At 41.9% G+C, this 50,481-nt stretch overlaps 2 protein-coding genes across 2 annotated transcripts; one reads left to right on the plus strand and one right to left on the minus strand.

Moving 5' to 3' along the window:
* Positions 1-2,326: 2,326 nt before the first annotated feature.
* Palb2 (partner and localizer of BRCA2) lies at positions 2,327-28,930 on the minus strand. Its single transcript, XM_034511008.2, has 13 exons — positions 28,634-28,930; positions 25,350-25,409; positions 24,785-24,878; positions 22,883-24,280; positions 19,408-20,078; positions 18,792-18,863; positions 15,965-16,126; positions 11,699-11,784; positions 9,343-9,504; positions 7,866-7,982; positions 6,559-6,646; positions 5,364-5,512; positions 2,327-2,811 (listed from the first exon to the last, which is right to left on the minus strand). The coding sequence occupies exons 1-13, from the start codon at positions 28,679-28,681 to the stop codon at positions 2,601-2,603; spliced, it is 3,318 nt and encodes a 1,105-aa protein (XP_034366899.1). The 5' UTR covers positions 28,682-28,930; the 3' UTR covers positions 2,327-2,600.
* Positions 28,931-28,950: 20 nt separating this feature from the next.
* Positions 28,951-44,596, plus strand: Dctn5 (dynactin subunit 5). The gene is made up of 6 exons (XM_034508388.2): positions 28,951-29,107; positions 30,103-30,171; positions 31,016-31,134; positions 35,639-35,750; positions 42,621-42,723; positions 43,482-44,596. Exons 1-6 carry the CDS (start codon positions 29,060-29,062, stop codon positions 43,577-43,579), a joined length of 549 nt encoding a protein of 182 aa, XP_034364279.1. The 5' UTR covers positions 28,951-29,059; the 3' UTR covers positions 43,580-44,596.
* Positions 44,597-50,481: the final 5,885 nt, after the last annotated feature.

Below are 50,481 nucleotides of genomic sequence, written 5' to 3' on the forward strand. Positions count from 1 at the left end.
CAGAATGAGCAGCACCTCTAGTGCCTGCCCTTGTACACTCCCAGCAGCACACCAGGTGCCCTCCTTCCTTCCAACGTATCAGCTCTGTTGTCATCCGCTTCTCTGTCGTTGTCAACTCACTATCCTGTGCATGCTAAGCAAGCACTGTGATGTCCTTATGCATTTTTTCTACCTTTAACAGTCTGTCTGGTTCTTTCCCATGAACCCATAAACATGCTTGTTTCTCCTAATCTAAAATCAAAGCCAGAAGCTCCTTCCACTCATCTTTATATACATTTCGGGTGCAACCATTCTGCCTTGTCATGGTTAAGCTTCTTTAAGAAATAACCTACATCCTCTTTTTTAGGATTCATTTATTTAAGAAATAACTACATTTTAAACAACCGTCTATTTATCATTTTTCTTTATGTGAGTACATTGGAGCTGTCTTCAGATACACCAGCAGAGGGCGCTGTCTGTCCTTTCTGCCTGGAATCCCTCACTTCTGCTTCATCTGTTATCCTGCAAGAATCAGCTGTCACCCTCCACAGAGCTTTCCTGCCTGTACTAATTGCTAACTTTGCCTTTCCATAGCAGCACTGGAACTAACCCTTAAGGTCCTGTGTCTTTGGTCTCCCAGGGCAGAAGCCCAGCAGCAATCCTTATATCCTAGCACTAATAATACTCATCCATCCATTGAGTCCTCATTGCACTGAACTATGACTTCACCCGACTCAAGTTTTTTGGTTTTCTCCCTCTCTTCTTCTGGACTGCATCTTATATATCCCAGACTAGCCTCAAACTTGTTATGTAGCGGAGAATGACTCTGAACTCTGATCTTCTTGCTTCCACTTCCAAAGTGATGGAATCAGGGACTTGAATTACTATACACTCAGGAGGTGGAAACAGGAGGATCAGAAGTTCAAGGCTCTCCTCAGTCACACAGAGTTCAAGGCCAGCCTAGGATCCTAGCCTACAAGAGACCTATCACAAAAGGGGGTGGAGGACAGGCTGCAAATGATAGGGTGCTGACTCATATTTAAGGATGCACAGGAGAATGGGAAAAAGGAAGGCTATTTCTAATCTAGGATTTTTTCCTTAAGATTTTTATTTTTTACTTGTGTGTCTATTTCTGAGTATTTATTATGTGTGTTTGTGTGCATGCCAGGGTCAGAGGAGAGTATGAGATCCCTTGGAGCTGGAGTTACAGGTAGTTGTGAGCTGCTTGACATAAGTGCTGGGAATCAAACTGAGGTCCTCTGGAAGAACAGCAAGTATCTTAACTGCCAAGTTATCTCTCCAGCCCCTAGACTAGGATTTAAAAGTTTTGTTTTGAATTATGAAGTATATGAAAATCAGGTAGTATAGACAACATTGGAAGTATATTGTAAGCCTTGGCATGCTGCTGCACACCTTCAATTCATCATTTAGGAGGTAGATGCATGCAGAACTCTGAGTTGAAGGCCTGCCTTAGCTACATAGTGAATTCCAGGTCAGCCTACAGTATTCCAGGCTACATAGTATTCATAGTGAGGTCCTATTTTTAAAAAGAAAATGAAGAAAAAGATACTGTAGGCATGGTGGTGCACACCTATAATCCCAGCACTTGGAGAGCCTGAAGCAAGAGGATCTTAAATCTGAAGGCAGACTGGGTTATGTCGGCAGCCTCTCTTAAACAAACAGGGCCAGAGAAATAGCTCAGCATATAAAAGGTCCCTACACCTACATGGTGAAAGGAAAGAACCACTGTAAGCTGTCCTCTGACTTCCACAAGTATACTATGGCATGTATGTGCAGTAAGTGAATTCACACACACACACACAAAATGTAAAAACAAAATGAGTAAATAAACAAGAAGACATTCAATATAATCAAAATGCATTGTATACATAAATAAATTCAAAATACTTAAAAAGTACATGGCATTGTAAGCGAACTGAAATATTCTTATTGTGCAAATAGTATTGCTTCTAGTTGTCTAAGTAATGTTTGTGTGTGCACTATATGCACAAACCAGTGTACATGAGAGCAGAGAACAACCTTGGGTGGTACTCCTCAGATATCATCTACCTTTTTCTTTTCTTTTTGAGACAGGGTCTTTCACTGGCCTGTATCCTGCCAATTGGGTTAGCCTGGCTGACCAGTGTGCCCTTGAGATCTAGCTGTCTTTGCCTTCCCAGTGCTAGGATAACAACTGTGTCACTATGCCATTTCCCATTGGTAACTGAGGTCAGGTACATGCAAGCATTTTAATGACTGAACGATCTCTCCCAGCCTTGTAAGTATTTCTTCTTCTTGAATTGATATGAACAAACTGGGGAAAAAATAGAACAAGCCAAGCAGAATGTATCAAAATAAATATTTATTAACATTTACTGCTTATGTACAGCTGTAATGGCAAATGAGCAAAGAATGACTTAAAACCATTAACCTGAAAGTAAGTATAAACAAATGTTCAGTCTGTAGTATCACCATCAGAATAAAATTAAGTTTGTGGGAAGCTCATTCAAGTATTCACATCATTCAGATATTGTATTCTTTAAAAACCACCCCCCCACCAAAAAAAAAAAAAAAAAAAAAAAAAAAAAAAACCCAAAAAACAAAACCAAACTATTTGCCTCTTACAAGTATCGGTATATAAATATATTTCCATCCTTTTGTCCAGCTAGCAAGTGAGAATCTGTACCTGACCATTTAACCAAAGACCAACTCTGGTCAGAGACAGGTGGGAGGAGAGCTGTGCAGTGGCCCAGAAGCAAATCCCAAATGGCAATTGTCCCAGAAGTCAGGACTGCTGCTGCGACATGATCTTTCACATCCCCTTCCAGGAACCTGAGACAAAAAAGAGACAATTCAGATCTTACATCAAAGGCTTCAAGAAGACTCAGATGTGGCTCTTCAGGAAAGCCACTTCAATAAACACCCATGTTTAATCCCCAGGACCCACAGGATGGGGAGAAAAGTGACTATTCAAAGTTAATTTCTGGCCGGGCACTTGGGAGGCAGAGACAGGCGGATTTCTGAGTTTGAGGCCAGCCTGGTCTACAGAGTGAGTTCCAGGACAGCTAGGAGTACACAGAGAAACCCTGTCTCGAAAAAAACCAAAAAAAAAAAAAAAAGTTAATTTCTGGCTACCGCACACTTACCATGACACATGCCTTCAACAAAATATATTAATTAATTAAATGTAAAACACTAAATTTAAAGCTTAAAGGAAAGAAAATGCTCCCAAGAATCAGCCAAAACCAAACCTCCTGCCACTTTGACGGCCTGTACATGAAGACTGCTGGCCCTGAACAGCACGAGATCCAGTGGCTGCATTTTACACTGCCCAGCACTAGCTCAGATGCTCCCTCCCCTCTCCCTGCTAACCACACTCAGTCTCACCTGAGTGACCTTGCTCTGCTAGTGTTTGTCTGTCTTTCTCTGTCTGCCCCTCCTCTTTCCCCCTCCATCTCTCTCTCTCATCTCTCTGTAAGACTCTAGCCATGAATTGTACCATGCCTGGAACCTTATCACCCAGGCCTGTCACAACCATCCAAAGTTCACCTGAAGCACGGCAAACACACTCTCTCCCAAATTCCTGAGGCTGCCTCATTTTTTGTCAAGTCTTAGGAATCCCTAGAACCCACAAGCATGACACCATGCCATGGTCTACTACTGAACCATATTCTGAGTCTTTTTAATTTTTTTCCCTCAAAACAACAACACAAATTGACCTATTTATTGTCTATGTGTTTATTTATGTGTATTTGACCTATGGAACCCACATTTACTTCATGCCGCTACTGTGAGGATGAGAGAGAAGTACATTAAAAGGCTTGGGGTTGTGGGGATTGAGAGGTGGTCAGCAGCTTGGGCTGCTCTTCCAGAGGAAAATGGTTTGATTCCCAATACCCACACGGCAGCTCACAGCCATCCCAACTCCAGTTCCAAGGAATCTTGACATCTGCGAGCCTCTAACTGGACCATGGGCTACCTTGTAGGGTCTCTCCTTCTTCACCCTTCACCAATCCTGTTCTTCCCTTTCAACCCCCTAACACTAGATAGGGGATAGAGGAGAAAAAAGGGGAAAAAGGGGGTGATGTTATCATTAGACTACTTCCTTCTGACTAGGGGCATCGAGTACCGTGGGGCAAGTTTGATCTTCACAGTTAGGGTATTTAATTTCTTCTTTTCATCTCTTCACACCTGACTTCTTGACAAAATGCAACCAACAGCATCCACCCACCAACCAGCCCCCTACTTTTGGGGCTCTAGCATTTCTTTTTCTTCTTTTTTCATTCATTCATATATATATAATTATTGGATATTTTAATAATAATTTTAATAATAATAAATAATATTTATTGGATATTTTATTTACAATTCAGATGTTATCCCCTTACTCCATCCCCCACCCCCAGCTCTAGCATTGCTGTATCCTCTGACAAGTCCCCAGAATTCTAAACATCACACACTTGCCTAAACTATGTGCAGCTGGCAAAGCCATGCCTCTGCCACAGCAGGAGGCAAATCACAGTCAGCTGCTACAGACAGCCCCATATTCCACACCTGGGATTAAAATGAAAACATAATAGTTCTGTGGTTTTTAAAAGAAACCAAAATTCCAGAATTCCCACTACACTTTTATATTGAAAAGATTTTCCTAAAGTTCACTTAAAAGGTCTTTGGTCTTTTTAAAAAATATATTTATTTTTAATTATGTGTATGTGTCTGTGTGTAGGTATGTGCATGTGACCGCTGGTGTCCACAGAGGCCAGAAACATCTTTTGGAGCTGTCATGCAGTTGAGTTGTCTGACATGGTCCTCTGCAGTAGTAGCCATGCACTCACTGATTACTAGTGATCCATCTTTCTATATATTCAGATCCTGGTTTTTTCTTGAAGAAAAGGTTTTTTGGGGTCCTGAAAAAGATGATTCAGTAACTGTTCTTGCAGGTGCCTGAGTGCAGTCTTCAGCCCCTGTATCAGGTGGTTCACAACTGCCTGTAGCTCCAGCTCTAGGGATCCAACACCTCTGGCCTTTCCAGTCATCTGCATTCTTGTACACATACTTCTCATATACAAATAATTAAAAACAATAAAAAAGTTTTAAGAAAATATTTTAAGCCAGGTGGTAGTGGCTTTAATCTGAGCACTGGGAGGCAGAGGCAGGATAATCTCTGAGTTCCAGGATAGCCAAGGCTACACAGAGAAATCCTGTTGAAAAACAAACAAAACAGCAAAAAAGAATGTTTTCTATAAAAAGCTCTACCAATGAGCAACCACTATAGCACAATAGGCTTCAGCATCTCATAGTTTCTGTAGATTTCAGTGACACAAAAGTACTCATCAGAGTGCCTTCAAAATGACCTCACCCTTGACCCGAAGTCACACACTTACCTTCCAGCCTGCCCCTGAGGAAGAGAACACAGCAGAACACCCACACTCTGAGCTGTCTTAGGGTTAATCACCAGCATCTGAAACACAGGGCTTCCCAAGGCCTGGCTCTCTTTGGCACAAGGATGATTCAGAACAACAAACAGGAGCCCCTGATGCAAGAGAGAAATAACCAACCCAACCATCAATAGCAGGTTGGCAGTGGTGACAAAACCAACGCAGTAGGAACAATCAACAGACTCTTCAACATGTAGGCTATAACCACCACTTTCCCTTCATCCACATAGCAGCAGCACACCGGGCCTCTGGATCCTCGCCACTCCTGACAACCACAACTCCTCAGGTTCCTATACTTTAGATACACCTAGTGCCATCCACTGAGACAAGGCTGGTATGAGGCTGGATGTCATAGAGACGTGTACAAGGAACCTTCAAATTGGAAATACTCATTTATAAACTAAATCTCAGAATTCCCATAATGTGACAAAAAGGAACCATTATCTGTGGTTTATATGGAAAAACCCACATAAAACCTCGAGTAATTAGTATATGCCAAATATGCCAGTTACTTAAATGGAAACAACAGGCACATTCTAGAAACAGATTCATCCTTCGTAACAGATTATAAAAGCTAGGCTCAAGATTTTGTGATAGCCTGAGCTACATACTGAGTTCTAGACCAATCAGGACTGTATTGTGATTTTTTTCCCCCCTTTTTCTTTGTCAAGTAGTTAGGCGTCAAGTTTGATAACAGGGATAATATTTTTAGGACAAAATTCATAGTTTGGATGTGGGTCTTTAAGTCACACAGGCATAAAATGTGACAAGTAACCACTCTGCACTAACACTTTTATTTATAAATCTCAAAAAAGAACAAACAGGCTAGGTAGCTCAGTCAATAGAGTGCCTGTCTTGTGTCAGAAATCCCAGCACTGGAGAGGTGGAAGCAGGGGGATCATAAGTTCAAGGTCATCTTAGTACACAGACAGTTTCAGGCCAGCCTAAGCGACAGGGGAACCTGTCTCAAAGCAAAGCAAAGCACACTGCCATGCAATGTTAAAAGAAAAGACAACAGGAGGGCATGCTGACTGCCACTGGTGAGACCAATAGATAACACAAATAATAAATAAATCACAAATAAACACAAATAACAAATAAATAACAAATAAGTACCACATAGCCCTGGGCCACTACTCACCATCTCAGAATAGGCTCTGTGACAGACAGCAGCTTGGTAAGCATCATCAATGTGCATCTTTTTCAGGAGTTGGCCAGTTTTTAAATTCCTTAGACATCAAAATAAGTGAGAAAATTACATTCTTCCAGTAAAATGTTTTTCACGTATTATATGTCTTTTCCTTTAAAGATAGGGTGTCACTATGTAGCCTAAGCTAGTCTCAAACTTGTGTTCCTCTAACCACAACCTCTCAGTGCTGGTATGTCAGGCCTGCACCACCATGCCTGGTTCACATATAATATTCTGAATTTGTTACCAACTGTTTTGGGAGGTAACAACAGAACATCACTAAGGAACAGAGTACTGTACTTTTGTTTAGCCACACTTCATACACTACTTCTTGTTTTTTGAGATAAGGTCTTACTAGGTGGCCCAAGCTAGTCTAGAACTCCTAATGTAGACCAAGCTGGCCTCACACTCAGAGATCAATCTGCCTCTACCTCCTGAATGCTAAGATAAAGGGCATGTACCACCATGCCTAGAACCTTATACACCCTCATTAAAAGTGTAATGGTAGTTTAATTTTGTCAAAAACTGAACTTGATAGTTTAGCCTTGGGTTGACTCTGTTATACCACTGTGGATAACCTCTTCACATTCTACTCAATATTTTCCACCATCTCCCTGTGCTGGGATTGAAGCCAGCTACAAGTTATACCACTCACTATTATGATTTGTCTCCCCAACTGCCACCTAAATTTCTTAACTTACACATTCACATATGCATGCCTGCTTGTCTGTTTGTAAGACTTACTGAGTATTTGTTTTGTAGCAGTATGGATGTTTTGCCTGCATGTATATCTGTACACCATGTATGTGGCTGGTGCCCATGGAGGGCAGAATAAGACATCAGATCCCTTGGAATTAAAGTTACAGATGGTTGTAAGCCACCATGTGGTTGCTGGAAAGTGAACTCAAGACGTCTGGAAGAGAGGTCAGTGCTCTTAACCCCTGACCTAGCCCTTGACTCTGTATCTTAGAAACAGTTCTAAGATGTTCTTTTTCACTTATCTAGGTTCACTTTCTTGTCAAGACAAGGAAAAAGCTTCTAACAGTGGAAAAGAGAAGACCACAGTCATGTCTGCAGTCTCTCTTTCTCTGAGGCAGTGTTTTTCCACATACCCAGCTGAGGATCCATCAGCATCCTCCCCTCAGCTTCCTGCGTTATGGGATTACAGGTATACACCACCATACCCTGCCCATGCCCAGCATACCTAATCTTAGCAACTATGAAACAGAAGTGCATTCACACATAGAGCAAAAGCTTACCAGATCACAATGCTGTTCATAGTGGTAGTACCGAGCAGAGCTTCCTGCGTCCCTTGGACTTCAGCAAAAGTCAGTACAGTCTCATCAGGAGGCATCAAAAGCTGTTCATCTTTGCTGCTGTATTTAAAACAGTACTGAAAAATCACTTCTGAGGCAAAACAGTATAGTCCTTCTATACATTACTAGACTATGTGCAAAACAACATGAAATGAGAACTGATCTTCCAGAGGTCCTCAGTTCAATTCCCAGCAATCACCTACAATGTCATCTGATGCATCTGATGCCCTCTCCTGGCATGCAGGTGTACATGCAGATGGAACACTCATTCATATATCTATATCTATCTTTTTTTGTTATTTTATTTACTATAAATAAAATTTAAAAAACCAACAATGAATACAGAAACAAGTTTTACCTAGAAAACTTATCTTCTAAATTTTCTACAATAAACACATCTTTTTAATCTCATCTTGAACATGTTACAATCACCTCAAATCCACTCTAGCCAATGTTAAGCTCACAAACCTTCTGTTTATATCTATTTTTTTCCCATTCCTACCTCAATGTCTGAGCTATCAGTCTATGCAGGTGACCAACCCTGACACTGACATCATTGTCCCCTTCTTCTTCCAGCCACTCAATCAACAGGTTTACTGATTCTGTAGACTCATTTCTCACAAATCTGTCTTCTTTCCTTCTCCACCAACATTTCTCTGGCAATTGTTTGATTAGAGCCAGGGTCATCTTGCTGTCCAGGCTGGCCCAGTACTCATTGTGTAGCCCAGGCTGACTCCCTCACATCAATCCTCCCACCTTCTGCAGGTGTATACCACCACATGCAGTTCATTTATTTAATTTAAGGAATCACTGGACTCTTGCCCAGATTACCATGTTGGTTCAGGGTGAGTTATGACAAATAAGATCCCTGTCCTCTGTTAAGAGGAAGGACAAAAAACAGTAAAGAAAACAGATTGAAGTATGGCTCTGTAACAGGGTCTAATCCATAGGACTAAAATGAAACAAACTGGGAAAGTATAGGACATGACAAAAGGAGAAAATGTTTTAGTTCAGGTTGCCACATGTTGACCCTGAAGGACCTGAGAAGTGACTATTAAACCAGCACACAGGTCTAGAGCATGAGAAACAGCTTAGAGCTAGAAATGCATGTTTGCAAGTTGCATCTAAATGGGCAAGGAAGCAAGGGACAACATAGAACAAGGTACTTCTTATGTTCAAGAGACACACAGCAATTCTAAACAAAGCCAAAGAGAGAACCAACTACATTTACTGAGCCTCTCCTCTCCATTGGCTTCTCTGGCTTTCATCTCCTTAACCTGCTTGTTAGTTGCAATGTGGCATTAAGGCCATGCTTGTACCACACCTACAGCAGAGAAAACCAGGTTCCTAGGCATCCACTTTCCCTGAAGTCTGAGATAAAAGCCTCTTAACAGTGAAAACCAATAAATGCTTTTCTTACCTTCCGTCTTCAGCAAATGTCATGATTTGTATTTGTTGATTGCAAAAGGTCCCAGTGCTACTAACTAGTCTCCTCTTTGTCACGCCAAGTACAGCTTTTATATCTCCAGATTTCAGGAGGACTTGCTTTTCACTTTCATCACCAGAGGAACACAGTAAGGACCTACACCAAACACAAATTTGAGAAGCCAGGAGTAAGCAGTGGGCAATAAGGCACTGAGTATAAATTGTAAATAGTAACTTCAGTCATAGATGTCAGTCTATGCATGGTTTCACTTTCTGAAGGATTTTATTTTATATGTGTGTATAAGTTTAGGCATACATGTGGATGTGGGTCCTGGTACCTGAAGGCTAAAAGACTTAGAGTCACTCAGAGCTGGAACTGCAGGTGTCTGAGGGGTACCTGGAGTGTTATATGGGTGTTGTGTTCTGAACTGCTGAGCCATCCCTCCAGCCACTAAATTTTTTAAAGACAAGGTCTTACTATGTAGCTCTGGCAGGCCTTGAAGTTGCTCTGTAGACCAGGCTGGCCTCAACCTCAGAGATTGTCTCTGTCTCCAAAATATTGGAATTAAAAGCTTGTGCTATCATGCTCATCTGGATTAAACTTTTGAAACAGAGATTCATGTAATCCAGGCTGACCTAACAATTCTCCCTCAGTGTGCCACCACGCCTAAATCAAAATTCAAATCCTTTTATGACTAAAATAAATTACTTTTATTTTCAATTACATATATTTGTGTGCCTGTGTGTGGGTATGTGTGGCAGAAATTTCCCTACAAAATCTACTTGCAGTGGGAGGCTTATGACTGGATAAAAAAAAAAGGGAGGCTGAGCTAAGGGTAGCAGAGAGAGAGAGAGAGAGAGAGAGAGAGAGAGAGAGACAGACAGACAGACAGACAGACAGACAGAGACAGAGAGACACAGGGAGAGAGGAAAAAGGCGAAATGGCAGTGGACATAGACCCGTGTGATTCAAGAAAATAGAAAGACATGAAATCTAAAGGTTAGAAATATTGGGATAACTTTCTAATCTTGTGTGTTGAGATTTTATTGATATATATGTATATCTATATCTATCTATCTCCATTGGTTATCTTTAAGCACCTAGATCTAGTTTTGATTTATTGGATTACTGGAAGGTGGATCCACCGACAACCAGGCTCCAGGGACAAGCAACCGGAGCTGTACTGGTCACAATGGGGGCTAGCTAGAGAGAGTAACCTGGGGGACATCCTGCTGGGACCAGGAGGCCTGCCGGTAGCCGGCATTAGTGTGGGAACATGGCAGCAAAGCGTGTTTTTCGAGACAGAGTTTCTCTGTGTAGCCCTGGCTGTCCTGGAACTCAGAAATCCGCCTGCCTCTGCCTCCCAAGGGCTGGGATTAAAGGCGTGCGCCACCACTGCCCCTACTGCCCGGCTGACAAGCTCCTTTCTAATACTTCCTGTTAGAGGTATGTGTACCTGAGTGTAGTGTCCATAGAACTAGAAGATGATGTCAGATCCACTTAGGCTAGAGTAACAAGTGGTTGTTCAGCTGCCCTACAAGGGTGCTGAGAACTGAACATGGATCCTCCTGTAAGAGCAGCGTGCACTCTTAACTGCTGAGCCATCTTTCCAGTCCCCTGAGTTCTTTTTTTTTGTTTTTAAATTTTTATGTGTATATGTGCATGCCTGCATGAGTTTATGTATTCAACAGACATACAGGAACCCACAGAGGACAGAAATGGTCATGTTTGTGAGCTCCATGTGGGTCTTATGCAGGACTTGAGGGTCTCATGTCTACAATATGTATGTGTAGGTGCCTTGAGAGTCCAGAAGAGGGTGTGTGATGGTTTGTATATGCTCAGCCCAGGGTATGGCCCTGTTGGAGGAAGTGTGTCACTGTGGGTGTGGGCTTTAGGACTCTCATCCTAGCTGCCTAGAAGTCAATATTCTGCTAGCAGCCTTCAGATGAAGATGTAGAACTTTCAGGTGATAATGGAGTGAACCTCTAAACCTCTAAGCCAGACCCAATTAAATGTCCTTACAAGAATTGCCTTGGTTGTGGTGTCTGTTCACAGCAGTATAACCCTAAGACAAGGTCTAAGATTCCCTAGAACTGGAGTTGAAAGTAACTGTGTGCCACCTAATGTAGGTGCTGGGAACCCAACCTGGATCCTCCTTAAAAGAAGCAAGTAGCTTTAAACACTGAAAAAATCTTTCCAGACCAGAAACCCAAGATTCTTTTAAGATACCCTGCTTTTAATACTGAAGTGTAGGCTATAATGTGTACTCAAAAATAACTTAAAAGGAACAAAGATGGTGGAGTGCCAGAGCAAGAGAGATATCACATGTGGAGTCCTCAGAAACCGCATACCTGATTTCTCTGATTTCCAAATTTCCCAAAGCTACACATATAAGATTGCAAACATCAGGCACTGGAACTATTTGTAATACTGGAACCTATATAAAAGAAAATTATATTTAGTCACTTAGAGTTTCATGAATATTTCAGAAAAAAATGTATCATTCTTTTCTTTATGTTACTCCTAGTCTTCTATTTACTTTTTATTTTGTGATAGGGTCATATTAAGTCATGTAGGTTGGCCCTGAACCTGTGATCTTCCTGCCTCAGCCTCCTGAGTAACTGGGATTATAGGCCTGAGCCTGCTAATCACATTATCTTGAATTCTTATGGTATCAGGACTATGTGTGAAATGTGAAGATTCAGAAAAATCTGCCCCTCATACAACCTTTTGGTGTTTTGTTTTGGTTTCTGGTTTTTCTTTTTTGAGATAGTGTCTCACTATGTATTGCTGACTCACCTGAACTCAGTATGTACCTCACTGTCTGCCTCTGCTTCCCAAGTGCAGGGATTAAAAGCATATGCCACTCCACCTGGGCCCTCAGAAAATCCTTCTTACAGCTAATGAAGAGTCAGCGCCCCTATTCCCTGGGCTTGGAGACTAAGGTGGTAAATGTTGGGCTGTCTTTCTAGGGAAAAGTAGTGGTTTTGTGGGAATAGAGAGGATTAGCTAGGGTTTATTGTATAGCCATAACCTATTAGTAGAAATCTGTATAATTAGTATCAAGATGAAGATATAAAATCTTAAACGGCACCAATTTACTTTGAATACAAATTTTAAGGTTTTCATTGGTACAAGCTTCTTATTGATATAAAAGTGAGATGAATATTGTTACTCTCATAGGCATTGTACCAGTATAACACATTTAGGAATACAAGGCTTAGACCCAGTCCTTCTTTAACTTTTTTAACTGATTTGAGATGGTCAGCCTGTGAGTTAAGGGACTATAGCAAATTCATGGCTTGGAGTTTATTGTTAGGGTGTTTTCTATGTTTTATTTAGAAATAGCTGAGTGGAGTTAACAGACAACAGTCCAGATTACCTTACATGGATAGTTGGTTTTCAAAACATCAGAAATCCACAGAATTGATGTGACAAACATTTCTGTATTAATTTTGTATTAATACTGTATTAATTCTGTATTAATCATTTTGATTAGAGACCTGTCTGCTCCTGACAGCTTCCTATATTGAATTCTAAGAAGAAACTGAGCATCTTTGGAGTTACTCCAGTTATGGTGAGACAGCCACTAGACAAGAATTGCCTCTTTCCTTCTATAGACAAATTACTGTCCAGAAAAGGACACACTTGCAGAATAGTTGACTGATTATATCTGCCTAGACAGAGTAATCAGTCCTTAATAATTCTGCAGCACTAAGGTCTGTCAGATGATCCTGGGCCAGAAGGCGGAAGAACAGATGCTCCAACATTTTGTAGTAGAGGGAGTGTCCAGGTGTTCAGAGGTCTCTATAAATTGGCTAAGTTTTAGAAGCTATGCTTTGTGCTTCCCACAATTATAGTTAACTCAGTCATTCTGGATTTCTGACGGGGTTGAAAACTTATAGCCTCATAGCCAATCCTGGCTATTTACCTTGAGAGAAAAGATTTGAGTGGATGGTCGTCAGCTGACATTCATCCTAAAGCCAGGTTCAGAACTAAATGTTTTAGTTAGGATAGATGACAGAGGTTCTGGTTAGCCAACAAAAGGATGGACTGGGTATTAGGACTATCTTGTACCTCACTGGTACAAATTGGCATAATTATGCTCTAATTGTATTTTGAGAGAAAAGTTTCATTTTAACAGGAAGGGTGATATGTAGGAGGAGATAAGGTGGGAGGAGTAAGAAGAGGAGGAGAAGAAGGAGAGGAGAAGCTAGGTGATGAAAGAGAGAAAGAGGGGGAAGACAGGGAGGCAGATGTTCATGTATCTCCACCAGTCAAAGATAGTTGATATATCTAGATTGGGTAGTGGGTTACACCTCTGATTGAGCAATACCAAACTTATAAAGCCTTTGATTAACATTTTTAAAAAAATGTATAAGTGCAAAAAGGAAAAGGGGGCATGGAATAGGGGTTTTCTAAGGGGGGGAATGGGGAAAGGGGATGGCATCTGAAGTGTAAATAAAATAGCCAATAAAATATAGAAAAAAAAAAAAAAGAAAATCCCTCTTATAAGCTCTAATCTAATTGTATGAGCTAGATGTGGTAATGTGGACCTGTAAGTCCAGGACTATAGAAGCTAAAGTAGCAGGGGGGTGGGGGGGTATCACAAAATGAAGGACTGCCTGGGCTATAGTATGAGACCACTATCAACACCTCCCTCCAAAGAAACAATTAAATAGCAATCTGTGTTAAGAGTTAGGTTAGTATTTACTTTAATTTTTTTTTTCAAGTAGGGTCTCCCTGTGTTGGCAAGGCAAGTCTCAAAGTACTGGCAATAAGCATTCTGCCTCAGCCTCCTGTAGTTAGGACTATATACTTGAGCCAAGCAAATAATATCACACCAAGGAAATAAGTGCTTGTACAATGCAATTTATGCCTCTAACAACTTGAAGCTAGTAAATTCTAGCAGACAGATGAAGAAAGCATTAAGGTGCCATTTAAAAATTAGTCTAGGGGAGTGAGTAGCTCAAGTAGAAGAATCACCTGAGTTCCTGAGTCTGCGGCCAGTCTGATCAACACAGCGAGACTCTGCCTCAAAAGGGCAGTTGGGGTGGACTAGAGAGATTACTCAGCAGTTAAGAACCACTACTGTTGTTATAGAGAACTCAGATTTGGTTCTCAGCATCTGAGCAGCCTACAACTGCTTGCAACTCCAGTTCCAGGGGATCCAAAATGTTCTTCTGGCCTCTGTGGGCACCTGCACTCATATGTACATACTCTCCCCAACATACATCTGCATACTGAAATCTTTATTTTAAAAATGTGTTAAAAAGTTGGGAAGCTTGCTCAATAAAAAGTGCTTGCCTTTTAAGACTGAGATTAGAATCTGACTCCAGAATCCAATCCAAAAAAGCCAGGTGCAATAACAGGTACTTGTAATCCTAGCTTTGGGGAGGCAGAGACAGGTAGATCTCTAAAGTTCAGTGGCTATTCAGCTTAAACTACTTAGTGAGTTCTAAGCTAATGAGAGACCCTGTCTCAAAAATCAAGACAGACAGCTCCTGAGGATTGACATGTCATGTACACATATGTGGTTGTCTGGTCGCCACAAATACATGTACTCGAACCTGAATACATGGATTCACTACCTGCACACATACATATACACATATACATAAAGAAAGGAAGGAGAGAAGAAGAAAAACTCATTTATGTTTAGGAGCTAGAAGTGAAGTTCAATGGTGGATCATGAGCTTAGCATCAATAAGGCCCTCAGGAAAAAAAAGGAAGGGAATGTTATTAGTCACTAAGTGGATAGATGTTCACTGTCAGCTGTGTGCAAAGCCCAGTGCTCAAAGCTGTGAGTTCAAGGGGAAAATACAAATACATATGAAGAGTATAGAGAAAAACCAAGCATGTGGTATGTGTCTACAATCCCAGCACTTGACAGGGAAAGGGAGGCAGGTTAGGAGTTCAGGGTAAGCTTCAGTGTATGGGGAACTCAAGGCCACATGGGCTAATGAGACCTTTCTCAATACTCTACTCTCACCAAAGAAAGGAATATGTACACATAAATGTTTATGTGGATTCAGAAATCTTAACCAGAGGCTGGGAAGATGCTTCACCAGGGAAAAAGACTTGCCATACAAACCTGGCATTCATCTCTGGCACTCACACTGGAAGGAGAGAATGATCCCTAAAAGCTGTCCTCAGACTCCCACACTCATGCACATACCCACACTCACATATCATACACAAACATACACTAATAATAATAATTTAAACATAGCAGTACTGTAACCACATTAGAGGTGTATGAGAATGAATAAAGACAATGTATGGAAAATAGAATAGTATTTTTTTGTGAAGAAGAAATATGACTATCAGCAGTTTAGACCTCAGAATAGACAAGCAATGCAAGCTTCCCAATAGACTGGCTATAGAACTCTACCTGCATGCAAGCATGGTGAAGCAAACAAAGTGTTATGGTAACACTAGAGTCTAGATGGTGAGCATGTGGTGGTGTTCAGTGTAAACTTTAAGTCTGAGATGTTTCATTCATAATAAGCGCTGGAAAATGAGTTTACAGTGAGTGGTCACAGATCTCTGTTAAGCTGTTCATTCACATCACAAATGACACAGATCTACCTTTCAGCCCTGAGGCTTGGACATACCTCTGTGAAGTGCCAGGTATGAACTTTCTCCCACTGCAAAGAATTCAAGGGTTTCCAAAGAGAAACTACATCTTCACAAGCAGTTATGATACATGGCTCCTTAGTACCAGCTCTTTCCCACCACATGGTGCTCACATCCACAGAGCAGGAACTGGAAGGATTCTGACCCAGAAGGAGAAATTATGTTAAAGTTCTACTTAATGAAAAGAGTAAGTACCAAAGGTAATGAGTTACAAAGACGAGAAGAAATACTAGCTACATAAAATGAAAGTTCTATGCAGGTTATAAGAAAGAACTATATACATTTTATGTCACACATACACAAACAACCCCAAAACAATTTTAGATTTGATATAAAAATGTCTTAACTCCAAAACTAAATAAAATAAAAGGTTTTAGACTACATAATTCTAGAATGAAATACATTCTGATTTACACACACACACACACACACACACACACACACACACACACACACAGTTAGCCCACAAGAACTGACCTGTTTAGAAATTAAAGATCCTGGTGAACAACTCATCAGTTAAAGAAAGAATAAAGTTGAAAAAAAGAAAAAAGACAGGGTCTCACTGTGTACCCTTGGCTGGTCTAGAACTTGAAAGGTAGATCAGGCTGGCCTCCCAAGTGCTGAGATTAGAGGTGTGCACCACCACATTCCCACTTCAACATTTCTTGTCTCTGTCTCTGTCTCTCTCTCTCTTTTATTTTCGAGTCAGGTTTTCTCTGTGTAGCCCTGGCTGTCCTGGAACTCACTCTGTAGACCAGGCTGGCCTTGAAGTCAGAGGGATATGCCTGCCACTGCCTGCCTCTGAGTGCTGGGATTAAAGGAACACACCCCTCTACCCCCGGCAAATAAACCGTTTTTATTAGAACAAGGAGAGTACTGTGGGTCAAAACCTACAAAGCATGGCCAAAGCAGCATTCATTAGAAAAAATAAAATAGAATACAGCCCAGGGAGTTAATAAAAACACAAACAAACAATGAGAACAAAATAAAAACAATGAATAAACCAGGTGTGGCAGTGCATGCCTGTAATCTGAGTACCGGAAAAAAGAGGCAAGAGGATCCTGAGTTTAAGGGCATCCTGAGACACACTCTTGAGACTGACCTCAAAACACAAATCAAAAGCAATATAATCAAGAGCTAGCTCCTTTAAAACAAACATGACAAAGGCAAGAGGACAGGGAGTATGGCTCATTTGGTAGAATACTTGTCTGTCACACACAAGCCCTGGGTTTAATTCCCTGCACCCAATAATCTAATCATGACAGAACATACTGTAATCCCAGCACACCCACCATGTGGAAGGCCATAGTCAGCTAAATCAGGAAAACAAAGCCAGTGTGGTATACATGAGACCCTGCCTCAAATAAATTAAGTAAAAAAACATATAGGAGAATGGAAAGATTTAACTGCATATACACTGACAAACACCATAACCATTAACATACAAACCTGAAAGTATGAACCAAATGATAAATTCCATCTGAATCTAAGGTATTAAAGTTGTCCCAAGTGGAGGACACAGCGAGACCATGGACCACAGAAGCAACAAAGCAGAGCCCAAAGGTGCTCACAGAGACTGAAACGGGAGTCACAGATTTTATATGGGGCTGGGCTAGATCCTCTGCATACATGTTTTGGTTGTTAGCTTGGTGTACTTGTGTAGCTCCTTAACAGTGGGAGTGGGGGGACTACCTCAGATTCTTTTGCCTGCTCTTGGGACCCTTTCCCTCCTACTGGGTTGCCTCATCCAGCCTTGTGCCTAATCTTACTGCAACTTGTTAAGCCATGATCAATTGATAGCCCTGGCAGGCCTGTTCTTTTCTGAAGGGAAACAGAGGAGAGGATCTGGGGGAGGAGACTGGGAGGAATGGATGGGAAATTGTGGCCATGACATAATGTGTAAGAGAATAAACAAATACATAAACAGCTTGGACACAGAGCATAGGCACTATTCCTATATACCTGCTACAGAAGAGGAGCCTGGAGCTCAGAGACAAATCTGAGTAACGGGCAGCAACACTTCTGTGTGTTTGAAGTTTTTCCTCTGAACTACTGGTTTTCAACAGGGAAAGACTCCAAAGCCTCACCTCCATCCCAAGAATACTCAGCAATGTTTGGAAACCTTTTTGGATGTGGTAGCTAAACATTTACTACATCAAAACCTAGAACCAAGATTTTCCTTTTCTTGAGAAAGAGATTATTTTACTATGTAGCCCAATCTGACCTTGAAACTGATAGGCAGCCCAGACTGGCCTCATTCATACTCCTTGCCTCCTGAGCACCGATCTTGCAAATGTGTGCCACCACACACAACCTATTTTCATATAAATCATAAGACATTCTTGAAGAATATCATATCATTTAGTAGCAGAGGTGTGCATGACTCCTGTCTTATTCTCCACCCGCCAAAATATCTGATTTAAATAAATAAATTAGTCTGTTTATTTAAATGAACTTAAGTTCACTGAAAAAAATTAAGCCAGGTGTGGTAGAACATGGGTTTAATCTGAGTACAGTACTTGGGAAGCAGAGGCAAGCAGATCTATGAGTTTAAGGCCAGCCTATACTGAGACTGTCTCAAAAAAAAGTTGTTCTTGGAAATAAGTTGGTATAAGAATTTCAGATAGATAATTCAAAGCATAACTAAAAGAAAATACTGTGAAAAGAATTAACATCTGCTTTTTTTGCTTGTTTCTCAATATATTTAATATTAAACAAACAAATGAAACAGCTCTGTCCTCACCAACTCATTCAATGTTTCACATGTAATATACAAGGCACACAGTAACAGGACATTTTGCTGACCTTTAACTCTGAAACCAACTGTAGGTTGCCTGGGTTTAAATTCTCACAAGCAGGGAGATCTGCAATTTCAGTCTGTGGAAACAGAAATCACATGTGAACTTACGTTATGTGATGCTTGCCTTTCTCACTCACTTCTCAGCAAAGCTACCTCAGCTACCTCTAACAACACAAAGGCAAATGCAACCATTTCCCGCTGAGCAAAGAGTTGGACCCTCTTTGTATTTTTAAAATATATAATTTAGGGTGCTGGAGAGAAGGCTCAGCAGTTAGGAGCACTGGCTGCTCTTCCAGAGGACCCAGATTTATTCCCAGCATCTGCATGGCAGCTCACAACTGTCTGTAAGTCCAGTCCAGGGGCTCTGACATCTCACACAGACATACATGTAGGCAAAACATCAATGCATATAATATAAAAACAGAAAAATTATTAAAAATACATAATTTAATTAGCCTTAATTTTCCTAGAATGAGCTTAACATTTACAATGAAGATATTTCTACAAACATAGCAAAACTCTTTAAATGCAGGGAGGCCAATGAGGAGAACATCATGCTGTCCGTATTCACTAAGACATTTCATCCTTTCAGAGAAAACTTCACAAAGGAAACGATTGTACCTGTTCAGTGGAATGTTCATGTAACTCGAGGCATGCATTTCCACAAAGCTGATTTTCTCTGAAAGTGAATGACTCAATAGGTAGAGGTGTTGCTTGGGGGCCAGAGTCACTGTCACAGGCAGGTTGTCCTTGCCTACCTGACACTTGCAGGTTGGTATCCAGTTTTGGTGAGCTGGCTGAACTTTTGCACTGTTTATTGTTATTAACAAGACTGTCTGTGTCTCCCACAAGAGAAGGTCGGGATGCAGAGCAAGGTTGTCCAGCTTCAGAAGATATATTCTCACCAGTTGCTTGGGAGCCAAAGGCTGGAGTCATGCCTAAGACAGGGAAAGCAGGTGAACACAGGGAGGCAGGAGGCCTGCCACTGTCATTAGGTGCAGCAGTGTCCGTAGGAGTGAAAAGCACTATGGATGAAGAAAGGCCCTTGCTCCCCAGCTGCCTTCTCAGGGTTGGCCCTGGGTGGCATGCTCCTCCTGGTGGAACAGCGAGCTCCTCTTCCAGGCCATCCGTTTCTGAATCTATTTGCGGTTCCTGCAGAGCAACATGGTTTCCTTCTCTAGGAAGCCTCTCACCACAGTTTTTTGAGTCAGGAGACTCAATCAGTTTTCCTGAGTAAGACTTCAATTTTTCAAGTTTAAGAAGCCCAAAGTCTTCATCAGGTAATTCAAAGTCTGTGATAGTGAGAAAAGACAAGTTGCCTTAAAGTTAGGATTTCGTTCTCACAGTGCAATGAAAGTATTATCATTACTCTGAAATAATAAAATGTTATTATTTTAGTGTACATATGTATGTTCTCACATATGTATGTTCACATGCTCTCTATCTTACTTTTTTAGGACAGGGTCTCTCACTGAGGCTGGAGCTCACTGATTCAGTTAGACTGGTTGGTCAGCAAGCTGTTCTGCCACAGAAAAGAATGAAGGACCAACATGTTCTACAGCATGGACACAATGCTAGGTGAAACCAAACAGATGGAAAATAAAAAGGTCACACATGACATAATGCCACTGATCTGAAGCAACCAGAACACTAGCTCTCCCCAGATACCATGCAGTAGACTGGTAGCTGTATATGGACTGGGAATGAAAAGAGTAAATAGGAAACAGGTGACTGATGGGTGTGGGCTTCCCTGTGGCATGCCGCTGAGTAGCTCAGAAAATCAGTAAATGACACTGGATTGCTCACTTAACGAAAACAGTTAATTTTATATTATGTAAATGTCAACTCCAGAAAGTTTCTAATCCTCAAAGACTGAGGCACCCGCATCCACATTCACAAGACATTCACATAGACACAGTTGAAAATAAAATAAATCTAAGGAGCCAAAGAAAGAAAAGAACATGTACTGCTCTTACAGAAGGCCACAGTTTGATTCCCAGAATGCACATGGAGGGGGCAGCTCACAACTGCCTGTAACTCTAGCTCCAGGGGATTTGCTATCCTCTTCTGGCCCCTTCAGACACTACAGTTATATCAACAAATCCACACACACATGCACATAAACAACTTCAAACAAACACCACATCCCTTTTCTGACCCTCTAAGCACTAGGCTAGGTATGGTGACCCAAGCCTCGAATTTGAGATTAAAAAGGCAGAGACATGAACATCCTTTAGTATCTTGGCAGTCAGGAGGAAGATGTAGGGGATTTTTTTTATGAGTTCCAGGGCAGCCTGGTCCACAAGGCCAAGAGCTACATAGAAATAGCCTTTCTCAAATTAAAAAACAAATACACATGCAAAAGGAGAAAAAGGAAGAGGAGGGAGGAGAAGGAAGAGGAAGAGAAAAAGGAAGAGGAGAAGGAAAAGAAAGAGAAAGAGGAAGAGAAGGAGAAAACCTTAAACAAACCAAAGCCAGAAAGGAGCACCAAAATCTTTGGCCTGTTTTTATTGTTAGTAAAATAGGTTTTGTTGCAGGTTGGTCTTACCTTTGTTACAAATGATGCTTTAAAAATATCTATTGTATTATTACCAAGTTTACATATGAATAATAAACTTGATAATGGAAACCTAAAGGGTTTTTCATGGGCAGGGGACTGGAGAGATGGCCTAACAGTTAAGAGCACTGAGGCATCCACATGGAGACTCCCAGCCTTCTGCACTCTAATCTCGGGAATCTGATGCTTGTTCTGGCCACCACTAGCATCGTATGCATTTGGTACACAGGCACACAGGCAGGAGAAACACTTATACAACAAAGAAAATAAAATCACAACAGGTCATTTCAAAGAATAAAACAAAGTGTCTAATTAGGCAAGGTAGACCAGTACTCAGGAGACTAAGGCAAATGGATCTCGAGTTCAAAACTAGTTTGGACTAGATAGAGAGACCCTGTCTCCAAACAAAAAGTTCTAGATTATACCTTGCCTTGTTCTTGAGTTTTGTATTGTTGGTTAAGATAAGGAAGAGCCAAGCTCCCTATTCTTATATTTTTGGTTGTAAGCCTAGCCTTTAACAGCTTAGCCATCTCTCTAGCCCATGCTTCCTATTCTTAAATGAACGAATCGTAGCTTGCAAAGAATATCTATGTGGTATATAACAGTTTGCTGCCTATTTATGAACAAAGTTTTGTGAGAGCACAGTAAGTTATGTATTGCCTGTGGCTCCTGCTGCACGACAACTGAGCAGGTGAAAAATGACAAGCAAAATCTTTACTAACACCAGGCAGTGGTGGCACACGCCTTTAATCCCAGCACTTGGGAGGCAGAGGCAGGCGGATTTCTGAGTTCGAAGCCAGCCTGGTCTACAGAGTGAGTTCCAGGACAGCCAGGGCTATACAGAGAAACCCTGTCTTAAAAAAAACCAAACAAACAAAACAAAACAAAAAAACAAAACAAAACAAAAACAAAAACAAAAAAACCAAAACCAAAACCAAAACAAACCAAAACAAAAATCACTAACTATATTTGCAGGCATTTGCTCATTCTCTACTTAAAGTCCAAGTGATCCAATTTTTCTGTTGTTTATCACGTATGATTAACTTCTGAGAAAATGAGTAAAAAGCTTGTTATTCTTGCTTGCTGTCGCAAAAATCTTATATTCCACAGACAACAGTTATGTTATCCATAAAAGTTCTCAGACTTTCTACTATGACAGTTATTTTTCTATAGTTTTACCTAATACATATTCCATTTTACTATGGAACCTATGGGGTACTATGGAGAATGTACCACTTACCTTAGATTCTACCCATGGATGAGACTGTGCTATACCTGACTAGGTATTAGTTTAAGGAAGCACCTAATGTATTTCCCTTGCTGAGTTTTTCAAGCATACCACTGACCTCTGATGCCACACTGTACCCTCCCTCTGCCTTACTTTCCTCAACTGAAGATGAAGATAATCACTGCCTTGAATAGGGCAGTGATGATTCAGAAAGTTAACATTGTACAGCATTTACAAGTACCAACTACAGTGATGATGAGCGGTCATATCAAGTGTCATCAAATACAATCTGACTTGCCTTCGACTCTTACCATGAATAACCACTTCTCTGTTCTGACACTTATGCTTGGTGAATTTGCCCTTGGACCTGTTAACAGCCAGTGCGGCACAAGGAGGGAAAAGCAGCTGACAATGATCCAATGTGGAGGTGCGGACTGATTTTTGTTTCCCTCTGAGTCCTCTACCAGGTGGCCATGTAGTGGCCTTCCTAGATTGGTTGTCAGCAGGTCCTGAAGGAGAGCTGACCTCAGTTGGTGAGAGAAGTTTCTGAGAGAGGCTTCCTGAACTCGACTGTCCTGTGCTCGTGTCCAACATGTCAGTTTCACTGTGGTCCATTTCTTCACTGGAGAGGACTATGTCCTTAGTTGCTTTGTTTTTCTTTTTGAGCTTCTTGACACCCAAATGACTTTGAATTACAGCTTCCAGAGCTATTTTCCTCTGACAATCTGACATACGACGGGTTGTTCTAACATAGTATTCTGCAGGAAACAGAAGGCCTTCAAGCATTGTACAAGAATGTATTTGCCTTTCTGTGGATGGAGGAGAGACTGCTGCTGGGTTGAGGTTCCTGGATGGGCCAAGAGTTTTATCTTCCTGAAGATTCCCATTTCTCCCATCAACAATGTTCCCAGGAGATTTTAAAGCTTTGGAGTTTTGGGTAGTATTGGCTGGCAAGTTACTATGAGTGAGATCATTTACAGAACATGAATTAGGACTTTCTGGCAGCTGACCACTGGCACTCACAGCTTTATATACTACTGGGTTATCTGTAAATATAGTCGTTTTTTTGTCATGTGCCACCAGGCTTATGGATGAGGCCAGACTCTGAGTAATAATTTTGCAGCCACTGTTAGGAGGTGTACGTTCAAGGTACCGACTATGATTGCTGTCTAACACAGTACATGAAGAAACTACAGTCTCCATAGAGACATTGTTTCCTTTCACAGGTTTATCAATACCCCTTTCTGATTTGCCAGATGGTGGAATTAATATACCCTCTCCAATTCCTGTAACAAGGGCTGGAGGGTCAGGAGTTTGAGACTTCAGACTTAAAAGGTGAGTCGTTTCACTTACTGGGGCCCTAGGATTCTTGCTATTTGTTTCCTGTCTTTTTCGGTGCTTGCCAGGGAGCACAAGAGAATTAGTGTCAAAAAAATCTTCTTTCTCTTGTGAAACAGATGATTTCTTCTGCAGCTTCTTTGTTGTTTCTGGAAGTGTATTCTGCCCTCTCTTATCAGCAGGGCTACTGGTGCTATGCAAAAATTGTCCTTGGATGTCACCTGTTCCTGGTATATGAAATACTTCTTGGCCATTTTTACAGTTAAAGGACTGAGGTTCAACATCAAGTATCTGAGAGATGTTTTCTCCAGTCTCCTCATCAAGATGGTTGCTTTGTAACTTGTCACAAGGAAAGCCTTTATTTATAGGTTCTGAGGGGAAAAGCATATATAAATGAGACTCAATTAAGTCCACTCCCAGGTAGTCACAAGAGAATCAAAAACAGACCCACACAGAAACATATAGATAGCCATTCATGCAGCATATTTACAGTCAGAGAGTAGCCCTGAGGCTGAGGTAGAAGGCCTGCCATGAATATGAGACCAGCCTGGGAAACATTGTAAGTACCAGGCTATTTATAGCTCTGTGGCAAAATATCACATTAAAAAAATCATAATTAAAAATAAATTTAAAAATAACAAGTTAAAAACTCATTTTTCCAATCACAACACTGAACATAATTCTGAAAATTTGAGGAGAAAAAAAGCAACTAAATTGGCAATCCAATTGAAGGTACTGGGTATTGCTTGATTGTATAACATGAATTTTGTGTTATTTAAGAAGTCTACTGTTTCTTTTCCATGAAATGTGAACAAAGTAATATCAGCAAATTGGGGAGTGAATTCAAAGCAAGTATAAGTGAACGGCCAATTTACCAGAGTGGCTTAGCTGTGGGGAGATTTCCTGCTGGGGCACACAATCTTCTATTGCTTTCCTAGAGTTCTTAACCTTCTCAGCTCTTTTGGCACGCTAGAGAAAACAAAAGCAGCCCAAGAAATCAATTTCCCTTAAAGCTTTATTACCTTCAAGAACTTTTCTCCCCATTAGTTGTGGTGGTGCACACTTGTAATCCTAGCGCCCTGAAGGCCAAGGCAGGATTGTGGGTTTATTTATTTTTATTATGTTTTATTTATTGTTTATGTGTGTGGCACACACATGAATACACCCATTCTTTAGCATTTCTCAGTAGATATTAGAAGACAACTTTCCTTACACCATGTCATTCCTGGGCATTGAGGTTACTTTGTCAAGCTTGACTGCAGGTGACTTTACCCTCTGAGCCATCTTTTTGGCCAAAGGTTTATGAGTTTAACTCAAAATGGACTAGTCAGGCCCTGTTCCAAAACCAAAACCAGACTAACAAAACCTTTTACATAGTTTGTGCAATACCTTAATTTGACCAGTTTGTGCAACACCTTAATTGACCTATGATTCACTCACCTGAAGGCGAGCAAGTGTCTTGCTGTATTCCTTTTTCAAAAATGCTAGCTTTTCCTTCAACTGTAAGAAAAACATTAACAATTCTAAGTAATGGAAAGGTGAGATCAGAGGGAATGGATATAGTGCCTAGCAGGCCCGAGATTGCACATGGTGCTCAGTGTGCAGAGTTCAGCAGCATCCCTCAGCAAGATCAACACAGGGAAGGGCAGTTTTCCTACTCAAACCTTTTCTCAGTTCCTACAAAGCATCAAACTCTCTCAGGACCTTTCTATGATGGTTTCCTGTCACATGATTCCTCAAGCCTCAGTTTGCAGGATTACTTCCCTAGGATATAATTCCAAGTTCTTGCTCAAACCAAGTTTAGACACTCTTCCATTCCTCTGTGTTATTCTCAAAATTTACTGCACCACACATTATGCTGTCCATTTTCTCCTGTATCTTCCCATCACTTTGAGAAGCAGGGAGGGGCTGTTACCATAGTCAATCAAACAATAAATGTTCTTTATTAATGGCCCAGGAACTTGCAGTAGTACCTCCTCCTCCCCCCCCCCAGTATCATTTATCCCTGGTGCTTAAGGTACAAGGTAGTTAAGGCAATTTACTTGCAGTGAGGAATGCAGATAACGTTCAAGAGCACAGATAAGACCTGACACGGTAATAAGTACCTAGATTAATCTAAGTGATCTAAGTAACTAGCTTCCTGTAGGGATTGTAGTCATTGAGGTATTTCTGGGGGCTACCACTTGCACCTAGATCTAAAGGAAGGAACTAGTCTTGTGGAAATATCATATGTGTAATTATTCTAGGCACCACAAGTAGGAAAGCTCCATGGTGGAACCAGTTCATACACCTGAAGAATAGAGAAGAAAGCCAGTGAGAGGTAGGGGCTGTTGCTGTTGAGTTCCCAGCCAGGCACACAGCAGGCAACTCCACAAAGCTTTTGCAAATAAGTTCATTTAGGCTATGCCAAATTACTAGTCCCTGAGAGTTTGGATTCTTTTTATCTCCTTAGCTTCTGTGGTTGAAATGTTCTCTCAGCAGCAAAGCCACCCTTGTCTTTCCACCCTTTAGGAACCCTGTATTCATCCTTCTGACAATTGTTTGATTTCTATCCTCAGTATATTCCTTTTAAAACAGCACAAAAGGGGCAAGAGATGTATCTCTCTTGGTAGTGTTCACCTAGCATGCACTTTGATTCTTAACACTGCATAAACCCAGTTCTTCAGTGAACACCTGTAACCCCAGCACTTGGGAGGTACTAGGTCATCCTTAGCTTTCTAGTAAGTCTAAGACTAGCTTGGGATACGAGATCCTTTCTTAAGAACAACTCTACAAACCAAAAAGAACAAAAAAGCTATACTACGAATGTTACTATCAGGTTCTTCTTTCCTTTCTGCTGGGTGCCGGCTGATTGCTGTCGAAGTGCACAAGTTCATGAAACCCAGGAAAGTGGTGCTAGTCCTGGCTGGAGGCTACTCTGGATGCAAAGCCATCATTATGAAGAACATTGATGATGACACTCAGACTGCCCTTACAGCCATGCCCTGGTAGCTGAAATTGACCACTATTCCCCAAAAGTGACAGTTGCCATGGGCAAGAAGAAAACTGCCAAGCGATCCAAGATCAAGTTCTTTGTGAGAGTTTATATATAACTACAACCACCTCATGCCCACAAGGTACTCTGTATATCCCCTTGGACAAAATTGTTGCCAACAAGGATATGTTCAGAGACCCAGTTTTGAAACGTAGGCCAGGCAGCAGGCCAAGGTCAATTTTGAGGAGTGATACAAGACAGGGAAGAACAAATGGTTTTTCCAGAAGCTTCGCTTTTAGTTATGTTTTTGTTTTCTTCTTCTTCTTCCTTCTTCCTCCTTCTCTTCTTCTTCCTCCTCCTCCTCCTTCTTCTTCTTTTTTTGTTGTTGTTGTTGTTTTTCGAGACAGGGTTTCTCTGTGTAGTCCTGGCTGTCCTGGAACTCACTCTGTAGACCAGGCTGGCCTAAACTCAGAAATCCGCCTGCCTCTGCCTCCCAAGTGCTGGGATTAAAGGTGTGTGCCACCACTGCCCAGCTATTTTTGTTTTCATCATTAAAAATTAAGAAAAAAAAAGTTATGACAACTTAAACTCTTCTTAAGCACTTTTCCTACCTCACTTTGTGGACTCCAGCACTTCTGCGCTAAAGTCACCTCAGTCCCCATCCATTCTCAGACACACAATAAAAACGGCTGCCATAATGTGCTTCAGTTGGTCCTAGGGACTTTTGTGACTTTAATGTCAATTGACTCAGTTAGTACTCACAATAACCCTAACATTCTATTTATATTATCAGCCTCCTTTTATAGATATGCAAACTGAATAAAGCATAAGCAGTTCCTCCAGGATGCTGCCATTTATAACTGCTCCATTTAAACCCTCACAGGCAGAGCTGTGGTCCAGACCCCCAGAGGGGCTTCATATCATATATTTATATTGATTCACAATAGTAGCAAATTACAGTTATGAAGAAGCAACGAAATTATGACCATGGGTCATCACAACATGAGGAACTGTATTAAATGGTCACAGCATTAGGAAGGCCCAGAGTCTGAGCTCTTAACCTCTGTTGTTACCTTGTCTTCAATCTTATCAGTAAGTGGGAGATATCTTATTTGTAAAGGATCTTAACAGTCCTTAGAAGGTCAGACTGGATAGGACAAATTAACGTGTATTCTAATTTGCACAGCAAACACAAGAACATACAAGCAATTTTTAAGTCTTGCTGGAGAATAACATACTGAGCCGGAAGGAAATGAGAGCTCTGCCAAACTACACTAAATTTATATGCACTCACACGCACAACGCCTATTCATTATATGTAATATTTATATTCTTTTTTCCCTTCGTCCTGTTCCAACGTGGGTCTTAAACATGGAGAAAATCAGCTGCAAAACCAACCAGAGTATACGTTATAAACATCCCCTTCTCCAATGTAAACCTATTTTTGGAGGTCAAGCCCTAATACACAAACACAAAATGTAAGTATATGACTGTTGAAAGATTTACGTGACGGGGCAGGGGTGGAGAGAGAAGGAGGCCTCTAGGTTTACCTATATGTAAAGTTTTACACCTAATATTTATGCAGTGCCACTAAATGTTGGATTTGGTTAATTTGCATTTTAAGCTTCACCGCGAGGGAAGCGGACTCGTCTCAATGACTTGTAGGTCGGAGGACACTGCCTCGGATACAGGAACCAGGTTTGAAAACCCAGGTTAAAGCCCTGGGTCACCCTTCCCGCAACCCGGGCACCTTTTCCGTCTCCGCACAGCTGAGGGGCTTCCCGGAAAGCTCTTCCATCGGGATGGAAGCGGAACGCAGGGAGCAGCCGTCGCTAGCCTCGGGCCTGTGGTCACAGGGACCCAACCAGGGCTTTCTGGGGCCAGGAGGAATCCTGGGGAAGAACCGGGACCTAGTTCACTCTCAACTGCGTGACTAGCGAGCCACACGGGTCCCGCGCGCTACCCGCTCTGGCCAATTAAAACCGCTGTTTGGTCTGCGCATGAGCAGCTAGAGACCGCCGAGCGATCTAGCAGGACTGACTAGAAGAGAGTCGAGTAGTTAGTCGATGAGAGTCGAAGGCGCGGATAGCGGAAGTGGACAGTCAACCGGAAGTAGCTGGAATCACGGTCAGCCTGAGAGACTGACAGGATCCTGAGGTTCACAGAGGAGGCAGCCATGGAGTTGGGCGAACTGCTGTACAACAAGTCCGAGTACATCGAGACGGTGCGCGTGTGGCGACCCTGTCCCCGCTGGCAGTTACGGGCTCCTCGAGGACTAGACGCTCTCCCCTCCTGTCCCTGCTACACTCGCCCCTGCTCCTTCAGTTCCTTCCTTGGATGACGTAGAGACGCTTCGTGTTTCATCTGATTGTTATTTAGTCGGTGCATGCATGAATTAGCCTCTCTCCTCCTCCTCCATCCCGTGTGTCCGTGTGTGTGTGTGTGTGTGTGTGTGTGTGTGTGTGTGTGTGTAGCAGGGGAGGGAAGTGTGGGTGGGTGTGTATGCATATGTATGTATGTGTGTGCATATACACACGCCTGATTTTCCTATAGAAATAATATCTTCCAGACGTATACACAATACAACCTGTTCATTCTGATATTAATTACATTTTCAGGCTCCGGGCTCTTTTAAAAATAGTATTTCACAGACTGCTTACGTGCTAAGAAGTTATTGTTTCTAATTGTCAACTCATAATAACACGTGTAAACTGCCACTATTAGGGTTACTATCATTTTTTTCTGTAGGTCTGTGATCATGGCAAAGTAATTTTCCTCACATAGGGCAATGAAACCATTATATGGAACTGGGGTTTGAATGCACATCTGTCGTTAGACCTGTCATTAGACACCAATCCTGAATTCATTTCTCGAGCCTTCAGTTCCTAATCTACCCTTGCCCTTTTGATAGATTGGATTCAGTCCGTAAGCACTATGCCCTTCAGCCTTCCGTTCCCTCTCCTAGTTTGTTTCTACCCTAGTTTGTTTTTGTTGTTTTGTTTTGTGATGGAGTCTCACTTCATAGTTTAGTCTAACCCCAAATTTACAATCATTCTGCCCAGAGCTAGGATAGTAGGGGTGCAGTATACACTCAGGCCTCATTCCTTTTTAGACTGCCCTTCATTTGAAGTAATTTTCTCTGCAATGTGAGCTTTTGTGACAGGAACTGTAGTCCTGAAACCCTCTGTTTTTCACCCTAGATTTCTGTTTTGCTTTTAGGCATCTGGGAACAAAGTTAGTCGTCAGTCTGTTTTGTGTGGAAGCCAGAACATCGTTCTCAATGGCAAGGTAAAGGGCACAGGCAGCTTCAGGAGGCATACCCTTGCCTCCTTTGACTAGTCACTGTACCAGCAGGGTATATAAAATAGTGCTGTGTCACCATATGTCATTTCTAGTTCTCTTTCTTTGTTTTATTTTTTTCTCCAAATTAGATTGATTGAATGCACAAAGATGATCAATGAGGAGAAGCCAAGAAATTAGAGAGCGGCCCATTAGATGGGGAATAAAGAAGCATGTTTTTAAAGAGTTATTTATTATGTATACAGTGTTCTGCCTGCACGTATCCCTGTGGTTCAGAATAGGGACTCCAGATATCAGCATAGATGGTTGTGAGCCATCATGTGGTTGCTGGGAATTGAACTCAGGACCTCAGGAAGATCAGTCAGTGCTGTTAACCTCTGAGCCATGTCTCCAGCCACGGAATAAAGAAGCTTTAAGGAAGAGGAATGGGGAGGGCAATAACACATGAAATATGACAAGAGAGGGTACAGGAGACACAGGGTTAGCTAGATGGAGAAGTGTAAGCAGAGGAATTTCATCTGAACTGAATGTGAACACTTTTGTCATTTTCTTCAATACTGTATTTAAATAGGATTTACATTGCAATAAATATTATGAATAAGAAGGTGGTGGTGGTGGAGGGAAGGACCAGAAATCTTTTATGTCTGAAGAATATACAGTGGCAGATTGTTCTGCTATGCTGTATTGTGCCCAGAAAGATTGTACTGCTATGCTGTATTGTGCCCAGGACTACTAGACACAAAACTTAAAGAGGCAATATCTTAAGTATTTTAAAACAGAATTCAGGGAAATGGACTACACTGGTAATTTTTAAATGTATTTTGCTTCATAGACCATTATAATGAATGACTGTATCATCCGAGGAGACCTGGCAAATGTAAGAGTTGGACGTCACTGTGTTGTGAAAAGTCGTAGTGTCATAAGGCCACCGTTCAAAAAATTCAGCAAAGGGTATGTGACTTAATTAATATTTGCAGTCCTAGGCTCCATACTGTTCCTGTTGTTGCCCACCACCATGTGTTTAAATGTATAATGAGAAGGTCTAGCCATTTGGGGGCGCTGCATAGGGGCTGACAATAATGGACCTCACTCTGGGTGCTTGTAACCTTGTTCATTGTTTTCTGTCAGCAGTAGAAAAGTCCATACAAAATTAGACAACTGAAGCATAGATAGTAAAGCCTGGGTAAAGGGTGAAGTTGGAGTTTCCTCTCACATGTATGCCAGAATCAAATAATACTGAGATATTTGAATTTTTAATTTAAAATTAGAGAATGCTCAGGACTGGTATGGCCATAGTTTCTTAAACTGCAAGTCATGACTCTGTATAATCATTGCATGACTCCATGTGGAGGGCTATGAAAATTTGGCAACACATGAAAGGTTTCTGAGTATGTAAAGCCAAAAATTAATTAAAAACGAAATACAGAATGAATCCAAAGTTTTTGGCAGTACATGCTCATGGTACATCATCTGACACTACTGCAGCCTCAGCTCTGCACACACGAATGCACACTGCACTGTGCATAACACCATATAAGCCATACCAATGAGTGCTTCCTGAAGGTTCCACTCAGGTTTGAACTATGGTATAAATTCTAATGTCTTTACTGTGTATTTTGCTGCTATTAGGGAAACAATGGTTTAGTTATTGAAGATAAACTGTTCATATTTTCTTACAGTCATTCCTTAACATGTAAGTATAAAATTAGTATATCCTTGGATTTTATCATATTAGAATGGTGTTTTTTGAGGCTGGAGAGATGGTTCAGTGGTTAAGAGTACCACTGCTCTTACAAAGAACTTGGCTGGTTTACAGCTGCCTATTGTTCCAGTTAAGGACTAGTTCCTTCTGGCCTCCTTGGACTCTTACATACATTGGGTGTACATAAACTTATGCAAGCAAATACACATATGTAGAGGAATTTTAATCCCGAAAAGGGTTACTCTGGCTGGAATACAGACACACCTTAGGACACACCTTTAACCCCTCTGGTTTGAATACAGAAACACCCTTAGTACACACCTTTAATCCCAACGAATGAAGGTAAAGTTAGTTTGTAGAAGGAAAGGCCTGTGCTTGATAGTGATGTCTAATTGAGAGGCATACAAAGTAACAAAACAGAGAAAGATTTGACACTAGGATATGCCTGACTCTCAGGAGATTAGAGAGGAAAGAGGCAACATAAAGAAAGAGAAGAAAGGAGGCAGTTTTACTGGGAGAGTTTTACAGAGACAGGTTGAAGAGAGAACAAGCCAGAGAATGAGAAGGAGCCAGAAATCAGAACCAATTGCCAGATTTAGTATGAGGCTAAGCAGAGCAATTCAGTCAGAGGCAGAGAGAGAAGCCAGACTGAGTCAGTCATCTTAAGAGAGGCATTTAAGCCAGAACAGCTGGGTTGAACCAGCCAGCCAGAGCTTAGAAAGAACTAGAAAGGCTGAGCTTAATCAGTAGTAGATCTCAGAGACTGAAAACACTCTAGGCCTAGGTAAGATTGTATGGAGGCCAGAAGCTTCCAGAACTGTGCGTAGGTTAGCAGACAGAAGCAGGAAGCCTCTGAGACAACAATTAGATCAGGAGAATAAGAGATACTTTTACACACATACATATAAAACAAATCTTTCAAAAAAAAATTGTTGTTTTACGACAGTTGCTCTTTGAGTTGCTGACCTGAGTTCATTAAAAGGAAAAGTTAGTCAATGTATTTTGTCTTGAGATTAGGACATATTTTTCCAATGGTTTCTGAAATGGCTTTAAACATACCTGCCATTTTGTACTGAGTGTTTATGCACAGTCTTTCTGAGTATTGATAATTATAAAATTAGGGTATCAGTCAACTCTGAACAACAGTGAAGATGCTCTGTTTTGCACTATTAAATACCCAGACAAGACCTAATGTAACAATAAATGAACACACCACAGCATACACACTTGCTTTTGTCTTTAATAATGGTAAAGTTATATGTATATCAAAGGTTTTTTTTTTTTTTTTTTTTCCCCCCGAGACAGGGTTTCTCTGTGTAGCCCTGGCTGTCCTGGAACTCACTCTGTAGACCAGGCTGGCCTCGAACTCAGAAATCCGCCTGCCTCTGCCTCCCAAGTGCTGGGATTAAAGGCGTGCGCCACCACTGCCCGGCTCAAAGTTTTATTTTAAAATAAATTTCTCTATGATTTACAATGAGATTGGACACATTCAGATCACTATGGCCATAGGCTGCTTAAGATCTATTTCCAGTAAATATTTGTGTGTGTGTGTTTGAGATAGGTCTAGTGTAGCTCAGTCTGGCCTTGAACCCTCCCCTCCTCATCCCCCTCCCCCTAATTTTCCTCACTCAGCCACCTAAGTGCTGGGGTTATAGGTGAGTGCCACAGCACTCAGCTTAAATGTTTCACCAGGAAACCTATTATATAGAAAAAAATGTCTTGGCTAAAAAAGTATCAGAAAAAGTTTAAGAGGGTTTGCTGTAGACTGCTACGTGATCAAGGAACTTCTGTTTCACAAGAGGTAGAGACTTCTATTTTGTTTTGTTTTTTGTTTTTTGAGACAGGGTTTCTCTGTGTAAGCCTGGCTGTCCTGGAACTCACTCTGTAGACCAGGTTGGCCTCGAACTCAGAAATCCACCTGCCTCTGCCTTCCAAGAGGAAGAGACTTAAAATACTAAAAATTAACAGAGTTTAAGTAAATCTTAGTTTTAGCTGATAGATACTATAACTTATAAAATATTCCTTGTAGAACAGGGCTGAAGGAGTTAGTGAGTAAACAACTACTTTATATCTCATCTTGTTCACAGATTTCAAATATGACCTAGGGGCTTGGCTTAGTGGTTCAGAGTGCTTACTGCTCGGTCAAAGGACCAGGTTCAGATCTCAGCATCCACATTAAGTAGCCTATAACTCTAGAGCTACAAGGTATCTACCACTCCTTTCTGACCTCTGTAGGTACCCAGGAACACACACGCACACACACACATACACGTCTTTTTTTTTTTTTTTTTTTTTAAACATTGTCTGATAAATGCTGTTATAGAAACATTGTCAGTGATATTTGAGAATTGTAGAGAATGGAAATAAGGTTAGATGTCTGCAAGAAGCCTGGGTAACTCCTATTCGTCCTTCAAGTCTTGATTTAAGTATGTTTTGTTTTGTTTTGGAGATAAGCTCTCACTGGGCAGCTCTGGCTGGCCTTGAACTCATGGATATATGACTTCCTGTGCCACACAAGTGCCAGGATTAAAGATGTGAGCCACCACATCTGTCTTTAAATTCCACTCAGTATTAGGCTTTCTGCAGAGCCCCCATCTAGGTAAAGTGTCCTAGTTATGTGCTGTCACTTCAGATCACGGGTGTGTCTAGTTATGCATGCAGTCCTTTACTCCATCTGCTGTCTTCTTGATTGTACATTCCTCATATGACAGATCTATGTTGTTTACATTGCATCCCCAGTTCCTAGCAAAGAGTCTGGGACACAGTAGGAACTTGGTAAATATGGTAGATGATTAAATTTTAAGAATGTTGTGAACTAAAACATTTTTTGTTTAAGATCTGGGAATATATAGTACTTATTTAGCATGCATAAGGGCCTGGGTTCAGTCTTAGCACTTCATGAATGGAGTATGGTGGCACACTGCTCTAGTTCAGAGGCAAGATCAGATACCCAAGGTTATCTTTTACATAAGAAATTGAAGACAGCTTGGGCTATGTGAAACCCTCTTTTCTCACCTAGGCTCCCAGTTAGTTAGTTAGTTAGTTAGTTGGTTAGTTAATTTGTTGTTCATTTGTTTTTGCTGTCTGTTGGTCATCCGAACTGATAGCCTATGAACTTGTCAGTCCTGGAAACAGATTACTAGACATGTGTGAGCTTTGTCAAAAAAAGCAGGACCAGGTTAGTACCCGCACACATTGATCTTCTTTGAAGATCCTGCTGCTCCTGCTTTATTGTTTCCTTGCATAATCCAGCAATCCTGATTTTGAGTTATTAGGTTGATTCTTTGGTTTTAACGTTTGGAGTATCTGTGACCTGAGGACTGTTTTCTTGCAAGGAGTAATATTATTAAGACATGACAAAAACTGAGGGTATGGTACCTGCCTATAATCCATTGCTCAGGAAGCTGAGTCAGGAGGATCAAGGGGTTAAGGTCATCCTGTGTGACAAATTTTAGGTTAGCCTAGGTAACATAGAGTATCTGTAAAGGCTGGGCCTAGGAATGAATGTCTATAATCCCAGAGCTTGTGAGGCAGAGGCAAGAGGATCTTAGTGTGTTTGAGGCCACTCTACATTAGAGAGCCCCAGGATGGTCAGAACTACAAAGACAGTCTCTGTCCCAAAAAACAAAACAAGTGAGTCATTCTGCAAATACATAAATAAATAAATGTTGAGGTTATGCTCTGTAGTTCTGTAAACCTTAACCTAAGCTCTATCACCTTGCCTTTCCTGATTCATCTTCTTTTCCTTTTTAGTGTTGCATTCTTTCCTCTGCATATTGGAGATCATGTCTTTATTGAGGAAGACTGTGTGGTCAACGCTGCCCAGATTGGTTCTTATGTGCATGTTGGCAAGAACTGTGTGATTGTGAGTATAGGATTCACTCAGCTAAGCAGCTTCATTTCCTTTGTCTTCCCCTCCCCACCCCATTGGTAGAACTTTGTCTCTGTAATGGTGGATGAGCCATTTCCAGTTTCCTGGGGTTAAAATTTTCTTACTGGATTTGGATTTTTTTCCAAGCATTAATAATAATAATGGCTAGTGGGCTGGGGAACTAACTCAGATGTAGAGTGCATATGTAGCTTGTATGAGGCTCTGGATTTGATTCTTCAACACCACAAAGACACAAACATACACCCAAAATAAAACCAAGAAATAATGGCTAGCCTCTATTGACATTCTTCCATATGATGTTCAACTCTTTCCCTGGGCTAAGGGTTCAGTTGGTAAAGCACCAGTCATGCAGAAATGAGAACTTGAGTTTGGTCCTAGAACCCATGTAAAGAGCCAGGTGTGGTATCACACATTTGTAAGCGCTGGGGAGGCAGAAACAGGCAGACTGTCTGACCAACCAGCCTACTTGCCAAGCACCAGAGCAAGGAGAGACCCAGTGTCATGAAAAACAAGGTGATGGTGCCTGAGGACCAACACTGGAGGGTAACATCTGGCCTCTGTATGAATGTGTACACACATACGTCCCAACATGGACACATACATGTACTCACACATAAATGTATACACACACAAAACTTCTTTTCCATCAATTACTTCATTTAATATTCGTAACCACACAAGGGTGCTGGCACTGTTGTTATTCCTGTTTACTGCTGAGAGTATTGAGATCCATAGATGCTAAGTGTTAGAATAGGCGGGTCAGTCCCAGACAAATCACACTGTGTATCAGGTCTCACGTGGGAGGTTTATTGGCAGAGGCAGCCTCTGGGAGAGGGTAGGAGGAAAGAAGGAGCTGGTGTGTGTGTGTGTCTGTTGGGGGTGGGGATAGGCCTTTTATTCAGGCTGTGACTCATACGCAAAGGGGTTCAGTTGGTGCCATGGCAATGGACACAGGAGCAGTGTTGTCACCTAGAGATGACATGATGTCTGGTCGCTGGGTCTAAGAGCTGGCTGTAAAGTCCACAGGTGTGTCTGATGCTAATACTAAGGGATCTGACAAAGGCAGCAGTAGAGCTATGATAAAATATACATGCCATTTGAATAACTGCACTGCAGATTGCTCTTTGTTGCCTTGCCTCATAAAACTTACAGTGTGCTATGGTTTCCACTACTGTGAAAAAACACCATGACCAAGGCAACTCTTATAAGGACAACATTTAATTGGAACTAGCTTACGGGTTCAGAGGTTCAGTCCATTATCATCATAGCAGGAAGCATTGCAGTGTCCAAGCAGGCATGGTACTAGAGAAGGAGCTGAGAGTTCTACATCTTGTTCTGAAGGCCAACAGATACTGCTGTCTCCAGGCAGCAGCCCACCCCAACAGTGACACACTTCCTCCAACAATGTCACATCCACTCCAAGGCCACACCTCCCAGTAGTGCCACTCCCTAGGTCAAGCATATCCAAACCACCACAGATATGATGGGCAAATTGAAACTACTGCAGAAGACAGTGGTAGCTTGGGCAGTTCAGGAGAGGGATTGTTGTGTGTGAGGGTCAGTGTCACCAAATGGCATATTGTTAGGGGACTGCAGGTAGTGCAGGGAACAGATAGGCTTCCAGTTCAGTGGCACCTGAAAGACCATCATCCATAGAAGCAGAGGCTTCAAGATCAAGGTTTGGGTTTTTTTGTTTTTGCAGTTTTGTAGATAAAAAACAGCTGTTGGGGTTTCTGAGAATCATGTTTTAGTTAAGAATGTTAATAACCAAAGGTTATCTCCATAAAGTCTAGAGAAGATGTTTTGCATATTTCAAATGTGTACCACAGACTAGATTATAGTAAAATCCAGGTTCTTCAACCCCAAAATGCAGAACTCTTTTGCTCTAGCTGAGTGTCAGATGTTAAAGTATCGAAACCCGTGCAGTTCACAGTTCTTGTTCTGGAAGCCACAGAGTCTCAGCATGGGTGGTCAGTGCAGGGGAGCTCATGTTGATGTGAAAACAATTCTAATTGGACTTAGAGATGGAGAAACAATAATTCTGCCACATATTCTTGTTTCAAAGGCATTCCTTACTACGTGTAGAGCAAAAGCTACTGTTCAGCTCTGTGTTAAAGAATGAGGAATGAAAAAAGTTGATCTCAATCAAACAGTCATGGGTTATGCCTTTAATCCCAGCACTTTGAAGGCAGATATAGATGGATCTCTGAGTTTGAAGCCAGTCTGGTCTACAGAGCCAGTTTCAGGACAGCCAGGGCTATGTAGAAAAACCCTGTCTTGACAAAAAAAACACAACAAAAACAAACAAACAAACAAAAAGTTGATGTCAAATAGAAGAAAGGAGAAAAATGATTAAGAGAGAAGCTAGAAGGAGATGGAATAAGGGCACTAATGTACAACGTAGCAAGGAGGATGTTCTAGTGCACAGCACAGCAGAGGAGCCTCAGTCCACAACAACTTACTGTATACTTATCCACAACAATTTAAGAACCTGAAGAGGCATTGGTAGGCTCTAAACATCAAGTGATAAGACAATCAAAATTTCAATTGTATTAATTTGATCAGCACATGTTGTGCACTGAAGTATCACACTATAACTTATAAATACATACAGTTATTACACTGGTTATTACAAACTGCTGCCAGAAATTGAACCCCTGCCCTGTGCATCCCTGGCAAGCATTCACTCCTGAGCTACATTTTTAACACTTAAATCACTTTTTAAAATTTTGTTTTATTTTAAGACAGGGCCTGGCTATGTTGTTTGGACTAATCAGGAACTTGCTGTGTACATGACAAGGATTAGACTGGCCTTGAATGTAAGCCACTGCTGTCCTAGCCTTTCAAGTAGCTGGGTTATAGGCCTGTCTCAGCATTCCTGGAGAGATACTCTGCTTTTTGTATCTCTTCCAAATATTACTTTTCAGAATAGCCCTTATCATTGTTGAGTGTGAGCAATACTTGTTAAACCTTGGCAGTTTTTAAAGCCTTTTAAATTTTAAAGTCTTTAGAACTGTAGACTCTCAGAGCTAAGGCCTAACTGCCCCTGTGGCACATAGACTTTCCTAGAGTGCCCCATGTGACGGTCCAGTAATGGCTTGTGGAAGGTATAAATTGGAATTGCAAGCAGTATCTCAGCCATTATGGTGCACCAGCTTTATGCTTGTTACGTCCAGTCCTGGCAGCTTTGCTGTTGGTTTGGCTTTATGTCCTGCTTCCAGGGTGAGGGAAATACTGAGCAGTTATGTTAACTTGGCTTACATAAAGTTAGCCAGGTCAGAGTAAAATGAGCAGCATAGCTACAGCTCCTGATTCCTCCTTGAGGAAGATAAAGAAGCCTTTTACCTCCTCAGCCATTACAAATCCACTCATGTCTTAAAGCTGTCTGTATTCTTCATACTGTTGTGAATTAATCCCTGTACTCTTAATGTTCCTGAAATTAGTTAAACTCTATTTCCCTAAGTAAGTTGGATCTAAATGGGTGTTATGATTAACTAGTAGACAAAGCAGGCTGCAGGCTCTATGGTGGCTATCAGTAAGTAGTGAAAAGATTCCTTCCCACTGTATTTTTCTCAGGCCCTTTGTCAGTGGGAATGTGCCATGCTTTACTTAGCACATTCTATATCCATGTGCTTAGTCTTGGAAATTAGGAGTGTAGGCATGACCACAGCCTTAGTGATAACATCACTTTGTTGTTCACTGGGGGAGATAGTTGATATCTTTGAAAATACCAAAGCCAATTAATGAATGAGAACTTCCAGGGAAGAATCAACATCTGCACTTACAGCCTGCTTCTGAACTAGACACACCAACTGTTGCCAATTGTTTTGTCCATCCAGCTGGAGACAGCTTAAGCATTCATGAAATTCAGGCCTTGCAGATAGGAGCTTTTTAAAAAAGCCAGGTGTGGTGGTACCTTTAATCCCAACACTGAATGGGATAGAGACATGTGGATCTTTGTTAGTCTAGCCTGGTCTACAAAGCAAGTTCCAGGACAGTGAGGACTGTTACACAGAGAAACCCTGTCTCCTTAAACAAAAACAAACTTATTTTATTTTATGTGTATGGGTGTTTGCCTGCATGTATATCTGCATTGCATGTGTGCTAGGAGACTGCAGAGGTCAGAAAAGGATATAAGATTCGCTGGAACTAGAGACAGTTGTGAGCTACAGCTGTCCTAGGAATTGAACATGGTCCTTTGGAAGAGAATTGAGTGCTTTTAACTGCTGAGCCATCTCTGTGGCCCCCTGGGTTTTGTTTTGTTTGTCTCACTAATAGCTGTTCTATGCTTGCCAAGAGATCTGCTTGTCTGTGCTTCATACGTGTTGGGATTAAAGTAGGCTGCTAACTGTTAAAAGTAACTTTTATTCACCAAATGCAGTTGTCTTGGAGGCTTAATGTTGAATAAGCTCACCTTTTCTAGTTCCTTCTCAACTCTACCTGGCTGGTTCAACTCAGCTGTTCTGGCTCAAAACTCCTCTCCAAGTTGACTGATTCAAACTGGCTTCTCAGCTTCTCAGTGAATTGCTCTACTTGGCCTCAAACTAACACTGACAATTTGTTCTAATCTTCTGGCTCCTTCTTATTCTCTGGCCCATTCTCTTTGTTCTCTTTGCAACCTGTCTCTGTAAAACGGTGTCAGTAAAAACTGCCTCTGAACTCAACTCAACTGCACTGACTTTGATTATACTAAACTAAACTGAACGGAACTGCACCAACCAAGCTGACTGAACTGAACTGAGCTGACTGAGCTCTCTCTATGCTGCTCTTCAGTAGCTTCTCTTTCCTGTCTTTCTCATGAGAATTGGGTGTATCCATCTCTGACTCCTTCTGCCAGATCTTTCTCTGATTTTGCACTTTGTCTACCCCTCAGTTAGACATCACTCTCATGGACGCTTCCTTCTACAAACTAACCTTTCCTTCATGGTTTGGGATTAAAGGTGTGTACTAAGAGTATGTCTGTATTCAGCCAGAGGAATTAAAGGTATGTGTCATGTTAGCTGGATCACACAGACCTAGTCTTTGGATGTGATTCCTTGCCAGAGCAGCCATGTTACTGGATTAAAATTTTTTTACAGCTATCATATCTGGTGGTAGGACCTTTTTTTTTTTAATTTTTATTTACATAAAATAAATAAATATTTAAAAAAAATAAATAAAATTTTTTATTTAGGGAAGCTGGAGAGATGGATCAGCAGTTAAAAAGCACTGGCTGTTCTTCCAGAGGACTCAGAGTCAATTTGTAGCACCCACATAATGGCTCACCACCATCTCTAATCCTAGCTTCAGGGCTTCCAAAGGCAGCAGGAGACAAGATACCAATACACTGAAACAAATAAAACTTTGAAAGATTTCATTGGCAGCATACTTTTTCAAATGGAAGTAAGCAGGCTTATCAAGATACAGATGAATTTACAAGCTCAAGTAAAAACAGTCAATAGGCCGGAGAGGTGACTCTGTGGGTAGTGTTTCTGTGTGTGTGTGTGTGTGTGTGTGTGTGTGTGTGTGTGTGTGTTTGTGGTAAAGAATCTGAGCTTCGATCTCTAGCACCATGTAAAAGTTGCACATGGTGGCACATGCCTGTAATCCCAGTGCTTGGGAGAGGTGGAGACAATGCTGGGGCCCCAGAGGCTAGGTAGGCTAGCTACAACAGTGAGCTCTAGGTCTAGGCTCAATGAAAGAGTTTGTTTTTTTAAAAAAAAAAGGTTGAAAATTACCACTTTCCTGATATAAACCCGTGTCCTCCACTAGGCTCACACACAGACACACACACACACACACACACACACACACACAGGTGTAGTCCAAATATCCAAATAGCTATCTCCTGAGGACAAACAAATTGACTAATATCTTGTACTTAAGAACATTTGTCAAGATGTTTTTCTTTTGGAATTAACAAAAGAACAGACAAGTAACCCTTAAACAGGCAGGTGCCCAACCAAATGTATTAGATGAGCTAATATATAGAGAGAGTCCAGAAGTAGATCCTAATTCCATGCTCACATGATCCAAAGGTTCATCTGATAACATGAAAACAAGCCTTCATCCCTTTTGTCTTTCCTCTGGAGGTTACTTCCTGGCAAGGATGAGATGCTGCTGTGGGTATCCATTCATCTTCTGAGAACTCTCCTGGAATGTGCTTCATTTCCCTGTCATCCCTACAGAAACCCATGGTTGAGGTTCATTAGACTAAGTTGGCTCATGTGCTAGTTCCCTAAACTTGTCACTGATCAAGCTTGGAGTCTATATATGGGCTAGAGGTAAAGCATGTGGACCAAGATGGGGGTGGGTAGTGCCCATTGCAAAAAGCTTCTGTTAGTAGAAGAAAAAGGCAGCAAAACAGCAGATGCCACTAGGTCAAGTAGAAGAGAAAAAGAACTCTCAGAAGAAAAAGGTTTGCTTAATGTCTAATGCCTAAAATAATATATATTATCTGTAGTGTTCATGTGCATGCCTGAACACACACACACACACACACACACACACACACACACACACCCTTTACTCTTCCTTGTCAGATTCTACATGACGTATATAATTTCAACCAAATACCCTGTCATTATCCCTGGCATCCTGGCTATTATAAGAAACCATGAGTGCCTGGGTATGGAGATGCATGCTAGTTATCCTAGCACTCCAGAGGTAGAAGCAGTTGGTTCTCTGAGTTTGAGGCTAGCCTGGTCAACATAGCAAATTCCAGACTAAGTCGGGCTACAGTAGTGAGACACTGTCATAAAAATACCATGACTAGAGATGGTATAGAACAGCCTCCACACAGCGCACTAATCAAGCTCTCCTCAATGTCTTGATCAACACCTGTTAATCAGACTATAATTTCAGGGTCGCCGGTGTGTCTTGAAAGACTGCTGCAAAATTCTTGACAATACAGTATTACCTCCAGAAACTGTGGTCCCCCCATTCACTGTCTTCTCCGGGTGCCCAGGTAATGTTGATGTTACTATGTCTATTTCAACCTCCTTAAAACTGTCTTCTAAACACTAAAATAGTACATAAGACTTCTTGTCTCTGTTATGATACCTATTTTTAAAGTGCATGAATGGAGACAGCAGCGTACAGTACCTCTGTTTCAGAAGGGTTGTTGTTTTGAGACAGGTTTCCTATGCAACCCTAGCTGTTGTGGAACTCACGCTGTAGATCAGGCTGGGCTGTAACTCAGGTCTACCTGCCTCTGCCTCCCAGGTGCTGGGATTAAAGTTGTGCAGCCCCACACCCTGAAATTCTTAACCATGCTTATTCCATCATGGACTGTTCTCTTGTCCTCTTTGATTCATCTGTACCCAGTATCACTGCCTTGGTCGACTGAGTTTTACTGTAAGAATGGCAGAACAGTTCTTCCCTCGGGGATAGGAATAAGGCTCTGTGGTGCTCACTTGGGAGTGAGTCCTGGGTATGAGAAGCCCTTGTGTGGAACAACCCACGGCAGTCAGAGATGCCTTCTCTCTTTGGATCTTAAGCATGTTCTGACCTCCTCCAGCTGGACTTTGTTTCTTCATTTGAGAGCTGTAGTGTTTGGTTCCCAAACTCAGACTTTCAGAAGATGTATGTACTCAACAGTCTTGTCAGTCTGTAGCTGAAGGACCTCAAAGTTAGATCCTCGAAATAGAATGCAAAAGTCTGTAGACTTGCACAAATGGTAGGGTTACAGGCCTCCCTGGCTTGACTGGCTCTCTCTTTCCTCAGGACTCTTCTCAGGGGAGCTCCCAGAGTGCACACAGGAACTGATGATCGATGTCACCAAAAGCTACTACCAGAAGTTTCTACCCCTAACACAAGTCTAATGTCTCTGCTTCATATCTTTAATTCTTTTGAACTCTAAAATGAACCTGGAGATAAAGAGAGCAGTCGGTGACTACAAGAGCTGTCCTGTTTTTGACAACTTCTACTCTCCTTGTTGTTGGTTGTATTTTTGGTTTTTTGTTTTTTAATTGATAGAATTTTTCAATCTTCCATGGCTCTGAGCATTTAAGAATTTAATAAGAAGGCTGGAGAAATGACTCAGTGGTTAAGCATTGCTCTTCCAGAGGACCCAGGTTCAGTTCCAAACACTCACATGGCCCTATATCTGTCTGTAACTCCAGTACCAGAGGATCTGATGGGTTTCTGACTTCCATGGTCACCAGACATACAGGTGGTAAAGACATATATGCAGCCAAAATGTCCTTTCACATAAAATAATGAACTTTTAAAAAATTTTAATAAGAATATCTTGAAGAATTGTCTGTCTTTACACACTATGCTTACACCTAATCTGTCAATAGTCACCATACCATTGTCTGAGGAGGACAGAAAGGTCTGTTGCTGACACTCCAGCCCTGTGGTCCTGCTGATGGCTGGAACCTGCCGGGCATGGGCCTGCAGAGCAGTAACTCCCTCCCAGCATGGGGTCACATGGCCCAAGTATTGCTCACAACCCTGTCCTGTCACCACTGCACATCATCCACACAGATGACACTCCACTTTTCTGCTCCTAATATGGGACCAATAGCCACAATTTCTCATATCCTGGGGAAAGTGTGATTTCAGAGCCCAGGTTCCTATTGGTGGTTAGAACATAAGGAAAAGAAACAGGTTGTAGTGACTTGTAACCATCATCCAAGTATCTGGGAGGTAGAGGCAGGAGGAGTAAGAGCTACATAGTGAACTCAACACTTGCCTGGTGTGCTACATGAGACCCTGCTTCAAAACAGCAAAAATATAGTCAGTAAAGGAAAAAGCACGTAGAGCAGGTGATATCTGTTGTTGTTTCAGGGTGGCCTTAGTTGTCCTAAAGTAGTTAATAAAAGACTTAAAACATCCTGGTTTAGGCTCATTCATTTAAGAAGGGAACCTACACTTCAGATTCTGCTTCTGCAAAATCCCAGGTTTAGGTCTTCAGTGTGGATGGCTTAGTCAGGTGTTCATTCCTTGCTTGATTCAAGGGTTACTTCACTAAAATTGAGTGTCTGTGAGCCATGCTCTCTAGCCTAGACACATTTGTCCTGTCTGGTATTTGTTAACACTCCCATGCGTCAGACTAAAATGTTTGTACTTGAGGGCAGCCTCACATATGCATGAGAGGCTTTTTAAGTCATCCTGCAGACACAGAGCCTGAGGAAGTAGCATTTCCAGTGACCCGAACTGATAGCACATGCCCTCCTGGTTCTGCTCTGAGTCCTTGGTTTAGAGGTGAAGGGCTTGGTCAATCGAGTGCTTTCAGAGACAATGGCCAAACAGTTCTGCACTGAAGGGCAGGACCCAGCAGGGGCTTTCTTGACTTCTCGTTGGTGGGGCTGGCAGAAAAACCTGAGTGAACTCAGCTCTAATCCAATTCAAAATGCTTTCTGTTTGTCATTTGTTATTTTTTTCATGTGTAACCAACAAGTCCAAAGTGATTGCTTCCTTCTGTCAATTGGTCCAGTTAGCATGATGTTGTCAATATAATGAATGAACCAATGTGATATTTTGTGGAAGAAACAGATGATGCAGATCCCTGCAAGCTATGTTATGACATAGGGCTGGAAAGTTGCAATTTCCTTGAGGTAAAACTGTGAAGGTGTACTTCAGGCTTTGGCAATTGAAAGCAAATTGCTTCTGGTGGTCTTTATGGGCAGGTGTTTGCTAGATGTTTTAGTTAGGGTTTCTGCTGCTGTTAGAAAACACCATGACCAAAAAACAAGTTGAAGAGGAAAGGGTTTATTCATCTTAGACTTCAGTATTGCTGTTTGTCACTAAAGGAAGTCAGATCAGGAACTCAAACAGGCAGGAACCTGGAGTCAGTGGCTGATGCAGAGGCCATAGATGGGTGCTGCCTATTGGCTTGCCCAGCCTCATTTCTTATAGAACCCAGGACCACCAGCCCAGGGATGGCCCTACTCACAATGGGCTCCATCTTCCCTCTTGATCACTAAATGAGAAAATGCCATACAGCTGGATCTCATGGAGGCATTTGCTCAACTGAGACTCCTTCCTCTCTGATGACTCTAGTTTGTGTAAAGTTGACACACAAAACCAGGGTACAGTAGACTAATACCTCCATACCATGTACCAGGAAATGTGTTAATCTGCTCAAGTAAGGATATCTCATCTAGCTGGACGGTGGTGGCGCACACCTTTAATCCCAGCACTTGGGAGGCAGAGGCAGGCGGATCTCTGAGTTCAAGGCCAGCCTGGTCTACAGAGTGAGTTCCAGGATAGCCAGGGCTATATAGAGAAACAATGTCTCGAAAAACCAAAAAAAAAAAAAAAGAAAGTCAACTGTCATTCTCCACAATCCATCTGTCTTCTGCTCTGGCCAGATGGGAGAGTTAAAGGGAGATGTGGTGGAAACCACCACCCATGTATCTTTTAAGTCCTTGATGGTGGCACTAATTTCTGCAGTTCCTTGAGGGATACAATACTATTTTTGATTCACTATTTTCTTCTGTAGAGGCAATTCTATAGGCTTCAATCCTCATTCTACAAGTCAGGGAACCAATGTGAGAATTCTTCCAACTTTTAAGTATATCTATCTCAATTATACATTCTAGGACTGGGGAAATGTGTGTGTGTGTGTGCATACACACGCACGCATATATGGAGTTTATTAGATTGGTTTACAAGCTGTGGGGTCCAGGTAGTTAAAAAATGGCTGTCTACCAACAGAAGGTTCAAGAATCCAGCAGTTGTTCAGTTTGTGAGGAGACTGGCTATCTCACCTGATCTATAGTATATAGCTGGAGTCCTGAAGAAGTTGGCCACTGAAGGAATGGACTTGCCAGTGAGAGTGAGAGCAAACAGGTAAAGAGAAAGCAAGCCTCCTTCTTCTGTGTCCTTTATAAAGGCCACCAGCAGGAAGTGTGGCTCTCACCTCAATGATCCATACTAGAAATGGGTCTTATCACTTCAAATGGTTAAAAAAAAAAATCTCTCACAGGTGTGCCCAGATAGTTGGGTTTTAGTTAATCCCTGAGGTAGTCAAGTTGACAACTAAGAATAGCCATCACACTCCCCTAGCAGTGCAGATACACAAGTGTCTTGGGACGTGTGTGTGTGTGTGTGTGTGTGTGTGTGTGTGTCTTTAGATGGGGTCTTACTGTGACCTAGACTAGGAAGGAATTTCTGATATTAAGGAGAATGGACATCAGTAGACAATAAGCAGCCGTGAGCAGACCCCTGGATTTATTGGTTTTTCCCCTGTACTTTTGGGACTTGGTAGATCTTTAGCTCCAGACTTGTACCATTGCATCCCAGTGGCACTCCAGTTTTGGTCTGGCAAATCCCAAAGAAAGTTCTGTCTGTGATTTATACTACAATGCTTGTGCCCTTTTGGATCAATGACAGTGGCCAGTGGTATTTGGCCCTGTGATTAGCCCAGTCAGGGTCATGACCTTTCCTCCATCCCCCACTTTGTGGGAGGAATGGAGTCTATTGCCAAATCAAGGTGCCAAGAAGATAAAAACAGTCCCCACTACAAACAGTAGCAAGTTTGTAATTGTGTGCTGGTAGTATTTGAGCATGTGCTGTCATGAGCCTGTATCCTAGGAAGGGCCATCTGTACTCTGTGTCCAGGGTGGCTCTCACCAGGCAATTATACTTCCAGAGAAGAAAAATTTTGTTCTTGGAATACTAGAAGAGAAGGTAGATGGGAAAGACCTTTCCAACTGCATAGACGAGAGGAAGGAGTTTAGTTTATACTGCTGAGAAAGCCAGACCCCAGTTGGGCTTCAGGCTGGATTCTAAGACCAGTGTCACAAGGGCTTGCCTCTCTCCAGCTCCCTCCTCTGTTTTCCTTTGAGATGGCTCTTTGTTTGTTTGTTTGTTGTTTCGAGGCAGTCTCTCTATGTAGTCCTGGCTGTCATGGGACTTACTATATAGACCAGGCTGATCTTAGAGATCCCTCTGCCTCTGTGCCTCCCTCTCTGTCACTCTCTGTCTCTCTGTCTCTGTCTCTCTCTTTCTCTCTGCCTCTCTGCGCCTCTGCCTCTGCCTCCTGATGAGTGCTGGGATTAAAGGTGTGTACAACTATGCTTGACTTATTTTCAGACACTGTAGTATAACCCCCCCCCCCCCCCCCCCCCCCCCCAGCTTTTGTCATTGGTAGAAAGCTCCCCTTTGCAGAAAACTTCCTGGCTTTGGTTCTCATTGGTCCAGACCAAAGAAGAATCCAAGCTCATCGTAGCTAGGAAGCTGAAATACAGGCATGCATAGATTTAGAGTTAAAGGTTAGAGGTTGTGAGAAGTGAGTGAAGCTACCACAGAGTGCATAAATATGTCCAATAGCCTGGTTGTTTAGAACTGGTCTCAGCAAAAGGCCCCATCAGCTTGGACAAGTGGCCATAAGTCCCATGCCCACTGAAACACAAAAGCCTAACAACAGCATTGTGCTTCTCCTAGCTTGTGTACTTTTTGCCCATTAGCATACAGACGTGGGACCCTGACCACATGCTGTCAAGCAGAAGACAGCACCACCTATTCACTTAAATACTTAACTGAGCCTACACAGAGAACCAGGCCTGCACTGCTCCAGGGGACTTTCAGCTTAGTCAGGGGAGAAAGCCATGAAACAAGAATTCTCTGGTGAAGGTCTTAGTTTGACCGTAGTCATGGTGAAGTGTGGGTGCTGGAGGTAGCTTCCACTCCGCCACATACTAGCTCCGTTATGTCATCCCATGGCACCTCAGATCTCTCATCTCTAAAGCAAGAAGGTAGGTAGGCTGGTTTGAGGAGTTTGGTTTCTTCACACATGCATAACAGCAGCTAGAACTCTCTTCAGAAAGCTGTCCCCAGGATCGATCTTTTCTAGGCTGCTCAATGATCAGGACAAAGAAGGTAGAAGGTAAAGGAAGCCATCTTAAAATTTTTGAAAATTCAGGATTTCATCCTTTTAGTTTTCTTGGCTTATAATAAAACACCAGAAGCTGGGCTTAAACAATGGAAAGTAGCATTCCTCTGGCTCTGGAGGCTAGATGTCCAGGAGCAAAGAGCTGCCAGGCAGACAGCTGCCTCCTTGCTGGGTCCTCACTTCCCCTCTATGTGTCTGTGACCTAATTTCTTTTATAAGGATATCAGTTTAATTGGGTTAGGGATTACTCTAACACTGCCACCTTTTATCCTTTAAATTATATGTCTGTTTGAGTGTGTATGTGTGTGTTTGTGAACACAAGTGTGAAAAGCAAACGACAACTTCCAGAGTGGGCTCTGGGGACCTACCCTGTGGCCTCTGGGGACCTACCCTGTGGCCTCTGAGGCTCTAACTCAGGTCGCCAGGCTCAGGGCCAAGTACCTTTACCTGCTAAGCCATCTCACTGTCCCCAACACCTTCTTTTTAATGTAAGCAGTGTTTTCAAGGCCTGTTTCCATGTACAGCCCATAGAAGTCAGGACAGCATGGCCCAGTCATATTGTCAACATACTGTCACTGTTTCCTGAGCACATTTTTCTGTCCACATTGCATAAAAATATTAATTTGCAAAAAAACAAAATATAAAATATTTTATATCTTTTACATATAACCAATCCCCTTCAAGACTAAAGGCTAAGAGGATAATTTTAAAAAATGAAAAGTCAGCCTGGCTGAATGGGGCCCAGTAATTCTGTGACACGGGGAGTGACAGCCTGGACTGGGAGCTCGGTCTGTGTTTCCATGGCTGCTCCCGGAAGCACTGACTGCTTCCTGGTGGAAAACTCCCAGTGCCCACTTTCTACATGTTTGAGTCAGACATTGAACTCAGCTCCAGTGGTCCTATGCAGAAGACCTGCCAGTGTAGACATGCAAGTCACCAACAAGTGAAACTGTCCTTAGAAAGACCTTCAGGAGCCTGAGATCCAGGGGGTACCAGGCAGGACAAGAAACATGGTAAGGGCTTCATGATGAGGAGCTACGCTGTGGCCTTGACAGTCTAGACCAACAGTTCTCAATCTGTGAGTGGAGACCCTCATAGAGATCATATATCCTGTATATCAGATATTTATATTATAATTCATAACAGTAGTACAATTAAGTAGCAACAAAATAATTTTATGGTTGGGGCGTCACTTCAACATGAGGAACTGTATTAAAGGGTTGAAGCATTAGGGAGGTTGAGAACCAGCGCTCTAGACTGTGGAGCGTAAGTTTTGCTTAGGGTACACTAACATAGTAAATTCCAGGGGAGCCCCAGGATTTGACTCTGATGTCCTGACAGTGTCTCAGTCCTGGAGGGCATCACCTTCCCCTCACTGACCAGTATGTATTACTGTACCTGGGGCCTTAGACCAGCTAAAGGGGTCACCTCAGAAACTTTCTGTAATATGCTTTTATGGTTAGTGGGATTGATTTGAATTGGCTAAGTCCAGGCCCGCTCACAGGCATAATTATGTTTATATTGTAGGGTGGTCTCCACAAACTTACTACCAGGACTTGGGAGGCAAAGGCAGATTTGGATCTCTGTGAGTTCCAGGTCAGATGGGGCTATATAGTAAAACCCTGTATCAAAAAAAATTATCGCCAGGCGGTGGTGGCGCACGCCTTTAATCCCAGCACTTGGGAGGCAGAGGCAGGCGGATTTCTGAGTTTGAGGCCAGCCTGGTCTACAGAGTGAGTGCCAGGACAGCCAGGGCTACACAGAGAAACCCTGTCTCGAAAAACCAAAAAAAAAAAAAAAAAGAAAAAAAAATTATCACATTTACTTGGTGTGTGTGTGTGTGTGTGTGTGTGTGTGTATACAAGTGTGGAAGCAGAGGAC

Source organism: Arvicanthis niloticus, chromosome 1, assembly GCF_011762505.2.
Source record: "Arvicanthis niloticus isolate mArvNil1 chromosome 1, mArvNil1.pat.X, whole genome shotgun sequence".
In the NCBI taxonomy this organism is placed as follows: domain Eukaryota; kingdom Metazoa; phylum Chordata; class Mammalia; order Rodentia; family Muridae; genus Arvicanthis; species Arvicanthis niloticus.

What these genes read in the sequence shown, in the direction of transcription:
- Dctn5 (XM_034508388.2), top strand. Translation starts at nt 29,060, where the DNA reads ATGGAGTTGGGCGAACTGCTGTACAACAAGTCCGAGTACATCGAGACG. An exon ending in AGTCCGAGTACATCGAGACG is followed by an intron (nt 29,108 to 30,102) that starts GTGCGCGTGTGG and finishes TTTTGCTTTTAG; the next exon opens with GCATCTGGGAACAAAGTTAG. An exon ending in TGTCTTCTCCGGGTGCCCAG is followed by an intron (nt 42,724 to 43,481) that starts GTAATGTTGATG and finishes CTCTTTCCTCAG; the next exon opens with GACTCTTCTCAGGGGAGCTC.
- Palb2 (XM_034511008.2), bottom strand. Translation starts at nt 28,681, where the DNA reads ATGGAAGAGCTTTCCGGGAAGCCCCTCAGCTGTGCGGAGACGGAAAAG. An exon ending in CAGAGAAGTGGTTATTCATG is followed by an intron (nt 20,079 to 22,882) that starts GTAAGAGTCGAA and finishes TCACTATCACAG; the next exon opens with ACTTTGAATTACCTGATGAA. An exon ending in ATACCTGGCACTTCACAGAG is followed by an intron (nt 11,785 to 15,964) that starts GTATGTCCAAGC and finishes TCTTTTATATAG; the next exon opens with GTTCCAGTATTACAAATAGT.